The following is a 72,089-nucleotide window of genomic DNA, read 5'->3' as shown; positions in this document are numbered from 1 at the left end:
ACTTTCTAGTGGTGATATGATGCGGCAGTTATTTTCTACCCTGGCTTAAAATTCCTATTAAAAACAAAATCCACTGGCATTTTCATGTAGTTGCAAAATATTTCCGTAAAACGCTGACAAAGAAACGCAGGATCTCTTTCTTACAGAAGAACAACAGTGATTTGTCCTACGCCACTCACAACAGCCTGAATTATGACGCATAACATTAGCTGTTATTACTATTTGTACATGTAAGCACCCTGCAGCCCAAGTGCGGGGGAAATGTGCAAAAGCAGTAGAGTGAAAACACTTCAGCACCCCCACCACCACCACCACCAAAAAATCTACCTATGAATAAAAATAATCTAACCAGAAAGTGTTACATAAGTTTCGAGGCTTACCGTGGTTTGATCTTGAAAACGTCTTGAATGCGTCTTATCCTCGAGTAAAATCACCCAACAGCAGCGCGCCAGTGGGTGTCATGTGGCAACTTCACATTGTACCAGCAAAAAGAAGAAGAAGAAGAAGGAGAGGAAGAAGAAGAAAAATCCTAGAACCTCACTGTGCCCATCTCCATCCAAACTGTGTCAGTAAAGCACGATACAAAATCAGGTTTTTAAAGAAAAGAATTCTTGAAATGGGGTAGTGAGGAGAGCCTGAGATGGAAAATGAGCGAAATAAAAAAAAAGGGAGAGAGGATCGCAAAGCTGCGGCGTTGGCGGCACGGTGCTGTGAGCAGCTCGCTGTATACCGCAGGAGAAAATCTTGCACTGCAGTTCGGGGGGGAGATACATTAAGGGGCAATAAGCGAGCCCTTGACATTTCCAGACATCACTGCATCAGCAGAAATCTGTTTTGGTTTTTTTTTTTTTTTTTTTGCCACTAGACAAGATGACGGGTAGAGTGGGCTTCAAGGCGGCATCGAGAGCGAAATGTTTCTGTTTTTTTTATGAACAAATAAATAACATTGGTGAGCTGAGAGAGAGTCAAGTGTGGCAGCGATGTCCAAATGTTTGCTCAACAGTGTCAAGCATGTTTTGCTGTGCGTTTTACATGCAAGTGCAGGGGAGGCGAGGGAGAAAAGAGGATGGGGAGGAGAGGGGAGAGGGAGGGCAGCAGAAGGAGGAGGAGGAGTTGGAAGGTTTCGACGCAATGCAGACCGGCTCTACCAAAGCACGCCGCCAGAAGTTCTCCATACACCACAAAAACAAGAACGCTCGTGTGCCAGCGCTGGTGCAATCACACCGCAAAGAAAATACAGAGATCCCCGGAACCCACTCCACGTCACATCTGAGATCATCTATATCTTAGAAAATGAGAATCTAATCAGTTGTTTGGCGATTAAAGCATCCGCTTTCCTTTCCGTCTCTTAATGATTTAAGGATTAAATCGTTAGTTGGTCGCGTCAAGGACTTCGATGCGCAAGTCTGTATCTGAGCCAGTGCATACCAGATTCGGTGTAGTAAGTTTGAACATTGCACTAATGAAGAGCGTGCTACATTTTACTCATCAGCAATCGGTTTGAAGCCCTTAAAGCTACAAAGTACTGCTTCCTCTCCAGGCTGTGCAGCTCTCACATCCGATTCTTTATCATACGGAGTTTAAAAGGTTCCTCAGTGGTGAAGTCGCTGTTAGATTTTGGCCCCTGAAGGCATGCAGGTGTACCAAAAAAGGTGGGGAATTTTCCATAATGCTCCGCTGATGACTTTCAGCACCGCGGACAGCGCAGATGATTGATCGACGTCTGAAAACTTCCTTCGAAACAAAAATGAATAAAAATAAAATAGACGCACTGACAACGAAGCAAGTAAATAATCTGCTCCATTAGTTAATTGCTGAGCTGTATGCAGATACCTGACGGTGTGAGCAGATGGGCTCCTCTTACTTAAAGCAAGCATCTTCTAACTTTCAAAAACACAGAATAAACACAAAAGTCGGGTGATCGGATTTCTGTCTAATTTCTTAAAATGTGCTTAAAGACAAACCCCTTCATTTATCACTATGACATTTTATTAGGTTAATTGGTTTCGTGGCAAGACAATCCGATGTCTGCTTCTGCGCCCATTTTCCACGATTCAGCACCAAAAGTGATAAAAACGTATTAAACTAATTAGTGAGCATAGATTTTATTATTTAATTTTCTTTTTTTAACAAAGGGTTTGGTGTTTTTCTTTTCTGCTCTCCTCGGTGAAACAATGAAAAATGACAAGTGGTATTTTCTTCTTCATGAATCATTTATCAAAAGGATTAAGTTAAGTTCACGTTCGTGTTTACATTAGAAAAATAAATATTTTATTACATTTTTAATCCACAATGAATTCAGGTCATGCAGACGTTGCATTGTAATGCTCTGGCCTAAGATAAAATAAAGGTACTTTTTTTTACAACGTTGCATTATAAGCGGCAAGAGAGCAATATATACACAGTTCTTCTATACAAAGAATGCATGGTCATTTTTAAAGCGTACACAAAAGAATGTTTTTTTCTAACACAAAAACGTATGTCCATTACACAAGACTGAACCTTTTCCATGCGTTTCCACTGTAATGTCTCTGTAGGTTATAATACTGGCTGTGCGAGAATAGTCCGTGAGAAACCGATCCAGTGTTTTGGAGGAGAAGAGAGCGCCACGCGTGTGTCTTGTTGTGACTCTGTGGGAACAACAAGCTCCACTTAATCTTCTGCCTCCTGCAAGTAAGCACAAAACAAAACCCACCCCGTTAACATTTAGGAGGTGAGGGAAAGCAGTCGAGCATGTGCTGACCTTACTTAACCGCCACAAGTATCCGGATACATACAGAGTCAAATAGCAGGATCTCGGGGGCTTATGGCTAAATCAGTAAAGGCCAACTGCAACAGTGCAAAGACACTTAAGCTAAAGCGTTAATTTTGCGCACTGAGGAGCCTGAGCAGGAGTGCTGACTGCATGGATTTTTATCATCCACACAGCGGCGCACAGAGCTCACTTGTTCTTACAGACCAGAGTTCCACAGAAGCACATGTCCCAAAGAAAAATAAAGACAGTGACGATTTCTCTCGTCTTTCATATTGTTAACTTTGAATTTCACATTTTTTTGAGATTTTATAATGCAAGAAGAAAATTTCATCAAATTAAAACGTGACACACACAGGGCTGGAGTCCCTGTTAACACACAAATGTACCATCCAAGAGGTCATTAGATCTTGACATGGGGGCTAAGGTGAAGCAGCAAGGTTTACAAAAAGCAGGATAAAAGTGATTAAGAGTGGGCACGAAAAACTGTTCACCACAAATCAACATCTGAGCGCCAAGTGCTCTCGTGACTGCAGCCATCTCGCCACAGAGCAGCCAAATACAGACACGCACATGGCCAGCATAAATCCCCGCTCTGGTTTACACGACGATTGTTTTTTTAGTGGTTCTGTTTATTACTGGTGCCGAATTCTTTTCTCTGGTTTTATTTAAAAAACAATAGTTTTCATTAACAAAAAAGGATAATGTGCGCTTTGTTTTCCAATGCCTTTGTGCGTAAACAAAGTAAGGCCACATCACTATTGTCATCTACAGAGGGTTTAAAAAAATCTGCAGTCAAACCAAAGTCAGGAAAATCTCCCCAGTTTTATTTTTGCTTGTTTACTGGAATTTCCTCTTCGAGTCTGTTATCATAAACTGTTCACTGATGGTGTGAAAGCCACAACAATGAGCGTAACGTTTTTGTTTTTGATTTTTTTTTAAATACCTGTGTGTTACATAAGCGGGAGGAATTACTGTTTTCTTCATTCGTTTTAGTGAAATCAAGTCAAGCTTTATTCTGAGGTGAGTTACAGACAAAAGGCTCAAAACGCCCACAGAAACCTGTGTCCACTGAAACAAAACTCACCAGATTTTTTGAGGTCTTCTTTATACATCTGTCAGTTTCACTGTGTATGTCTCCACTGGAGTCACGTGTAGATGTGTCAGAGCTTCTAAGTCGTCGCTTTCTTGGTAGGACTCGGTTTTGGAGAACGACTGGTTACTTTTGATCGAATCACTTTCACCGAACGAGGGCTGCGGCTGATGTCCACAGGTCACGTGTACGTATTGGAGGTTTTCTTCCTGTTTGTTCTCTCTGTGGTAAAAATAATTGAAATTGGACACGATCACAGGAACAGGTAGCGCTATAGTCAGCACTCCGGCGATGGCGCACAAGGATCCGACGAATTTACCTCCGATAGTGGAGGGATACATATCTCCATAACCGACTGTGGTCATTGTCACCACGGCCCACCAAAACGCATCAGGTATACTTGTAAATCCAGACTCGGCGTCATCTACTTCAGCAAAATAAACCGAACTTGAGAATAAAATAACTCCAATTAGGAGGAAAAATATAAGCAGCCCCAGCTCCCTGAGGCTCGCATGAAGCGTTTGCCCGAGAATCTGCAGGCCCTTTGAGTGTCTGGAGAGTTTAAAAATCCTGAAAACACGGACCAGACGGATGACCCTCAGTATGGCTAGCGAGGCCGCCTGCTGACTGCTGCCCTGATGCTCTGCGAGATCAAGGCCCAGGGTGATGAAATACGGAGCAATGGCTATAACATCGATTAGGTTCATCATGTTTTTGAAGAAAGCCGCTTTACTGGGACACGACAGAAACCTCATTGTGAATTCAAAAGAGAACCACACAATGCAAAGTGTCTCCACCATGAAAAATGGATCTGTGAACGGACTAGGCGCTTTCCCTTGCGCACTTGCATTGACCTGGTTGTCATGCACTGCGGGGACCTCTCTGAACTCGGGCAAAGTCTCTAAGCAGAATATAACAATGGATATTAAAATAACCATAACAGACACGATGGCAATCATCCTTGCGGGTCCGGAACTCTCTGGATACTCAAACAGAAGCCACAACTGGTGCTGAAACTCGTTGGAAGGCATCGGTCGGTCCTCCTCCCGAGCCAAGCCCTCGTCCTCTTTGAAAAGCTCTATGGTCTCTTCCTCGAGTTCATAAAACTTTATTTCTTCCAGGAAAATATCCACAGGTACACTGACGGGCCTCCGAAGCCTTCCTCCGGACTGGTAATAATAGAGGATAGCATCGAAGCTCGGTCTGTTCCTGTCAAAGAAGTATTCATTTCTCAGCGGATCAAAAAAGCGCATCCTTTTACGTGGATCTCCCAAAACCGTGGTCGGAAAGCGAGAGAGTGTTTTTAATTGCGTCTCAAAACGCAGACCTGAGATGTTTATGACCACCCTCTCGCTGCACTCCTGGTCTGCTGATTCCACGTCTGCAGCATCTTGTAACAAAGGAGTAACGGCTACAGTCTCTTCGTGGTTCTCCACCACAGTCATCTTTTTCACCCCGCCGAGGGTAAACCCGTCACTCACCTCCTTGGAGGCTTCCTCTTGCCCTTTTGCTTGCACTCCCTCCTGTCTCTCTTTCTCATGCAGCCGCCCGAGATTCAGGCCAAGTCCCTCCTTTTCTTTCTTTCTTTCTTTTTTTTTAATCTAAAACTATTTTTACTTGGTGATATGCAAAATGATTTGGTTGTTGTTGATTTACGCCGCCCTTTTGTCAGGTTAGTGCCTCTGAACTGTCAACTTTCAGTGGTGCACACAGATCTCCACTTGCATATGCTATACCAAGAGAAGGCTATCATATTCACACCATTTAAATCTCCAAAGCCCTCCCCAAGTTGGAACACCAGATGACACTTGCTGCTGCCGTCCCTCTCATACCAGTCACTGCACTGTGGCAGTGCAGTGATTTTCCAAGTAAACATGTAGCCTTAGAACACGTACTTTCAATTTGAATTTTATGTTTTGCGTGATATTCCACACTTTATAGCGCCCTGTCTTGTTTTGTTCAGAGTGGGGGCTGATACCTTTTCTTTTTGTTTTCAGATTCAGAGTCTATTCAGAAACGCAGTCTCTCACTCTGCAGGTCCTTCATTCATGAAATCATTGGGTTATTCTTGTTCCAAGGGGAACCTCCACAACCCAGGCTGTTTCTACTTTGGGCCACAGCCTGGTATTTTAGATACCAGATGTACAGATGAATGTAACAAACAGATATAGCTTAGTTGAGCACCATGAGGGGTTTTCTTCTGCAGCTACTCATTAGAAGTGTCTTGAAATGAATTAGATGAAATAACCTGAATGCTTTGACGTTCTGGGCCTCGTTTAACCAGGGGCCAGTGGAAACTGCTGGCTTGACTGATACTTGAGCAGCCAGAAAAGATGGAGCCTTCTGGAAGCTGCAGCCAAAATAACATTCATGGCTTCTTTTATTTAAAGGGCTCAATTATATAAGTTGGAGCAAGTGGAGCCCCAGAAGACAACTGACCTATAGCCTCATGGTTACTGATATTCAGAGGTGTCGAGCAACTCAGTTGCAATTCTTCAGACCTCGTTAGGCCCTTGTCAGACTGCAAATCCAATCAAACAGGATAAAATGTATTATTTTTCTCTTTCTAACAGTTTGAATCTGCCGCTACAACTAGTGAAGATTAGATAATAATGAAACATACAGACAATGTGCGGCCTACACGGTGAACTTATATGTGCACTGCAGCAGCAGAGTGATCTAATTATAGCTCGATTTTTCCACTTTCATAAAGCTGTGTCAGTTATGTCATATACTGCAGACACACAAGCACAACAATAGCACCGGGGTGCTAATCAGGGTTATTAAATTCAAACGGGATGCTTTGCCTTATTATGCATACACAGACAGTATTTTACAGATAATTATATTCCATTATAAGTATATTTCACACCAAAGGGCGTGCTTCTTTTTTTTACTGCAATGTTAACAAACCAAAGTTGTCAATAGAGCTCAATTGTTCACCTGCTGAACAAAAGGTTGGATCTCAGACTCGCATGTCAGTTTTAGGACATTGTTCCACCTGCTAATGTGTTAGCATATAGCATTCTCCAAATGACTGTCTGGGTCAAGCCAAGGTGTCAGGCCTTGGCTGTATCCTGGGAAACAAACAATAACAAACAAGTTAAGGAAGTGACACATGGCGCTCGCGTATCTGTCAGAGCAAAAAGAAAAGGCTCAAAGAATCCACAGTTGATAGTTCAGCGAGGATGGGCAGCAACGTCCTTCGGGGTATTCATCTGATCCCATTTGATTAGTTGCTAAGAGTATGAAATTGTACTGTGCGTGTGAAATTGTACGCACACACACACACACAAAGTATCCATTTAAACCTGTGGATGGATATGCATGTGCATGCAATGAGACACATGCCATTCAGCCAGCAGGGTGCATGAACGCTGACAGTAAGGAACCTCCCATCATTATTAATGGCCTGACCTATGATTGTCAGAGAATCCCTTGGCAACAAGACCAGGTGAGTTCACCGAGCACCTCATACATTAAAAACTTTCTTTCTGGTTTTGTTGAGAGCATTTTTTATCATCATATTTTAATAACTCTGAGAGCAAATATGAACTATATTGATTTTCAAAATAGCACGATGCAAATCATGTAGAAGCTGAGCGAATAACAGATAGCCACGTCTTAAAATGAACACCTTCTAATAATCATATATTACTATAACATTTCAGCACTGCTCACATATTAAGATGAGCACTAACTATATTTCTTGAAAAGGCGTCGATATATATATTAGCCTCGTGATTAATTGCACCTGATCCGTTGAAGCTTGCCTTTGTCTAAATATACACAGGTTGAGTTTCCCGGCTAACCCATTACAGACGTGAGGTAATCACAGTAGCAACTTGCGTGAGTGACCCCCCTTGGCTTTCAGCTCCTCCCCAAGCCCAGGCCAAGAATTTGCCAAGTGTACGTGTGTATTTCTGTAAGCGTGCATCTGGCGCTGGTGCGGCTGGTGAATGAACGCATGTGTGTATCATGTTTGCGTGTGTGAGGGTGTGTTAATAAATAAGTTGAAAGAGGAGTTTTTCTAAGGTCAGCAACGCGAGTCAGCAGGTCCTTCGGATCGTATCGTTGCGGTGCCAGTGACTCTGCTCAAAATGAAATAGGTGGCATTTGAGCCAGTCTGACGTATGCCCTTTAACGCTGGTGATGACAGCTTCTCAGGCTGGAATGAGTCTATAGCGGTGGAGTTATATCTGGGAAGCTTTATGGTAACTCTGAAGAAGTGTTGTGGATATATGGGGACATATTCATCTTCAGCGGGGAGGGAGGAGTAGGTGCGATTTTAAGATTACGAAAGTAAGAAAATTACAAAAGTAATATAAATGCGCTGTATAACAACTGCTACAGCAGCAGGTCAGTGATGTTTATTAAATAGATAGTAAGGCTCTGGTTCATTGTGAATTACAGTTATTTCTTGTATATAAACAACGGGTACATTCACACAGTGTATGAATGTTATATCTGGGAAGCTTTATGGTAACTCTGAAGACTTATACAACAATCCCAAGTACAGATAGAGAATGAGGGGGCTGTCAAGAGCCCTTTTAGGTTGTGTGTGTGTGAATGGGTGGATGACTGAATGTAGTGTAGAGCGCTTTGGGGTCCATAGGGACTAAGTAAAGCGCTATACAAATACAGGTCATTTACCATTTACCATTTACAAAAACACAAAAAGGTTTATGACTTTGTTGATCAAAATGTTGTTTAAATCAACTAATTTTAGTTCAACATTTTAAACATTTTAAATTATTCAAAATTTTAAAAAGTCTTACACATCCTCCTATATTGCAGTTTGAACTTATAGCAGGGGGGTCAAACATAAGGCTTGGGGCTCAGAATCAGCCCGGCAAAGGCACCAACATGGCCCACTGAATTAATAAAATGTGAACTATATTCACATTCTATAATAAATTGTATGGCTTTTCCGAATGATTAAAAGCCTCCCACCGTGGTCTTTCATACACCAAAGTAATTAACTAAGAGATAAACAGTTGAAGTTTGTGTTTTATACACGACAGTCTTGCCAACGCGCTGCCAGAACTTCCTCTCTAATTTTAGACATTTATTTCTTACAATTTAAGTCTAAAGAGTCATGCTGAACGATTTCTTTCATTTGCAGTGGCAGAGACGTATCATTGAAATTGCACTTCTTTGCCTTATACGAAGATATCTGAGGGAGTTAAACATCTTTGCACTGAAGACAGGGGATTTTCCCTGGACTGGCCCACTTAAAATCAAAGTGACCCACAATGTAAAATGAGTTTGACATCACTAACATGTGTACAACAGCATGTGTGTGTTTTATATATGTGTGGGTTTAATCCTATATAACCGTTTTTATTACACATTTTAATAATAGGACTGCCTACATTTTAATCAAGCATCATTGTGCACTGAAAACATTCTGTTTTAAACAAGTTTAACTCTGTTTTAATTTGCACATATCACAACTTGCATATTAGTATCAGTGCATACTTGAAAGAACAACTCAGATGCAACCCCTATTTAGGGTTTATACTACTTTAAATACGCAAGAGGCCTTCTCGATGTCGCCTACAAGGCAAAGTCGTCTTGAATTTTGCCCAAGACTCCTACTGGAATTCTGATCAAGTGATAATGGCTATTCTTAGTCAAAAACTGATACAGTAGGGTAAACTACGTGCAGCTTACAGCATACATTTTGGTCTTCACTCATCAGCCAATGTATATGGCAAAGATGTGAGGACCATGCGCAGCTGCATCTAATTAATAGTGTGAAAGTTTTTGCCTAATAGCACCTAAGCTGTGTTTATACCATTCCCATTACCCACTCTGCAAGTGAGGAAAGTACGTAGTCCCCTCACTCCGAGGTGTCTGTACCCAGGGCTTCCACTTTAGAAAGAGGATACCCCACTCAAGCTGTTTGCCAGTTCCTGCATTTTGATAGCCACCACTTTTAGACTGCAGTCATCTGAAGTTGATGTTCCTGTTTTTGCTGATAGGTAATGAAGCATGCAGCAAGACTTGAAACTGGATGCCTCAAATCCAGAGGGCAGGGTTCTTTGGAATTACCTCTGCATGTCCCATCCCACACCTACCTCGGATTATCATTTCACTTCTTGATCAAGCCTTTCCCTTTTTTAGCAGGCAGTGTCGTCCAAAATCCAGGCTGAGGTGGGGGGTGGGTGGGGTGGGGTAGGCAACTCCAGGCGGATCAGTTCACAGGAGAACCACACGTGGGGTATTAATCAAAGGTGACTTCAAAGGTCTCAAATTACAATTTTCTTTATTGGTAACTTTATGTTTATATCATCCTCCCCTCAGACTCCTCTTTCTTGGCACTGGGAGCTCCTGTTAGCTGCTGTTTGTATATGTTTGTGTGCACGTTCTCATCATGTTGAGCACAGCCAGAGTGTTTCAATGCATCACACAGGACCTGATTTATCTGCAGTATCTGAAGCAAACTGATTTGCATTTGTAAAGATCTGCTGTTTTCCCTGCTTTAAAATCAATTTGGGGGCTAGGCTGGGCAACAGCTTTCATTTTATACTACACTACTGTAGACTTAAAATACATAAAATAATACTTCATATATGCTTAAGATGGACAGACTGCCAGCAATGCAAACAGACTCCCCCAGAGTGTCTATGTGTATATATAGTAACATTTAACTTCTAAACCCTCATCAGGCAAATGGTTAATGACAAAGAGAAGACCTCTTATACAGGAAGCTTAAGTCATACAGACACCCACATTCTGCAGGTGCTTCACAAGGTGAGACTGAACTTTCTTGTGAGACTGTTTACAAAATTACTATAATTTAGTGAACTAACTAATAGAACAATATACAGCTTTTACTACTACTGCCTACTTTTGCCTAAGTCACCTTCATGCTTAGAAAACAGCTCGGACTCATCAGGGGACCTTTTGATGTGTACTTTGGTGTCTGGCACTTGGAAGTAGATCCTTTGTGTTATGTTTACATACACTGCTAAGATGGTGAAAGGTTGCTTAACAGGGGGACTGAATATGAACATATACACAGTTACCAGTTGGGGGTTCTGTGACTGATAGAGATAGAATAATGAGAGGAAGAGAGAGAGTATTGTGGTATGTAATGGATGGCTAGCTACTGCTGAATACACGTTCCACTATAAACCAAGCTCCATCTCCGTTCTTCTGTCGAATACACCACACTTTGGATTTTGTGGGCTGAGGGCACCAGGCCTCTGAATCCCGCAGAAGCTCAATCAGATTAGGATGTGAACTCTAGCTATTCTTGAGCTGTCTCCTCGATGTGGCTGTTCTGCTGGGTCCTTGTTATCAGGGAGCACCGCAGCCATCAGGAGAAGGGCTTGATTTGCAGAGATGCTTGGATAGATGGTATCTGTCAAATTGAAATATGCATGCCAAGGTCTCTTAACAGAACACCACCTTGCTATGAAAAGATCAATATTATTTGCATCACTTGTCAGTGGTTTAAATGTTTTGGGTGTAACTGAATCAAGAAAATAAGCATCATTAGGTTTTAATACCCCTTTTTGTCATGCTGCTCTGGTCACAAGTTGTTTTGGTGTCCTGTCAAGACCAAAGCAAGACCATGCTCAGAGTTTTGCTGAGGGTTGACCCCAAAATCTTCACATTTTCAATCTTCACATTACCTGCCGTGTTACAGTGTGTGCTGCACTGTCAAAGGGCTGCTGGACTCTGATATTAGGTCAGCCTGGAATCATCTGCATACAAGTTGTTGCCATGTGGCAGATAGTCTCCACCAGCCCACACCATGGAAATCTTGTGTTTTCTCTAAAACAAATGAAGCATTACTTCAATGTGTTCATAAACAGGGTCACCTTAAAGCAGAGGGGCTGATCTCCCTCTCTGCTTTCACTTAGCTTTCTGTTATTTGTTTTAAGATGATGCAGGGTGCTTGATGGTCCTATTGTATTTCTGCAAAGCAGCTTCTGAGCCCAGTGGATCTTTGGGTTACTCACATAACCGATGGAGAACTGGTTTTGTGATGACATCACATGCTGAGCTGTCCTGGGGTGCTTTGCAGTTTGTTGCACTTTGTATTCCAACTAAGAGTCAGTCAGCATGCTAAGAAAATAAACGCACAGCATGGTATATTTAACAGCCTCTCTTTTGAAGAGCCACCACTGCATAGTTCGGCTATTGTAAACACAGCACAATAACCTCTGTAAACCCTGTCATATTAAGAATTTACACTCGTGTTTGTGTCTGTATAGATGCTGTATTTTCATCTTTCAGCAGTGCTGTAATTGAATCCCGCTCACAGAGCAGCCCTCCGCAGTGAACCTTAGAGACTCCTATAAATAAACTGACAACTCTCCTTCAACACTTGCCTATATGGCATATGGAATGATTAGCTCATGGCTGGAGCCCTCTGATCTTACAGTGTGTAGCCACAACTATTTTCTGTCAGCTATTTGCATTGCTTAACTCGTGGATTGCATCAAGAATGGGGTCTCTGAGGAATTCATAAAATGTAGCTGTGTTGCTGTGTGTGTTGGCCAAACATTAACTTATTATGTGTAACATGATATTGTATTAACAGGATAATTTGTTACAAGAAATGTTTATAAGAGGACTTATTAAGATTGGTCAGTATAACTGTATAAATTGTTGTTTTGATCATTAAAAAGTGCAGTGAAATCTGCATCGATGGCAGCAATAGATAAAACAGATGCATTTAATCCCTTTGATTTTTGCGCTGTCCTGTAAAGACTTTGCTATGACATGTTCTTAATACTAATCTTGTCACCTCTACACTGTGGCAGAGGATCTTTTGGCATTTTTCACCTGTGTTAAGGAAAGTCTTACATGGATCAAGAAAAAGGATGGGCCAGCTAAGCTGCCTGCTCTATCCTCTGAACACCTTGCCATCACCGTGACGGAGACAGTGGTCACCTTTAGGTGCCTGTAGTAGAATAGCTCCAGCTCCAGTCCCTGCTTTCTTTTCAACTTTCTCATGTGCATGAAAACAACATGGAGCTTTCATGTCAGCTGTAATGGGTAAACACTCTTTACCCATTCTGAATGAGGCCATTTGTGTTGGATTTAAGACTTTTTTTTAGCGCATTGTTAGTACTTATTTTAACATCATTTTCGACATTGCTGTTGATTCCTTCATCGACCACAGGTGTTATAGGTCACCAGTTCTAATGTAGGTATGATGCAGCACAAAACACTGGAGCTGGTAACCCAGTGCACCAGCATTTTTATTCAATAGGAGTATTTTTAGTTTCAAGCACACTGTACAAAAATATGACGCACAACTCTTGTTATGCATTTTACTTTTCATTTATTCAACATTAAGTGAAGTATTAATTTGAGGTAAGCCTTAAACTAACTGTTAGTTTTGATTCTTTGCTGTTAGATGATTTTATTTTGTTGAGCAGTTAATAAAGCTGCTATTTTGACTTGAGTTCAGTTCATTTGCCCTGTTTTAACTGCTCAGTGTTAGTTCATTTTGTACATGTTACGGTTCTGGGTCAGTTTCTACCCAGTATTTTGAGTTTATTATGTTTTGGTTTAATTTTGCATCAGGAATTGTTCTCTTGTTTGTGTTCTCATGCTTTGTGTGGGTTTAGTTCCATGTGTTTTTTTCTGTCGGTCTCTCAGTGTCAAGTCTGCGTCTTTGTGTAGTGTTCTTGTTTCCTGTTTTATTGTGAAGGTCTGCATCTCATGTGAGTGTGTGTGTGTGTTCAGTTTTACCTCTGTGTCGTCCTGTTGATTACTCCCAGCTGTGTTCCCCACCTGTGTGTAATCGCCCTGTGTTTCTCTGTGTGTATTTAAGTCGCGTCTTCTGTGTATCCACCCTGCTTCATCTGTGTGTTTCCCTGCTGTCAACCGTCATCTTTTTCCGCCCACTCTCATTCATGTCCAGGTTCGTGTTCTGTAGTCAGTTTGTTCCCAGTTTAGTTTAGTCTTTGCTCCGTTTGCCGTTTGTCCATTTCATTTTTGTGTTTAATAAACCACCCTCACACCTGTACAAGTGCCTGCGTTTGGATCCTCCTTTATTTTCCACACGGCTCATCTCACTCGCTGTGACAGTATATTTTTGCATTTTGGGGGTAAATAAAATGCACTTTTTCAAAATACCCACCGTGTCCTCGTGTCTAACCATCTCAGTCCCTCACAGTATACATATTATAAGTAAGTGTGTGTGTGTGTGTGTGTGTGTGTGTGTGTGTGTGTGTGTGTGTGTGTGTGTGTATGATGCAACGTCTGGGCTTCAACTGAGGCCACAACTCAGCATGAGTAAAACTGCATTATAAGGGATGAAAGAACGATGAAGAGGAAAGTCATACAACACTTGCTGGAAGCCAACTACACACTACTGGGGCACTTATTCTGTCAGTAAGCAAACTGAACTGCTAATACAAAGTAAAACACCACACTAACAAAACATGCAAACAAATGATATCACCAGCACAAGTGAGCAAACTCCCAGGACAACAACTGCTCATGTGACCTGGGTGCAGCCACCTATCAGGGTATGGCACTGACAACCCAAATACAGAGGCAAAATAAGTGAAAGCAAGCTTTAGCTGCTGATGAAAAGTTCAAAGGTAACGAAAAGAGAAGTATGAAAACACAGGCAGCCAAAGACACCAGGAGTACACACTGAGTAAATCTTACAAGGAAGGGGACACATCCAGGAACATACACAGATCCTCTGCCAGAGAGGAGACAGGACTATATTTAAACTGACGACTGTCTGGGGACTGACAAACAGGAGAGGAATGAGATGAAGGTAAAAGTGACACAGAGGCGAGATAATCACAAAACAGGAAGTAAAACAAGACAAGAATGCAAAGAAAGCTTTAAAGAAAAATGGGAAATAAACAAAAAACATCACTAGAAATAGGATTATCATTAAACACACAGAGAGGGTAGAAGTTCTTAGTAGTCTTCACAAGGGGTAACACGGGAAGATATCACATCAAAACTGCAAAAACTAAACAACACAGTAAAAACCTAATTACCACAGCAGCAATAACAACAACTACAGTGAATTAAACTGATTTCAAAATAAAATAAAACTTCCATACAACAGGACCTCTGTGACCGGAGGAGTCGTCCCCTGCTGGCCATTAGAGAAGAATTTTAAAGTTGCCTCGTATTTACTTAGTTTTTCATACCTCTGAGCTACATCCATGTTTTCTTAATAGTTTTTGATCTATCCTCATACTTAAAACACACAAATAGCTCTGATCGTATTGGCTATTGTTCCACAAAGGACCAACCAATCGGCTACGACTGCACAACTTATAGCCTGGCAAGCTATTTAATAACCAGACATTGTTACCTATAGTTTTTTCCCTGCTAAATTGTATTAGCATCCTCTAGCTTTGCCACAATAAAGTTATTTTGACAAATGCCATCAGAACAAGTTCTTTATCACTAATCTTCCTCTGAAAACAGTACATTTGTTTTTGCTACACTGAAACACTCTGCGTGCATTCTTTATTGTCTCACCACATACAGCATAGGGACTGACTACTAGCCTTACTGGTCAGTACAAGTCAGGCCAGCTGTACGGTAAAGAGAAGGCCAAAAGTCAGGGGGCAAGCTGACAGAGGGAGGGGCTGGTTGTCTCCTATTACTTGCTGCCAGAACTCAGCCAGCCTCATTATAACTTCTCTCACTCTGCTTTCTGTTTAACCACAACACCTGATACACAGTCATCATCTTACACCCTCCACAAACTTTAGGCCTGTCTCATCAAAGAGTGTGAACATAGATGTGGGCTTTTATCTGGGACCTGTGATCTTTTTGTGAAAGAGAAATATCAACCGCTGTTGGCGGTGCTGCCATGTGGTTAATCAGCAGCTCTTGAAGGGTTGAGCTCATTTTTAAATGAACATTATTGGTAAGGTTTGATTGTGCAGTTAGGATGTGGTTAAACCCCCAGTAAACAGCTGATCGCATCACCTTATATCATGCAGTCACTGCCCTCAGACAATCACAAAACAGCATTAAGAGAAATATCAAATACAAAATCACGCTTACGTGAACTCTCCAGTGTGAGAGTTTGGACCCGAGGCTTTCGAGATGTCACTTTTGATGGCTCAATTGAATTGTGTGAAGGTGAAAGCTGCGGCTGACCTCTGGGTTCTTCATTACATGTAATGTAGTGTAATACTACTGGATCATATAGTCCATATTTAATAGCCATTAGATGCCAAAGTAGCAAAATTTACTGAATGATTTATGGCTGTTTGGAAGAATAGCTGCTCTGTGAATGGAAACCAGATTTGTGGCAGGGTGGGTGGGGGGTGGAGGTATGTGCACACATGTGTAGAGAGTAACAGGAAGCAGACCAGCTTTCTCAAATAAATCATTAAATAATTAAATTTCAAGTTTCTCTCCAAGCAATATTCTACTTTCTGTGTACTTTATGACAAAAAAAATGAGTATCAATATCAGCTGGTTTCTAGTGAGTCTCCCACCCTGTCAATGAACTCAGTGCCCACCATCTTTGACTGCAGCCTCTGGTGGTAACCTTAATCACACACGAGCTAGTTCTACACCTGCTACAGGTTCTGATTAGAGTGGCCCTCCACCTCAAAGCTGGTCATCAGAGCCGAACAAGGACTACAAATTCCACTTTTTTTCCAGATGGATGAGACTGGAGTGCTTTGAACCACAGGATGAGATCCTCTCTGAATGATATGGAGTACTGTCACAACAGCAACCTGAACACTGCAGCGTGTTTTATGAGGCTTGTTATTATATTCCTAGAAACAGAAGCAAATATTTAAGAGAAACACTGCGGCAAAACAAAAGAAAAAGCAAACTGTGTGCAATCAGTGTCCTGACCTTTTATCCATCCGTTTATTTACTGTTAAAAACATAAAACTACAGAATAATTGAGGTCATCATATTAGTTTTATTCTGAAATTTTAGTGTGTAAGTAGTGAAGGTAACAGTGAAAGATTGTGTACAAAGTTTCTCTTAAAAAAAAGTGAAGGAAAAAATCCAAACAGGGATACAAAAACATTCAAGCTTCATGATGTATTAAGTCTGAAAAACCTCTACATATTTTTACATTTACACCACAAATACAGACGGTTTCTCTAGTGATTGTGATCTCATGATTCTTCTGAATGTGTTTCTGTTAAAACAGATAAATTGTAATCAGATCTGTATTAATCCTCAAACACATTTCAACATGATGGGGAAAGAAAATTGACCCCCCCGATGGTGATGGGAAATCACAGTCATTTGTAAAAATAAAGTAGGATATTGTTTCAAAGACAAATCGTCATTAAGATAGCGATACAGAAACTGATTCCTCCTGCTTTTTAAGGCACATAGCAGATGTGTCACGCCTGAAAATAGACTTTTGATGTCTACTTACTTCTATATTTAAAGCGCACACTTGGAATGGGAAACTGAAATAATCACAAATGTCAACAACAGCAACAACTAAAAAAAATGGCAGACACAGCAGAAATTTTGATTTGTACAAACAGTAACTGTAACAAAAAGGTGTCTTCAGCTCACAAACAAATCAGCTGACTCTAAAGGCTGTCTGTGGTAACACTGGTGACCTGCGGCTGCACCCTGTTCCTGTTACAGCTGAAGAGCCAGGCTGCCCTCCTGTGGCGGTAGCGCTTAGACAGCAGCACATAGAGCACTGGGTTGACACAGGGGTGCAGGTATTGGAGCACAGTACAGATAAAGTGGAATATATCCCAAGCCGCTCTGTGGCGATACAGCCCCAGGTACACACACAGCTCCAGCACATAACTAGGCAGCCAGCACACTGAGAAGGTAGCTGCAGCCAAGAAAACCATGACAGAGGCTCTGCGGGTGTTTTTGGCACTGGACACTGACATTACGGGACTCTTGTGGAGAAACAGAGCCAGACGGACATAGTTGAATGCAATGACTAGCATCGGAATAAAGTAGTAAAGTACAAACTGGCTTAGGACCACTTGGTAGTGGTGCTCATGAATGGTTGGAAGGCAGAAGGTGAAGTTCGTCAGGTTTGGGCCCATGCTCTTTTTGGTAGCAAACATTCGCAGAGGCAGGCTAATAAAGAAGCTGAGGGCCCAGACTAAGACAAACATAAGAATGACCAGATCCATGGTGGGAGGCTGGTACGGGTTGGTGATGATCATGGCTCGGGTCATGGACACAGCGCATAGCGAATAGGTGCTAGCTGCCAGACTGAAGGCTAGCAGGAACTGGTAAACCTTGCAGGAGATGTCACCAAGAGGCCAGGAGTGACTTACAGCAGAGTGCAGTGTGAAAGGGATGAGCAGGAGAGTTAGGAAGTCAGCCAGAGTCATGCTGAACAGAAGGATATCGAGCCGGTTCTTACGCAGTGTGTTGTACTTGGCAAACAAAGAGAAGACCAGCAGGTTGGCACACAGCCCAATGCCCAGGATCACACCACAGGTACAGGCAAAGATTAACCCATAGGTGTTGGGAAAAGCCATGTTGTCATCGGAGTGACATCATCTGTCAGAAAAGAATGACATTTGGATTTTGAGATTTGGGTTAAAAAAGAACAATAAATTAATTAGGGAAATAAAATCCCGATTAATGACTCAACAAACTGAAGTCCTGTTTATATCACATTTACTCTGCTTAATGTTAACACACAAGTGACAGCTTCATCACATGGCACCTGTAAGGCTTGTGTAGACCTACGTGTCACAGTAAATGACACATATATACCAAAACACATATATGATGCAAGGCAGAGTAAATGTACTGATCAACACTTTTGTTTACTGACAAGCCAAATTTATTTCAATATCACTTTAAGACAACGCTGAAAGCTACTAAATATCTACATTTACACTAAATATAGTGTTAAACAAATTAATATGGTTTAACTCAGACGTGATAGCACTGGAAAGAGACATCAGGTTAATCATTTTTTACTTACCATTGTTGTACCTCCATTATTAGCTCATGTCCACAAGTGAACTAACCTCATTATGTAAAATGAAACATTTGCTGGTTTGTATCCCGTTAAAACAAACTGTGAGATGTGAGAGCCTCTAAGGACTCATTACAAAGTGTGATCGCTGAATGTGAAGGCAAGAAAGGCAAACATTACTTGGGCCAGATTGATTCTGGTTGACTAGGTTTAAAGAGAAATGGACTCTGGTCACTCTGGGAGAGATCAGTGATATACAGTGCATACGTGTTTTGTTAGCATTCATGTTTCTTAGTTTTGTTATATGATGTTTGAAGCTCTGTAGTCTAGCAGTACATGAATAGACAACACTGGCCTATTTAGGGACATAAAAGGTGCTTTGTAAAAGGTCTGGTCTGGCAATTAATCATCAAAGCTAACTAGGCACCTATGTAAACCTGAGCAGATGATAAACACACTGATAAATGTGAATGCCCTATAAGATGTGTGGCAACAGCAGCAATGAGCATTGCAAAAGTAAACAGTAGCAGTTTTTCTTTAACCTCTAATCAAACAAAAGTGTTGATCATTTCACTAATGTGATATTTGCAGTACGATAGTGATAAGTTTTACTTGACGGAAAGATTTCTTTTGCATTTAAAACATGAAAAAGAAAGAAAACGGGGCTACTGCAGTAGGCCTACCCTTGATGGTAGGCCTACTGCAGGAGTTCACAACCAATTCACTGTATTTATATGAAATGTTTAATGTCTGAGTGCGTATGCCCTGTGAGCCAAACACTTCCTGTCAGAAGTCTATTTAGAACTAGAAACGTCTGTTCTTGAACACAAGCAACAGAATGAAAGCTTTTCGAAGATTTGGCAGTTCAAGCTGATATTGTGCCAATTTCACTGTTTTATGTTTGAATGTGATATCTTAGCCCTGAGATGTTTTTCTTGAGATTTTCTTATTATTCATCACAAATGTTCACTTGGACTCAAGGATGAACTGATTAGATTTTATTTTTACTTCATAAAACAAGTTCTTATTCTAATTCTTACAAAAATTTTACACAAATTTCTAATAGGATAAAATGATAAAATAATAATGTTTTAAAACCAAAAGGTCAAAGTTCACCTTCACTACCCCATAAAACACTCCACCACAACTAAGGAACAGAGGGAAAGATGGATTTATGTTATCTATGTTTCGTAAGTAGGCGCAGCAGCGACCTGTCTTTGATGGTAAAAGGCCTGCATTTGTATAGCGCTTTTCTAGTCCATAGGACCCCAAAGCGCTTCACACTACATTCAGTCATTCACCCATAGGCAATAGCAAGCTACATTGTAGCCACAGCTGCCCTGGGACGCACTGACAGAGGCGAGGCTGCCGGACACAGGCGCCACCGGGCCCTCTGACCACCACCAGTAGGCAAACATGGGGTTAGTATCTTGCCCAAGGATATTTGGCATGCAGCCAGGATGCAGCCTGGGATCGAACCACCGACCTTCTGATTATTGGCTGACCTGCTCTGCCACCTGAGCTACAGCCACCCCGATAGCAACAAACTAGCATTAGCTTCACAAGCTTTTCACCAGTACTTACCTGCAGTGTGCATTTGGTTATATGTGTGGACCAAAGAGAGGGAGCAAAATACTGACAACTCTACATCAAATGTAACCTGAGAGAATATAAAGATAAATGCATGAATATAAATGTGCTTACCTCTCTCTTTACCACTAGTCTTTGGTGTATTATAAACCATCTTTTGCTCGTATTATGTTTTTTTGATGTTTTGTTTTTGTTTTCTCTTGTTTTGTTGTTTTTCTAATCCCATAATATGGCCAGTGAGCGATGTCAAAAAAACCCCCACCTAGCTCATTGATTATGTTCTCTGTTCTTTCACGTCTATAGATATTAATTTTTCTCTGCACTGTTTGATTTCTTCAGTGTGAGCTGCAGGCTCCTAACGGTGGCTTTATCAGGCTTTCCACAGCTTTTATGACTCATTTTAGCTAATGGTGTACACTGCTGCTCTTAGTTCAGGATAGCTGACGTCGATGCATCTGCTAACCCCTCCATTATCGGTGTCTGTATCTTACGTTCAGTGGCTGTTAAAGTGCCACGTGTTCTCAAGTGGAACATTAACAGCTTCATTGTGTTCTGTTCATGCCGAAAGTCAACAACACTGTTTTTCACGCTGCTACCTTCAGCAAACATTTTAAACGTCTGTTTTGACCCAAATGTTACACTTACTATTATTCGTACTATTTTATCTTGATAATAATACAGCATTTGTAACTATTTTTCAAAGACTTTGAGGGAAAACTTACTATGAGCACTATAATAACAATATAATATAATAATTAATCAGTTATTGGATAAACGTTTTTTCAGACAATGTTGTAATCTTATATGATTCACAGAATTCATGGAATATGTTTCTATTCTGAAGTGCTGGTTAAAATAAAAAAAGCAACTTGGTAGTGATCTCAAAGGCAACACACGGTCACAATAGGCTCTTAAAAATTGCATTTTCTAGCTCAGATTAGTTATTGATGATGCAAATAATCCCTTGTGTTGTCAGAAAATGTATATATTGCATACATACATCTGTCGGATATAAAAGAGTACTGAACGCCAAGTTTACTTATAATGGGTTGGATCCCCTTTTGCTCTCAGAACTGCCTTAACTTTTTATGTTAAAGATGCTCCTCAGGAATTTTGGTCCACGTTGACATGACAACATCACACAATTGCTGCAGATTGGTGATGTGAATCTCCTGTTTCATCACATGCCAAAGGTGGTCCAGCAGGTAGAGATCTGGTGACTGTGGAGGCTGGTGAGTGCAGTGAACTAATGATCACATTCAAGAAACCAGTTTAAGATGATCTGAGCAAGTTATCCTGCTGGGAACAACCATTAGAAGACGGGTACACTGTGAAAAAGCGATTACTGGGTAACATTACTCAGGCTGTGGGATACAAGTGATGCTCACTTCATTTCTAAGGGGCTCAAGTGTGACAAGACGATATCCCTAACACCATTATACCACCAGCAGCTGGAACCATTGATACCATTGATGGAGCCATGCTCTCATGTTGTTAATGCCAGATTCTAGTCCTACCATCCAAATGCTGCAGCAGAAACCTAGACTCATCAGACCAGGCAACATTTTTCAACTATTTTATTGTCTAGTTTTTGTGAAGTTGTGTAATTTCTATCCTTGGGTTTTTGCTCTTAGCACAGCACTTGGTGTGGGCTTCATCAAAGGTTGATTTGTGGTGCTGTGTGAGTGTATTTCCAATCTAACCATTCTCTGATCTCTGGCATCAAAAAGGCATTTCTTACCCAGAGAACTGCCACTCAGTGAGTATTTTCTCTTTTTTAGACTATTCTTTGTAAACCCAAGAGATGTTTGTGTTGGAAAATTCCAGTAGACCATCAGTTTTTGAAATATTCAGACCTGGCTATTTGGCACCAACAACCATGCCACGTTCGGAGTCACTTAAATCACCTTGCTTCCCCATTCTTAAACTTGAGCTTTAGCAGGTCATTCAGGTCATCGTGCCCATGGCTAAATACACAAGGTGTGACTGGTTTATTAGATAGTTGCATTTGTGAGTAGCTCAACATATCTACCTAACAAGTTGGCCATTGAGTTTAGGATTTCTAGGTGATACAGACCGACACAGTTCACTGCATCATAATGTTGTAGTGTGACACCCACGAGGAGCTGGCAATGCCTGGTTAAAGGGGGATATTTTGCTGATAATCATATGATCAGGTCTGTGGTAAAAAACTAAAAATAAAATGTTTTTTTCATGTTTTTTCTTAATTCATCCTCTCTAAAGACTTGAGCTGTGACTTGAACCATGGTTTTAGAGGATTATTAGTCTCTTAGTAATTTGCCATTTCTAAATTTTCTCTTATTTTCTACATTTGTATAATTTGAATAACAAATTCACAATTATCAGTGCCTTTATACGCTTCTTTTTCTCTCTTTTTTTTTTGTTTTTGCTTTATTTTGGTCTCACAGTCAAAAATTAAATATTAAAAATATTAAATGCTTTATTTTTAGAAGGAGTCCCAATTAATCAAATTGTTTGAATAATTTTTCTCAGCAAATCATTTTGGCTCTTTCTTAATGCCAGATTTTCCATTTGAGCTGCATATATCCTGGTAATAAAGACACAGAGAATAAAAAAATAGCTCTAAGGACTACATATTTAATGTTTGAATAACTGGAAAATTATACAGTATGCCCTCAGTGCACGTGTAGAACATTATCCAGTAGATGATTCTGGCTTAATGTAAAAGAAAAATCCAATGTTAAGTGATTGAAGTGGGTTTAATGAAGCGTACGCTGAGTTATCTAAGGTGTGAAAGAAAAGCAGGACCATCATAGAAAAAAAAATTACTAAACCATAATCTCAACCACAAAAGAACATATACAGGATATAGCTAAAGTGCATTATGGGATTTAGTCAGCAGCACTGAAATACATTCACAAAATAAATATACATTTTAAAGTACAATAAATTATGAACTGATGTATTCATTGACCAGTTTGTTGTGTGTAGGTCCATAACGGTCAGCACTCAGAGCCAAACAAAAAGCAGGGTGCCCAGCATCGCATTATTTGTAGAAGTTATCATGTATAGGAAATAAATACTTCCTCCCGTGCTCTTGCATACATCTGAAACTACAAAACATATCACTGCTTGGAAGTATATCAGGGCTGCAGAGTTGTAAAGATTTTCCAAATAAATATGGACCTAAGCAGGTGTTATCATGAAACTAAAATGAAGTGTGAGATTGTTTTACAGCAAAAATACAAACAACAAAGCCAAATATTAATATACAAGCACAAACTCAGGGTTAAGATATAAAGTGACTGAGTCTGGCATCGTTAGTCTGTCAGGCATCAGTCAGCCTGCGTCAGTGTCTTAGTGCAGTACATAAAGGGTACTGTTTTTTTAATTTTTTGCTTTTAGATAGCCATCCGTGGTGGCGCCTTTGTTAGAACAGACCGTGCTCGCCTCCTCTTCTTATCGTTTTCTCTACGCCGGCCCAGCCTCACCTTTTTTTTCCTCTTGGTGGCAACTTTAAGTGACTCCTTATAAGCCTGAGCTTTGTTGGTCTCCTGAGGGAGGTTAGGGCCCACTCTGTCCTGCCTGAACCTGTCAGAGAGATCTTTGGTGGCTCCCGAGGGCTTCTGGTGGTTTCCACTGAAGCTTTGGCTCGAGGTTCTGCTTTGTGCAGGTGGAGCACGATCATCAGCCGTGTGCACCTCCTCCAGCAGCTCGTGTAGCCACATGCGGCGCGTGTACTCATGTATGGTGCGGCCCTTATCATGCATCAGCTGGGCGTGGCCTACTGACCTCTTCCTTACAGCAAAAAAAAAAAGTGCCAAAGTTAGATTAAATTGTATCAAAAACAAAGGTAGTAAAAAAGCCACATGGTGGACTATTAGAAATCCGTTTCAGTCTCTGATATCTCTTAGATTACTGCTGAACATTAATCCCAGAGGAATATATCATTTCCTCTGGGATTAATAAAGTGTCTGATTCTCAGTCAGTCATTTAAGAACTTTTTTTGTTCCAACTTTAAATTTTATTTGACATCTCAGTGTTAAGTTAATAGAAGAAGTGGTTGGCTATTATAAATTTTAGGTCAAGCTTTATGAAACCTCAATACAGTAGGTGGCAGCATAAACAAGTGTGAGAGCTGTCACTAATCTGAGTTTGATATGGACCTAAAACAGAGAAAACATCCCATGCCTTACTTTAAAATATTCAAACTGCAGAAAATCTCAAATATTTTTTTCTTAAATTGCTAGCTTTTCGAAATCTTGCATAGAATTTGTTTATTCGTTTTTTTAAAGGTATCACAAAGGTAACTCACATTCTGCTACTAAGTGCATCAACTGGTCTCCCATCGAGAGTCACCGGAGAGCACAGCAAGAACACAGCCAGACTCCACTGATGAAGCACGACTATAGAGCACATCCCTGAGGCAAAAACGGAAGCAACACAATGAATATCATCAGTCTCTCTAATGAGTAATGAATTAATCCTAAACTGTGTCTGTTTTTTCAGTAGAGTTCGTTTCATCTGAAAAATGACACACACAGCCTTTAAACAGTCCTCTAAAAATATAAACATTTAAACTTACTTTGTTTCCAGTGAAAATCCCCCCAAAAAACCGTAAGCTCTTAAGTGTTGATGTTCTTGCAAAAATGATTTCACAAAAAAGATGTGTGAAAATTAATGTGCCAAACACAGTTTGGCCCATTCAGAACTTGTGAGCAGATCCATTGGTGTAAATGTAGCCTAGGGAAATCCCCTCCGAGTCGACTCCATTAATTTGCCTCCCAACAGTGTGTGTTAAGCTATTTATAACTTCCCAGTGTCCAAATAAAAGTGGGATAAAGATAGAAAGAAGAGAAGCCCATCAGCTGCAGAGCCCCAACTCTGCTCAGTCCTGCAGTAATCTCATGTGAAGTCGCACTGAAGCATCATCTGCGGTAGTCAGAGCTGCTGAGCCGAGCTGAGAGCTCTGTGTGTGAGCCTGTGTGAGTCCGTGTGAGAACAGGCACTGAGAGAAAGTCAAACTCCTCTTTGGGTGAAGATGCATGCGCTACCTCAGCCCCTACCCATTAAGTCCAGTGCTAACACCCTGCCCAACCTCCCAACCCTCACCTCACTCTCACTCCCCACCAACCCTTCACTCACACCTGCTGTGACATGAACGTGGCACTGATGCAAAGTCCAGTCATACAACAAACAGCGTACTGAAAAAAAACTAATGAATAAACATATATTTAGAGGAATTTCTATGGAATTTCGCCATACTTTCAAAATGCAGTCTACTAGTATATTTTCATTGGGTGCTCAGAAATGACAGGTGTGCACCAGTGTAGGTAATCACGAGTTACCAAGCAGAGAGTGAATGGTATAAGGGGAGGGGCAGGGTTACTCCAAAGTAAACAGCCAGGCCTAACCACTTTCCCAGGGGAGAATGACCATAACCTCAGAGAAACCCAACCCACAGCCTCTCACTGCAGACCATTCAGTTCACCTCCACTCTGCCTCTGCAAACCAGCTCACCACCAAATGGTTACAGTGGGTTCTGAGGTATCTTTCATATTCAGCTCATAATGAGACTACTGAGGTTTGCATTAAGGCAGCTGTATACAACCTGAGGTTCACTATGCATATTCAGGTGCTGAACCGAGTCTCGAGTGCCTAGTGATTTAATAAATGCACTTGTTAAAGCTTGGCACTCTCACATAAGAGGTGCCTCTGTGACTAAAAGTGCATGTATTTTTAGTCTCACATTGACAGACAGTGCATCATGTCCCAAGTGTGGAAGTGCATGCAGCAAGAAGGAGTGTCTTTTTTAAATATAATGCATATTTGAACCTTTGTTTTTTGTTTTTTCTGAAAAGCCTGATGTACACAATCAGACACTTGCAGTGCTACTGTGAGCAATAAATTGTGCAGAAATACCAGATGTAGCAAAAATAATAAAAAATTAAAACTCAAATATACAAATTGACATTCAATCTTCAAGTGCCCCAAGTTTCAGTAACATTAGAGTTTCAAAATAATATGAATATTCTAGCAATTATTTCATGGGTCAGGTTTTACAGTGTTAATTTGAACTACAACTCCTGTCACCATTTGAAAAGCTGGGCTAAAAAATAAGTGAAAATTACATTCATTTATAATTTACTAGACCAGTATGCAAACAAAGAAGTTTTTGGAATAGTTTCTTAATTTGATGATTTTTATATAATTGCACATCTCACAAAACAGATATATTTATGTTTTATCAAACATGCTACCAGTGCCACGCTAAAGTCCTAAATGCGGCACAGCTATTTGTATTGAGCTAAATAGAACTCTACTGTTTTTACAAGCTTTGTCACTTGTTTTTTATCTTTAATCATGCATGCTTTGTCTGGTATCTGTGACAGCAGGCTAATGTTTCTGTATGTTTATGACAAAGCACATCACTAGATGCTAGCAATAGAGTTAACATAGCATGGAGGAAGCTAAAAGCCAAGGGTCCTCTAGTTTAAAGTTTGCACTGCTATGCCAACAACTTTTGTTTGATTGCAAATTTTTGACTTACCTGGAGTTTGCATGGCTCACTAGTTCAGATGGTGCTTTCCCTGTTGGCTTCTTTCATCCATGCTTACGTTTGTAACATTTCGTCAGGAAGATTTTATTACACATGTGACCATGTTTTGTTGTCACCTCAGTTAATATCCTATTGCCGGTTACTTATGAGCTCAACTCCACAAGATGAGGTGCACTCGCAGTAAAAGCATGTAAGTGAGAAACTACCATGACCATAAATGACTGCTGTATGCATAAAGACTCTCACACTAAGCTGAAATCAGACTAATGGAAAATAAATATTAATAAAAGTTGTTAAATAGGAAATCCATATTTAAATTTTTTATTAGACCCCTTGTCATAATGTAATTTTTGTCGTCTGCTTGCAGAATGAAATAAAGCCTCTTGATTTATTAATCGAATCTGGAATCGGCATATTTTAGAAATCTATATACTGTTAGCATTTATCTAGTTTACTATTCATATTTTGTTCTTTCCTGTTTATATTATGCACACCTGTATTTTAAGCCTTTTAGTTTGTGTTCTCCTTACTGTTTTATAAAGTCTATTATTTGTACTTTGTTTCCTCAGTGTTCTTTTTGTTCAGCGAGTCTGTGTCTGTGTATAAAAGTTGTCCTTTGAGTTAGATTCAAGTTTACTTTGGTAGTTAGTTGTGTCCTGTGTTGAGTTTACTTCCTCCCCTCCCTCACTGTCTTGATTGTCTACAGCTATGTCTAGTTTGGTCCCCTCTATATTCTTGCTTTTTGGACTTTGTGTCTCTGAGTCTTGACCTGGGCTAATGAAAACGGTTGCTTTCTGTTTTCTTACTCTGTCTCCTGTGTTTTGGGTCCTTTTAAAAGACTTCCCTATAACATCAGCTACATAACTCCAGATTTAGTCTTTTCTTTCTTAAATATTGTTTAGGTTGCTGGGATATTTGAATTGCTTTACTGATGAATTTTGTCACGCACTATTTGGTTTTCTTTCTTTTCATTTGGATTTTGAAACCCAGCATTGTGCCTGCAGTTTATTACAATAATAACCAGCACTTATTCAAATGCTGGTTATGTAAGTCTAAATGTAAGTCTTTTTTTTATTATGTAAAAAAATGCAATGTAATGTACACGATGAACAGACTCCACAATTGTTCATCTATTAATATTTATATATTATTTCTAAGGCAGTAAATACAGTTTATTCAAAATCCTGAGTCATTTATGTAGTTGCTGTAGCTTGCTGTTTTACTGGATGGAATAACTGGCATTTATCCTCATGAAAAGGAACCATAAATAATTTCTGTGTGCAGTGATGATTACTAGAATCACTTCAGGGCAGTCTGGAGACCAGTTGGTGGTAAATTATTTAATAGAGGGCTCTGTATTTTACAAGCAGTCATGATTCAGTTCAGCAAGGTGTCCAGAAAGGGTTTGGGGCTAGGACAAATATATGGCGGACCCCCCTGCTGTCTCCCAAATTTTAGCTTTCTTCTCCTGCCAGTGAGTCTGCCCCAAACTTCCAACACTTAAACATTTGGTAGGGAAAAAATACCTCATCTGATTCCGTTCTGCAAAGACTTTACCTACAAGAAATATGAAAAAAATCCCATTTCCTGGCAGACTGCAGCATATGGAATAGGAGCCAGGAAAGCTGCTTTTGATTCATGCTAAATTGCACTCTCAACACAGAACAGTATTCCTGTCGGTTTTTCATCCTTTTCACTTTGCCCCTACTTTACATTCGCACATACAGAACATATACACACCCGCCCACTCTACTTTCAAAAAATGTGGAACCAACCGGCATTGACACACATTGCATTCACAGAAACACCTTCATTTCATCTTTAAATTCAGAGTTCATCATCTATTTTTAGATGCTTTTTACCCATTGCCTGCACTGGCCCACCCTATTAGGTCATAAATCCTGTCTCAAGATGCAGTCACAGTTCCTGCTTTTGTTGTGGAGTTGCATTCAGAGTCACCATGTGGATGTATGATTTTGATTTTAGCAGTTCCCTATGATCGCAGTCAACATCCTTTATTATATTATAACTATCTCAAAGTTCGTCTTTAACTCTGAATGCTGTTTGTTCTTTAAGAGGGATTAAAACATTTTAGCAAAAATAAAAACAGTAGAATTTCTTTTTAACATCTGTAGTTTAGTATAAGCTTGTTTGATATAAATATGTGACAATAATCAGCTGCAATGAATAAAGTTTTAAGTTTTAATGTGTGTTTGATAATGGTTCCTTTATTACGCAGTCCGGACTTTGATCGTTTGACCATTTGTTCACATGAGAACTTCAGGTTTGTTATCCTGGAAAACCTCACTTGAAGAATGACTTTTGCAGAGTTACTTTCCCCTCTTAATGGTTTTTTAACGGCGAATTTCTGTATGGACCATTTCAGTTAGTTCATCTGAGGCATGCTTCATAATGTCGAATTGTGGGAAGTTGGAGGAGTTTTCTGCAGATCATTCACACCTAACAATCATAACTGTCATCCAAGGAATGCTCTTTATTCCTTTTTACCTTCAGCTATTTTCATCAGCTCGGCTACAGGGGCCCATTTTTATTCACAAGTACTCCTGAGGCAAAATGTTAAATTGATCCGCTCTGTTTTCTTTGCGTTTGGTGGTTTATTGATGCTTAAATCGTCACTTATTTAAGAGCAGGTTTTGAATATCAAGCACATACTTTAGTGAATAAAATGAAATCTGTATTAAGTTGAGTTTACTTTTTTTTTAACAAACTCACTTAAAATGGGGGAACTTTTAAAAATGCATATGAAGTGTAACTATCATGTTTATAAGTCCTAGGGATGTGGCACATTTAATGCATTGTTTTTGCACTGTATGATCATGAGATTTTAATAATATAAGCATCAAATTGACCAAATCCCCCCACCCTGCCCTGACCTGTATTATTGAGCTTCTAGAATGTCAGAAAAAATTTGGCACACTGTGTTAAATGTAAATAAAAATGGAACCCAATGACTTTCTAATCTCAAAACCAACATTTGGTCAAATGTTTAAATTGAGAGGAAACAAAATGTAGAAAAATAAGGTCATTTTGGATTTGATGGCAGCACCATGTCTCAGAAAGTTGGGTTAGGATCAACAAAAGTCTTGAAAATAAGTTGTACTACAAAAAAATAAAACAGCTGGGGGAACATTTTTGCAGCCAATTAGAGTAACTGAGAACAGGTCAGTAACATGAGTATGAAAAGTATTAAGAGTGCACATTAGTTTTTCAACAGTAAAGACAGGCAGTGGTTTACCAGTCTACAAAAACTGCGTCTACAAATAATGTTCCTCAACATACAACAGTAAAGACTTTGAATACCTAATTATTTACTAGGGGTGCAACGATACACAAAATTCACGGTTCGGTTCGATACTTTCGATACAAAAAAATGTTCATGCCTTTTTAATTTGTCATTTATTAAAATTATAAATATATATTTTAACTCAAAAGTACAGTTTTTAAATTTAACCCTAACCCTTGTGCGTGTTTTTTATTTTGACAGCGAATGCGCACCTGCAGACCACTTATGTGCAGCCCTGGTTATTTAGCTCGTCATATTGCAGCCACAGAAATAATTTTGTCCATGAAACCATAAAGCTGCACTTTCTTTTTGCCTTATAGTCTGATTTGTCATAACTTCTCCGTTTTGTGGTAAGCTTTTCTTTGGCTGTCACTTCTTCACCCTGACCTGTCTTATTTGGCTCAGCAGAACTGAAATGCTTTTACACACGCACTCACATAAGCTCAGCGATTCTCTGCGCGATCAACCTCTCACATGTTTAAGATTGCTGCGGGAGATTTCACTTGTCATGTTTGCATAGTAAGCTAACGATTAATAAGACGATGTCAGAGGAATTGGTGCACAAATTATCATCACTCACAGATCAGTGCTGTCGCTCTCTATACACAGTTCGCACGATTGCAAAGTGAAAGCAAAAAAACAAGCGCAAATTCAAACGCGATTTCAATATGTCACATATTGACAGTGGCTCACCGATGCCAATGACATAATTACCCAGCTACATTTCTGAAAGAATGCAAAAGCATTGACATATATTTTTCTTCCTACAATAGCCCGACGGGCAGGGAAGAGATAGATTTTGGTACCCCGACTGAAAAAAATCGCTAGCCCCAGGACGTCGGGCTAGCGATATTGCGAGCCCTGTATCTGATTGAGGAATCACTCATCTTTGGAAAAGAGAGTTTATTACAGAGAAATGTCTCTTTCCAAAATAAAAGCTATACTATCCGCTTCTTCTGGGCTATATTCTCAGCAGCATAAGGAGAATCATGTGCTAACAGCTGTCTAAATGACTCGGCTAAAGTTAGTAGCATGCTTGTTGTTTTTGTCTTTGCACTAGGATGATGTCGGCGTAAATGTGCAGTCATATTCGTTGTGTTCCCACTAGTGCTTTCAGGTTAATCTCATTGAAATGACCTTAACGCCACAACACGGCAAATCTCCGTTAACGAGCTACCGCCGATTGCCCGTGCATGGGGCTAGACGGCCAACACGTTAACGAGCTAACTGCGCTAACACACTAGCTCCCACCCATGTAATTGAGCATTGCATGGCACATCCAACATACTGTTTTACTTTAGTCCATGACTCGCTTACCTTCAGGGTCATACGTCACATGAAAACCAAAATAATTCCAAACGCCAGATCTGAATGAGGGTGGGGGAGGTCCATGTTGCAAGGAGAGCTTAACTTCTGTCTTGCTAGCTTGCCCTGCGCTCTTCCTTCTGACTATGCTGTCTGTGTTGAGTGCTCAGTGGATCTGCGCTCGACAGTGCAGCCTAGGCGGAGTAGTCGAACGCAGATTCACTGAGCGCTCAACACAGACAGCATCGTCAGAAGGAAAGTTGATAAAATAAATTACAAATGTTGTATTGTTCGATACATATGCGTCCCGAACCGAAAGCACTGTATCGAACGGTTCAATATCGATACGAATATCGTTGCACCCCTATTATTTACAGCACATAATGTCATCAAATGATACTGAGAATCTGGAAAAATCTCTGTGTGGAAGGGACAAGGTGGAAAATCAGGCATGAAAATCACTGCATGGGCTCAGGAACACTTTCAGTTCACCGTGACAATGTTCACAAAAAGGCAGAGTAAAGCTCTATCATGCAAAGAAGAAGCACGTGTGGACAAGATCCAAGTTTTAGAATATGAGAGGTGAAAACTGAAGTCTGGGAGTGCCAACTACATGACATCTTTTCCGGCAAAGTCATTTTTCAGTCTCTCACTTTGTAGATGGTCCCTGTACACTCATTTCGCAGACAGCTCCACATGGACACAAGGAGAAAGGAGAACAATATAGAATTTTTACGACTCATACCGATATTTGGTGATTTAAAAATCAGCCGATGTTTTTTTTCCTTCAGACACACAAAACATACACAGATTTCCCTAATATTTGCCATTGCTAAGATCACAAGGCAATGCAGTTTAAAAAATAATCGTTTATTGTCACAAGTCTACTCATTTACTGGCCAGCTCTGCTCGGATGAGCTGGTTGTTGTGTTTGTGGAGTTTCAAACAGGTGGTGCTAACAGAGAAAACACAGAGTGCCCCCTGATGGAAAAATTACGGAACATCAACACTCACAGCATCTCTTCTTTACCTTATAATATTTGTATTAATTGGCCATTATAAATGTCAATACTGATATATCAGGAAATAGCCAACATCGGGATCTTAAAGTTGTTCTTGTTTACCAGATTGGAGGATGACTTGTTTTATTTTAAACAAGCTCATAGTTTGTTGTCTGCCTTAATGATATAATTTGAAAGTGGTGTTATTGATCTTTGAAGAGGTTCAAATATGATACATTTTTTTCCAACTTACGTAAAAACTATTTTTTTTAAAATAAACCCTTCCCATTACCCAGCCCTTGTGTAAAGTTTGACAATGATATGGCTTAATTTATCTCTCATTATAATGTGCCAACATGATCAAGGTCTGCAGCTATTGTGCAACGACATGATCAGCTTGTTGGTTTTCCATTTGGCTGTAATAGAGTTCAGAGTTCCTCTTTGGAGAAAATGGCTGGAATAGTCATAGTTTTTGGCCTTGCAGAATTCACCCCAAGTTTTAAATTCAGGATTTGTTGCCATCCTCCATCCATCCTCAAGATATGCAGGAGGTTAGGTTAATTGCTGGTTCTAAATTGACTTTAGGTGTGATCAGATGGATGGATGGATGTTTACTGTAATTTCTTTGTGTCAGTCGCTGAAAAAAACGGGATCCCAACAATACTGTGAATGTAGCTCAGGGTGTTTAACACTGTATTTCACACCTCAATCTCCATTGTATAACATATATCAATTCACAGCTTTTGGGTTATTTTCCAGCTGCAAATACAGACTTTCACCCACAATGCACAATGGCCTGTTCAGTCAGAATGTCACAGAAGGGTCACTGCTCCACGCTTTAAGAGGCGTACATCCTGAACATTACCTAATTCCTGTTCAGGGTTACCCAAACACGGCCTCCTCCGACATTTATTTGATCTGCAAGTAGCTGCAAGATTTGTCTGTTTCTGCTGCCCGATATATAATAATCCTTCTCAGGTAATGCTTTGGGGCCGATTTCTTATTTACAACTCCTTTTTAAAAAAATGTTAACCATAAATGTCAAGCTCCTGGAGACAGTGAGTCGGGGAGGTCCTGCCAGGACAAAAGCATGCTGTCCAGACTCAGTCTACAGCATAGGTGCATTAAATCATTATTTTTCAGACAGGAAATCTGCCATTGGACATTTTGCCTGTAAAATGTATTTTTAAGATTAAATGATTCCTGCCTGGCATTGCTGAAGTGTTCTTACACTCATCTATTCAGTGTTGAAGCTTGTCTCTAGTGAAAACTTAAAATGTTGTTCATCTTATGATTAATCCGTGCCTGATCAAGGTTTACTTAAATGTGATTCAGACTGATTCCAAAAGGGGGAAAAAACAAGTCCGGAGCTTGAGTCTTTGACCTGGCCTTATGCAGAGCCCACCACATTAGCATTTTTCTCTTGGCAGATGTTAATGGTGAGGTGCCTGACTCTCTGCAGTAGCCCTGTGCTTGAGGCTCTAGGGAAGAGGGGGGGCTTCTTGCTTCTTACTCCTTACTCACCCACCTCCAAACCACAATATGCTCAATGTCTGATGCCCCCCTCTCATCTGACCTCAGAGGCAGGTACCAGAGCAGTTGGACGTGGCTTAAAGCCCCACAGGGCCACCACCAGTGACCACCACCACCCTCCTGTCCCTGACCTATCACCCAAAACATTACCATAAACTCCTGCCCAGGTGCCAAGCATCACAGACACAGCCGTGCTTACAGTTATATGCTCTGCACTGACTCTCCGTGTAAAGATAGCTTTGTCAGAGGGCAGAAAGTGGAGCTGGTGGAGAGGGAGAAGCACCCTGGTTTATAATTGCATTTTACACGCGACGTTAAACCTACTGTGGTGTTTTTACGTTTTGTGGCTTGGGGCATTGCCCGTGGAACGCGCCCCTACCCGCTGCATCAACTACTGTGCGATATTTGAGGCTGATGAAAAATGCGCCCGCCAGTGTGTGAACTGTTTTATAACATGCCACAAGCCAGCATGTGCCATGTCCTTTACTCACTTGACAAATCACGCCGTTTTGCGTTGCCCCAGCCCCTGTGAAAATTGAAGAATCAATAGAGGTCTGAGGGAGAAGACCACACACACATGGTGTTACGGTAATGATGGGCTGAGTCTGTTTGTTTGCACAAGCGAAGAGCAGGCTCAAATCATTAATGAGTGCTTTGCGTCCAGCGTGTAACCACAGCTAAGCCAGTGGGTCAACAAGGTAGGCCAGACTAACCACTTTGTGTGTGTCGTGCGCAGATGCATGTGTGTGTGTGTGAGTGTGTGTGCTTAAGACAGAGCGAGAGAGACAGAGATCTGTACATTTCTGCATGTCTTTGAAAATAAAAATGAAATCATTTATTATTAAAATGTGTCTTTTTCTTGATGTGTTAGTCGCTCTTCCATTATCTAGAAAGACTCACTATAACGTTTCTATATTTAACATGGTGCTATATTTACTTGCGCCGTGACACACAAATGCTGTTTTGTTTTCCCAGTGAGTAATATTTCTGAGACATTTCGTTGTGAATATTTAAACACGTCAAAAAAATGCTTCACTTGAAATTTCCAAATCGTTATAATGCAGTTTTAGCCAAGTGCACTTCAGCAACTCAAAGCTGATGCATTTACTGTAAATGAGCTTGTCTCTGTTGGTTTCCTGGCCAATTACTGTACAGTGAACTTAGGTCCTGTATTTATTTATCCATAGGTTATTTTAAATGGACTGCACTCAATGTAGAGGCCTTGTTGAACGGTCTTGTCCTCCCAGCCTGCCCTGGGACATGCTAGCAGTGCTTGGCAGACAGACACGGATGCTGAAGGCAGCCTCTGGACAGCTTTATCCTGAGTCGAGCGAGGCCACCCGCTTCGTTCTCACCAGGGCACAGTGACTGGCACGGCACTCCCAGGCTTCAGTTTTCACCTCTCAATTTTCTGTTTCTCTAAGAAAACTAGAGAACACTGAACACTGTTTAAAACCCAGAGTCCATGAGAGGATATCAACATTACAAGAGAATAGGAAAGTTCAAACTTGGCATAATACATTAGTGAGCAAATTATGCTTTAAAACTTTCCAATAAGATGATAATTAAGGGGATTGAATACATGCATAATGACTAAGTTACAGTTCCCAAGAAGTGTTGTCAAAAATCAAATGAGCTTATGCTGGATCTAAATGGCCACTAGGGAAGTTATACAAAGAAGGGGAGGAGAAAAATGCTTTTCAGATTATCTTTCTGTGCAGCAACAAGGTGCTGGAAAGGTTTCTCAGAGATTTTACTCCATATTTACATGATAGCATCACACCATTGTCACAGATTTGTTGCTTGCACATCCATGATGGGTGTCTCTCTTCCACCACACTCCAAAGGTGCTCTAATGGGTTAAGATCTGGTGATTTCATGTTCAAGGAACCAGTTTAAGGCGACACAAGGCAAGATTGATCCATGTTCTCAAGTTGTTTCTCCCACATTCAGAGCCTAATATCTGAAATCTAGATTCATCGAACCAGTTAGCAGACAGGCGTTGTCACTCTTACCCAGTGTGGTCTTCTGCTGCTGTAACCCTTCTGCTTCAAGGTTATGTTAGTAGAGATGCTCTCCTGCATATCTTGGCTGTAATAAAGGGTTATTTGAGTTACTGTTGCCTTCCTCTGCCATTCTCTGTAAACCCTAGAGAGTCACATTTGTGGTAACAAGGAGTTGGACACTAACAAAGTGACTAGTTAGTGTATACTCTAATCAGCTGCAATCAGTAAGCAAAAGAATTGTTGCTGCAGTCCTATCAAAGATATCAGTATTAGGCCTTCAGCAGAGCTCTCTAAGAGTATCTATTCATTCTGCTTTATTCAACTATGGGATTTGTTGTTTTGTTGAAAACACTTTCAAGTTTGTTTATAAACCTAAAGTAGTCAAATGTGGTGAACAGTGACATCATGTCCTTTTACTGACAACCACATCTTTTGTTACTGGGGTTTTTAACTAACACAGACAGACAAACATTTAAAATTACATGAGCTCGGTCATCTACGTATTGAGACACAATAAATTACAGCAGCAGTAATAAATGACTAAATGAGAGGGGACGCTGTTCATGGATGTAGTGTTTATGTCTCTGTAGAGCTGTGCAGATGAACAGATTCATAGCCTAATAAAATTAAATGAAGACCAAAGTCAAGCAGGTAAAATGAAGCTACTGTGGCTTACATATGAAATTAAAACTCTGTATACATTTGTAAAATCATCAGCATTCTGCCCATTTAGTTGTTGTATTAAATGTGATTGTCTTGAGAGCAATTTGGCGTGATAGTATTTTAACATAAACCACAATATCCCATTTATAAACCCTTTAAAGTAGCTATTTACAGTCTCTTTAAATCTTTATGAGGCATGTGTTTAGAAGTGTTGTGGCATTTCGTTGGCCTTCGGTTGATGAGGCATGTTCAGTATTTTTCAGAAAGCTTCATACAGAGAAAAATATCTCCACCCTGTTAGCAAAAACTCAAAAATAAGTTTCCCTTTCATAAATTGAAAACACGTGTTCGGCCTTGATGATGTAAATGTTCAAAAGTGTTAATTTACTAATGAGCAGTGAGTCCATTAGACATTTGATTACATACTCTGGGCAGGAGGTAAATCAACACTGCGTCTAATTCAAACATGAGCTCTGGCCAGGCAGCTTGTTTTCTGTCCGACTGTGGTTTTCCAACAGTCAAAGTCCATGAAGTGGATTTGCTCACAACAGCCAACATATTTCTCCAATCTGCATCCCCTTGTAAAGCAAAGGAAGGAAGGCAGCGCTCACAACTGTTTGTTTTGCACTGCCCACGGTCTCACAACCCTGTAACATAAGGCCGGGCTTTCATTGCCTCTCGGCTGCATGAGCAAAAGGGAATTAGCTTTTAAAAGTTTGTTTTGTGAGAATTTTAAATAAAGAAACACTGATTTAGACCCAGATCCCCTTTCTCTCAGATGGGGTATGGCTTGTGTGGGTGGCTTTGGAAATACTGAGGCAAGCTGAACATGTTTATGTTACACTGTCCCCAAGGAGAGTCGAGCTTTGTGGTGCAGATGGATTACAGGGGGGAAAGAGCTGTTGTAGACGCTTAAAGTTCAGTGTTAATGGTGGGAGTGAAGTGGCTGTGTAGGTGTGATGTGTTCATTTCACAGGTTGCTGGCATTTCTGTACACGTCAGTGAGGGGAAAGGGGGGGATTCCCACGCCTGCCCAAAAGGGCGTTTAAAGGTACAGATTTTAAAGCTGCACACAGTGGGTCCCATGTGTAAAGGAACGCCTATAATGAGTCCACGGGGAAATATAACCCGAGTATTTTTCCACTTTTTAGCTCACTGTTTTGGTTTTGCCACGAAATTCAGTCTCACCACTTTACTTTCCACAAAACCTACTTAACCTCACCAGCACTAAACAGCAGATATAGTTAGCAAGCTAGCCGGTGAGCATAGCAGACTATTTATTAGTTCTAACCCTAACCCAAGCTGAATATCTTCTGTTTCCAGCACTAAGATAAGGTTAGAGATGCTCGAATTTACCACGACAGTGATTTCTTTTCTTTCTTGGCCAATGAATAAATAAGCTTGTCTGATTATGGTTACATTTATCATTGAGCAGTGTACTCCCATGTTTTTGCTTTAAAATGTCTGACTTGTTACAATATTACAATATTTACACCTAGCATCCACAATATGTTCCAGTGGGTTTTTTGACTGCATTTTAATTTGAAATTATAAAAGAACTGATTTTCAGAAATGATGATGCTGGCGTCAGTATCCCTTCCCAGTTGGTATTGGTTTTGAGGACACCTCACCTGACACTCACTGGCTAATGACGTGATTGACAAGACATGTGCTAATGACTCTAGTAATGACTATAATTTAATGTTATACTCGGAGTCTGGGTACATGAAGTCTTCAGGACAGTGTTTTTCCACTAGTACCAACTCAGTTCGACTCGACTCGGTTTCAGATGTTTCCGACTAGAAATGAGTATCACTATCGTGTGTGGGGTCGTTATTCCAATGTGGCCGAACATCCTGTGACGTCATTTGTATGCGACACAAACACCACAACAATGGAGGACGTCAAGGCAATGGTATACCTGCTGGTTTTTGGTCAGACTCAGATACCACAGTGTTGCTCTTTGTGCAGCCTTTTTCCTCGCTGAAAGATTTCAAAAAAGGCAGTTTGGATTTTTGTGAAGAAGATGCTCTCATGACTCATCGAGTGAGTCACTGACTAGCCAATCTGTGGCAGGCACTCTGACCTCACATTTTCCAATTCCTTGGAACCCCGTACAAGGTACAAGGTACTACCACCTAATGGAAAACCCTTAAAACTGAGTCTAGTCAAGCTGAGCCAAGTAGGTATCAGCGAACGGCTAAGAGAGCCAGATAAGTCGCCCCCTGCTGGTCATTAAATAGAATGCATGTTTTTTATGCTGGTTAAAACTGTGCTGAGATGCTCATCTGGGTGAAAATATGCAATATTTGTGTGGATGTATTCTCAGTATCGCTTGATGTCTAAATAGGCAACTCACTGCAAAAATGCCCATTTTCGGTTTCCAGCATGCTATCCTGGCATCTTGCGACCAAATAATATTTAAATTTAGGTTAAAAGATGGGAATAAAGTCTCATGGCCCGGGGGGGTAAAATACAGTAAAAGATGTCAATGGATTTGTTTTAACACCTCCACAGCTGTAGATATCTGTTCCCAATCAGAACTTTTCTTGTAAGAGCACACCGGCTCTCCGGTACAGTAATGAACCGCAGTGAGAGTTTGCCTATGCTGTTTGGATGGGAGTGTGTGTGTTGTGTGTATATGCGTGTGTGGGCAGGCATGCCTGAGGTTGCTGAGCCTCAGCCTTCCCCTCAACATTAATAAGGACTTCCTTCCTACCAGACAGTCAAACACCTGATCATTTACCAAGGAGGACATGCCCACGCATCCCTCAGAGCTGGCAGTCTTCAGCCTCTAATAAGGATCACTCTGTGTTCTTAAGCTGCCCATCAATCAAACTGTTCACATGCTGGACATCCATACACAAATCATGTTTTCTCTCTCTCTCCACTCCACCCCTAATGTGTTAGAGTGTGTTTGCGTGTTAGGTTTAGACTTAGATATCATGGGTGGCGACTATATCCAGAGAGACAGAGCAAGAAATAATCCCACTCGTACACAGACCACTTCAAAACTCCAGTTGGCTTCTTGTAAAAGTGTTGAGCCAAAATACACTAGGTGAAATGTGCATTTTTATGATGTGCATAACCTCTTATTTCTCCTCCTTAAATATCAAGTTTTGAAATGTTTTTTCCTTAATTGAATTAGAGTGGCTAGTCACAACTGACTCAGAGGCGCAGATGCGGTCGAGAATCACTTGACTAGGCAGTTTGCTGAACAGAAGATTGTCCTGTTTGCAGAGTTAATGCTTTTAACTGCAATCAGAATTACTCTTAAAGTTGAAGTTGAATCTAATTTTCTTTTGACAGTTGTCATGTCTGATGTCTTACTACATTGCTGGCTGTTATGAATCTGGTTGTGTTATGTTAGAGTTTCAGGGTTCATATTCTGTCTCGATACCTCCAACAATGTTTCAGCAACAATGTTTGTGCTCGCAGGCTAAGAGGGGAATAAAATATCCTTAAACTTAAATGGAAACTGACTATTCATAGCTCTTTCATCCCAGGAGTTTATCACAATGCAATTCAGGATAACTTAGTTAATCAAATACAGATCAATCAACCGAAACTCATCTGGTCTTTTGTCCTGTATCCCTCAGAATCAACAGATGCTGAATTCAATTATTACTTTTTGTGTATCAGGCAAAAAGTCAAGATGTGATCATATTGTTGGGCATAAGATTTTGTTTTTAACTAAATACAGTGTTGAAAACTGAAACAAATGGACAAAACCAGCACTAAAGCAACAGAAAGCTTTCTACATGGGAAAGAAGTTTGGGAGATGATGTCATAAATGCTTTGACGTGGAATAAGATTTTGATGCCAAACCAAGTGCAAGAGATGCCGTTTGAGGTCGTTCTTACTGACACCTGCTGTAAATTGTTCTTTTAAAAAAAACAGAACTATCCCCCACATGAGTGAACAGTTTACCCTGTGAAGGAGTTGATAGAAATTTGTAAATTAGATTTGATACGTTTATTGTCAGTAGCTCATGAAACAGAATCCAGCTACTTTTAAAGATGAAGTCATTAGGTACACCTGTTCAATTGCTTGTTAATGCAAATTTCTAAACAGCCAATCACATGGCAGCACCTCAAAGCAATAGATGTGTAGACATGATCGAGGACACCTGCTGAAGTTCAGATGTGAAGAAAGGTGATTTGACTGCATGCAACTGCTGATCTGCTGGGATTTTCCCATATGACATCTCTAGAGTTTAAACAGAAAAAGAGAAAATATCCAGTGAACGGCAGTTCCCCTTTGATGCCAGGGGGAAAAGAGGAAAATGGCTTGACTGCTTTGAGGTGGAAGGCAACACTAATTTTAAAAAGCATTGGTTACACCCAAGGTGTGCAGAAGCTCGTCTCTGAATGTACAACGCATCAAACCTTGTATAAGATCGGCTGTTGCAGCAGAAGACAACTGGTGGCAACCGGAGGCTGAGGCTACATTTCACTCAGGTTCAATTTCAGTCTCAGTTTCTGCTGCAACGGTCAGATGGTAGGATCATGATTTAGAGTAAACAGCATGACAGCATGAATCCATCTTGCTTTGTATCAGTGGTTCAGGCTGCTGCTGGTGGTGTAATGGACTGGGGTTTAGTTCCTCTGCGCACTTTGGGCTCCTTAGTACCAAATGAAAATCGCTTAAACACCACAACCTACCTGAGTGTTGTTTTGGACTATGTCCATCCCTTTATGACCTGATCTCTGAGAAATGTTTCCAGCACCTCGTTGACTCTGTGGCACAAAGAATTTGAGCAGTTCTGAACTTAGTACTAGCAAGATGTACCTAATAAAGTGTCCAGATTGCCATCCAGACTAAAAAGATTGAGTTATAATGCCCACACACACACACGCGCGCACACACACTGGCCAACCCCACTCTGTAGCTGAAGTTGCAGTCAAATATTCCTCTTAACCTCATGTTTGATAGTTGCTCCTGAAACCACGAAATTCAGTGGCCCTATCAAAGACAAACAGCACAAATCTTTATTAAACGCAATTTCCATAATGTAGTTTCTTTTTGAATATCCCTCTGTGTGGGTTTTCCACAAATTTAAGCCCTGCTTTTCTGCAGTGCGAAGGTTCTTAGCTCTGTTTGATTAGGGCAACACACAGGAGGTCCACTGCCACGGTGTTTTCTTTACCTGGGCCCATAACTCTTAAAAACACACAAACACTTGGGTTGTAAATGACCTGTTCATCACACAGTGACAGGAGAGGTGATTCTGGACTCTTGGTGGGCCAGGTGTGCAGATCAGGACAGCTGTGGCATGCCAAGACCTGTTGGCATGGCGACGCGGGACCGTGGAAAGTTCTGGAATCTGTCGCTGCTGGCAGAGCTGAGCTTCTGAGCAGGACTGGTGTTGGCTTTGCCTCCAGCTGTTTCTTTACAGACATGCTGAACGCCAGCTAGAGCCGGAGGCCAAGATCAGCCCAGAGAGTCTGGCCACACACAGCCCACTTATACACACGCATACAGGCACCCACAGTCATACTACAAGCCCACACAAACAAACACACACGCATTTGCTGCAAGCTGCCAGTCTTTGCCAGAACAACAAAATGCAACAGATCTGTTAAAGCTCCCACAAGCTTGCTGTTACTGTTTATTTTATATTTCAAATCTAGCTTTTTTTGTGTGGTATTTGACTCCTTTCTTTTAATCGCTTTCCCTCCAACCATCTATTTTCTTTTTTGTCGCTTTGCCAGCTTCGGTTCATCCTGTCTCTCCGAAGAAACCAAACCTATTTATTCTCAGTTATTTATAGATGCTTCTTTGCTTTTTAACTTTTCTCACTTTCTAATATTTCTTGTAAGTTTTTCCATATTTTCTGTCTTATACTGGTGGATAACCATGTGAAACATGACCCAGGTTTCCAATAATGACGTTGGGGTATGTACAGATGATAACTGTACACTTAAAAAAAAAAATTAGGCTTTAGACTGCTCGAAAGACTCAATTTCAGAGATTTTTTTTCCTTCTTTAAGATCTGTGTGATGTCAGTGAGAGCTACATTCCAAATATGGTCACCTCTTTAGCAGCCAATCAGAAGACAGTTAACTTTAAGGACCTAAAGGCAAGGTGGAACCAATGCAGTCTGCATAAATACCCAAAACAGCCACATCGATCGTGTTATTGGAGTTTAAATCACTTAGATCACTTTGAACTCTCAGTGGCACCTCAGTATTTGTTTGCATTGGGGAACTGAAAGAGCACCGGGGCGCAGAAAATAACTACTGATTTCTTGCAGCCAAAAAATGCCAAGATATGATTTCATGCTCTTAAACGAGAAGTGTGAATACAGCTAATTTCACACTGTCAATGAACCGAGGTGCACAAATGCTAATTATAAGATAAATAAGGATTATTTTCAATTGTTTTTAACTGTTACCAAGGAAATATATGACTTGTGAGATTAAAAATCTCTGTTGCAGCAGTGTCCTGGCCAAGATAGACAGCATTTCAATTAGCAGTGGTCACACTAACTAAAAATACACATGTATACGCATGTACACTGCAAAGCTAAGGAGAGTGAAAATATCAGAAAATGTAATTGTCCCAATCTTCTCAGGCAAAACAGGTGCAGTAATGTTGAGGCTGAAGGAAGTGTCTCCAGGTAATTTAAAATAACTTTAAATTGACTGTGAATCCAAGAATAAAAATATGGGGCTGGAAATGAGCATAATAGTCTCTTTAAAATATTTATTCAATTTATTATATTGAACTTTTGCAACTGTGAAGCACTTTGACTTTCTTTTGAGCTTATCTTGTATACGATGCCACGTAGTACTTCAATCACCCTCTGTTTTTACATGTGCTGTATGAGTAAACTGATTTGGGTAACTTTACAAAACAAACAGCAACTCATTAATGACTTAAAGTCATACTTTTAACGTGATTCCAGTCAGATTTGCAACATTAAACTTTGCTAAATATACATGTTACTTTTATTCCATATACCAGATAAACACAGCTATATCTTTCCATGCCCTACTAATCATAATGTGACAGTGTATTACACAGTGCTGTAATGTTCCCACTGTTGCTACCCACTATCACTGGTGCTTGAAACCTTTGATTGAAGTACCTTTGAAGGTGGTGTCAGTGAATAATTGCTATGTTGAAATGGCTCCACCACAGAAAAATAAACTTACCATCTTTTGTTTTCTTTGTGTGGTCGATGGTAATTCATTGAGTAAAGAGGAATGGGAGGGAATTCTTTTGAGGCTCTTGTTTGCTAATTCATTACCTTCTCAAGACTGGGAAAAAGTGGCTGCGGAAATTAAAATTTATTGAAAACTATTTCAGTGGTAAAGTTGGCTGTGTTTCTTGGAGAACGTTTTGGTCATTGAGGAGCTGACCTGCTTTTGTGGCTGCGCTCAGAGGAGGAATGTGTAGGTTTTGCGGCTGGTGGAAACCTACAGTAAGAGGAACTGGTAGCATAGGCAACATATGGACTGATCAGCAGTCTTTCATGTTTAAAATGAAAACACAGGGATTCTTGTTCCTGTAGGTAAGTGGGCAATATTTTACCAGCAGAGTAGTACATTAAGTGCTAAAGTGAATTTGTCATAAGTATCATTATGCATTATTTACTTTTACTGTCTGAACTTCAGAGTCACAGGCTTCTTCAACCTAGAGATATGCTTTACTGAACAACAAAAGAAAAAACTTTTCTTTTTCTTTAGTAGCAAAGGTATAATATACACTATATGAACAAATATACCGGGCCACCAAAATATTAGAGCTACAGAAGCTGCTTGGGCATGGAAGCCCATACAGCTGATGTTAATGCCAGAGGAGGTTTATTGAGTTTTTTTCTTCATTTCTTAACATTTGTGAAAGAATGGGTCATTCTAAAGAGCTCATTGAATTAGAGCATCGTACTGTAACAGGTTACCGTCATTGCTTATAGTGTATATAGTGTCACGTCCTTTATGCTATCTGAAATTTCAAATCTGCTTCCTTTGCTGGCTTTTAGAGCAGGGATAGCTCAGTAGGTAGAGTGGTCACCATGCTCGCAAGATCGGGGGTTCGAATCCACTGACTACCTGCCATGAGGTACCCCTGAGCAACCTACACTCTGCTTCCCGGGCGCTGGATTGGTGGCTGCCCACTGCTTCACTAAGTGAATGGGTTAAATGCAGAGAAGTAATTTCCCTACAAGGATCAATAAAGTACACATATCATTATTATTTAAGTTCAACTGAAACCAACATTGAAAACAGTTAATATAAAACACTTTAGAACGTGTCTGAAATTACTGACAAAGTCAAATTCAGCAGTTTAAACACAGTTTAAAACGGTTTTTGCACACCAACAGGTTTAAAATTGTTGGATGATGGTAGACTATAATGCAGATTTTATAGTCCAAAAACTTTGTATTTAACACGGTAAAATCTAAAAGATATGATTAGGTAAGTTTGGTATGGGCAGAAATCTGTGCCATCAGAAACTGAATTTGAATAAGTTCAATTTGAATTTGAATTGCTCAGATTGAATCTGAATTGTAACTTGAATAAATGCTTTTGAAAACTGAATTTGAATTAGTCTAATTTGAAATTGAATTTATGGTTTGAAAATGATCATCACTAATTGAAATTGAATTTTATATTTTGAAAATGAATTGATTCTGCATTTTATCCTTTAAAAATTCAGCTCTCGAATAATTTCAGTTTCACTTCTCACCATTCAGTTTCAGTTCTACAATTCAATTTCAGTTCCAAAATTCAGTTTTTTGGAACTTACATCCGGTTCCGGTTCAAGCGCAGATTAATAGAACTACGTTTTACTAGCGGACCGAAAGTGTTACTGACGGGAATCTACAGCGTCTTGAGCTGAATTAAGACTTCAGAAGTCATTCGTCATGTCGAATGACCAGCGGATAAACTCTCAGGTTGGTAATAAATGTATTACATGTATAAGAACAAGCGTCATGTTAACAAATGATAGCCGTAAGGTAACTTTTATGCTTATTGTAGCTGTTAGCTAAAAGCGCTAATTTAGCGTAGTTTGCCCTGAATTCAGATTTGACAACAAATATGATCGACTGTTTCTAGTAGAATTCCAGAGTTGTCATCTTGGACCCTCTCAGAGTACCCCTCTGTATGCTTGCAGAGACCCCTACAGTAGGGAAACATGCAAAACGGTGTCCAAACCTTTGTGTTTTAGCTTTATTTATGTCTTATGCTGGGCAGACACTGTGCGATTTTTTTCAGTCGCGCGATTCAGCTTCTGCTCAAACTGTACGATTGACTCGCAGGGGTTAGAAGTTCGTAGGTCACGATGCAGGTCTCACACTATACGGCCCGATGCTCTGATGCGACCCGAGTGCTCACACTGTGCGTCCATAAAATGAAGGTTATAAGAGAAATTCTGTTGCTCGCTCTCTCTCTCTGTCTTTCACTCACACAGACACACCACCACCATCAACTTTGCTAAATTGCTAATGAAAAACATTGATCAGGCAGCTGTGATTGAGCAGCAGTGTAAATCCAACTATTTTCACGGTTGTTGTGGTCGTGATAATTTTGTGAGGCCACGTCGAAAAGGTTCGGGTGAGCTTGCCATAGTTCTACAAGTTGTGCCTCCATCGCTTGTGTGTCCAGATCACACGCTGCACTGCCGTGCTGCGCCGTCTTTTTCGCTGACATTTGTGTTTGCGCGTGCGCAGTGTGAGAAGCTGCGGCGACACCCTCACGACCAAGCGATTGATGATCGGGAGCTGGTCGTGAGGTGTTAATCGCTTCTCGTTACCCCCCGTATACTACACGACGCACGATGAAGGCCAAAATCGGGCCGATCGTCAAAACGGTCGCACGACTCAAAAATCGGCTCAAAATGGGCCAAAAATCGCACAGTGTAAGCCCAGCATAACACAGCATCCCAACTCTTTAGCTAACTTAATAACTTTAGCTAAAGTGAATAGTTAGTCTAATTCATTAGTGCAGCATTACTGGATCATCTCTGTTTGAAGTGATATAATATGATATACAACTATCACTGAAACAGCAAACTTTGTAAATAAGCAAACAACACTTCTCATTCTCTAAACGTTTGGCCACAGCTGTAGATTACACTATCAGTGCTTGTTCACTCTTGACAATAATAACATTTCTAAATTTACTTTGTGCATTTACAGGTAAACAATATCTAATATTTTATTTAAATGACTGCTTTGTCTTTGAAAAGGGTGAAGAGCCTGAGGCCGGTGACAGTCCAGTTCTACTCTAAGTACATCCTTACAGTGGCTCACAGGACTGGGCCACATTCCTGTCCTGCCAGAAGAGAAGAGAAACTTCAGAGTCTTCATGCAGTTCAACCACACCTGTCATATTCCGTATGACAGGGGTCTCAAACTCCAGTCCTCAAAGGTCAAAGTGTCATGCAACTTTTCCATGCCCTCGAGGACTGGAGTTTGAGACCCCTGCCGTATGGTGTTCATGCTGTTTTCTACCCCACAGTTACAGCATGTCTGACTGCCTGTTCAGCATATGCAAAAATATATGATGAGTTTAAGCATGTGATGACTAAGGCCTTCCATTATGGTGTTTGTCATCACATGTCACAGACATCTGGATGATCATTTGGAATAAATAAAATACTAAAAACGTGTTACTTCATATTTTATCTTTATTATTATTGTTCTTATTTTACACTTTTCATTGTTAGGCATTAGGTTTATTTGTAGTAGTCCTTTCCAACGTCTTTCCCTCTTCCATGTTACTGTGTCAGCATCTATTTGGGTTTGGAAGTGGAACAGAAAGTAAAGAAATCCAAAGTGCCATTAAAACCAGGAGAGGTTCTTATATTTCAGAAGAAGGGATTAATTCAAAAGAAATGACCTCAACGCCATATTTTATTTAGGAACCCTGGAGAGCACTTTGCAAAATAACACATTCTTATAATTTCACCCTCGGATGAGCCAAGCTACGACTGTCAGGGAAGGTGATGTAGGTACAGAGAATATGAGAGTGGTTAAGTTAATGTCTCTTGTCTAGATGAAGGCACAAGAGGGATCAATGGCAAGGCGTAGAGATTCAGTATCTTCAGTCTTCAGTGGACACTCCATTTCTGGCACAAAACACCTGTAAAAGATGGTCGATTTAGGAGGTGACCCGACAACTTCAGCCTGTCAAACATATTAATGGAGCAGTATGCTTTAAAAAAAAAATAATTAATTAAGCATTCACTCAGTACCCTAAGAATTATTATGGTAGTTAAACACAGTGATAGTTGTATATCATATTATATCACTTCAAACAGAGATGATCCAGTAATGCTGCACTAATGAATTAGACTAACTATTCACTTTAGCTAAAGTTATTAAGTTAGCTACAGAGTTGGGATGCTGTGTAAGACATAAATAAAGCTAAAACACAAAGGTTTGGACACCGTTTTGCATGTTTCCCTACTGTAGGGGTCTCTGCAAGCATACAGAGGGGTACTCTGAGAGGGTACAAGATGACAACTTTGGAATTCTACTAGAAACAGTCGATCATATTTGTTGTCAAAGCTGAATCCAGGGCAAACTACGCTAAATTAGCGTTTTTAGCTAACAGCTACAATAAGCATAAAAGTTACCTTACGGCTATCATTTGTTAACATGACGCTTGTTCTCATACATGTAATACATTTATTACCAACCTGAGAGTTTATCCGCTGGTCATTCGACATGACGAATGACTTCTGAAGTCTTACTTCAGCTCAAGACGCTGTAGATTCCCGTCAGTAACACTTTCGGTCCGCTAGTAGAACATAGTTCTATTAATCTGCGCTTGAACCGGAACCGGATGTAAGTTCCAAAAAACTGAATTTTGGAACTGAAATTGAATTGTAGAACTGAAACTGAATGGTGAGAAGTGAAACTGAAATTATTCGAGAGCTGAATTTTTAAAGGATAAAATGCAGTTTCAAAGCAAATCAATTCATTTTCAAAATATAAAATTCAATTTCAATTTAGTGATGATCATTTTCAAACCATAAATTCAATTTCAAATTAGACTAATTCAAATTCAGTTTTCAAAAGCATTTATTCAAGTTACAATTCAGATTCAATCTGAGCAATTCAAATTCAAATTGAACTTATTCAAATTCAGTTTCTGATGGCACAGATTTCTGCCCATAGTTTGGCTACCAAACCTAGTAAAACTAATTCTTAATCCTTTTCAGAGGAATATTTTTTCTTGGCATCTAGAAAATTATGTCACAGTTCTTTGCACTGCCTATAAAGTTTTGTCTGGCTCTATTTTTTCCACTTATGGAAACAGTTGCCAATTTTCAGAGGTCTGGTCTAGGTGACCTATTTGGATGGTAGAAGACATTGGTAGGAGGGAGGGAAGTATAAGCTTTTGTGACTATGAAGGTTTTTGGCAAAACTCAGGATATTGAGATTGATTTTACTGTCTTGACCCCTAATTCCAAGAATAACTATTCCCAACATATTAACAAAGGGAAGGGCTGCTTTTACAGCAGTGAGCTCACTTTTTTCGTTCAGAAAGCTGTTTTACTGCTTCTGTCTTTTGCAATTAAGTTGGGTAAAACAATCAGTTAAAGTCTTGCCATTCACTCATTTGATAGTCTGCTGGGAACCAGTATAACCAGACTGACTGAAAGACTTCCTGTCTTCTGTCCCCCTCTTACCAGGCGCAGAGTTGGTGGATATGGTTAGCAGCAGTCATAACAAGCATTTTTCAAAATGAGCTTAGTCTGATGACAAGCTCAGACAAATTGAATGCCTGACAGTGTTTTCCAGCCCAAGCCTCTGATGACGCTGCTCAACAAGGGCCTTCTCTCCAACGCTGTTGAGGGAGGAAACAGAAAAACATGTTCTTGTAAATGGAGCAGACATCATCTAGGAAGGGAATGTTTTTAGCGTCTTACACCCAGCTGGACATGCAGTTTCCTCAAGCTGCTGCAGGGATTTTTATTGAATTTGCCCCAAATCATTATGTTGTCACTTCAATTTCAGTCTCACATATGGCATTATACTTACAGTATATCTTAATGTGTGTGGTTAAAACATTTATTACCTAGCCAGAGCGTGTCCATCAACTCGCAATGTTTCACCAATAAACCAATTTCCATTTATTGTCTGCTGCTGAAGCACATCCACTCTGTCCATATCCATAGTGACTGCCGGCAGTCGGCCAACCCACCCATCTGGTCTCACTTTGACACCCAAGGCTACCATCTTGTAAGACTGAAAAAAGTAAGAGCTATAGAAAGGTGACAACAGTTTTCCTTCCTAGTTTACCTCCCTGCACCACACTGAGCCTGACAAGCTGCTGAAAAATAGGACCAGGTCACATTTCACCCTCAAAAGAATGTGCAACGGCTGTGAGTAACCCTGTGGTGTGGTCTGGCTTGGCATGTTTGGTCTGGCTCCTCATAATATCATGTAGTGTGCCACTGAGGACCAAGGGCATGAACACCAAAGAGAAGTGTTGAGGGCGTTCCTACTTTGGTCCAAAATCGATGCCAGAACCTAATAGTAGCACTGTAATCAGTCTCCCCCCCTAATATTAGCACCATAGCTTTTTTCTCCAGGGTGGCGGTTGGTGTGTTTGGCTCAGTGTGTCCTCTTTGACCTTAGATTCAGTCCTGCGGCTGTGTAAAGCACCTCTTGGCATCATCGGCAAGCAGCACATTAATAAAGCACAGTATTAGCCTTGTGTATGATGATTTTACCTGAATGTCACATAGAAGATAATGATACCAGTGATTTAAAAAACATTCTCCGTTTTGACATTAATCCTGCATAACAGAACAGATTACACAGCCGATCCATAACGCTACTCGGCATGTCAGTTATATTAACTTCTTGAGCTATTGTGGCCATATGTTTTTGTCATCGAACACTCCCAAGAACTGATTTCCCTTTTATCAGAACCAGAAGTGCCTTACAATGGTGGGCTAAAGCAGAGACTGCAAAAAGGTTCAGTTACATAAGGAAATAAATTGTGTGTCCCAAAAGGACTGGATATTACCTTAAAGATAACTTGGTCAATTTACTTTAAATCATAGCTGATATTCAATATCACCCCCGCTGGCGGCTCTTACACTGCAGGGTGGCTTTCTAGTGATGCACCTGTGCTGAATTTGCAGGAAAACTCATATCCTTGTCTGAACGAGAAGAGCACGTCACTTTTGACTAGAAGCCGATCTCTGCTCAATCAAACCACCCAGTAGGCACTCTCACTCTAAATTAAAATTAAAATTGATATCCCCAGCAAGGCCAATATTTTTTGTTCTGCCACTAAATGTCGGCGATTTATCATTCAAACATCCTAGGGTTTTGTGTAGGTACTTTTGGACCTCAGGTACAGTGGGTTTGATGCTCAGCCAGAGACAATATCAGATCCATGCCAAGAGTCCAAGCTGTGAACGCTTGTCTGAGAGTTACCGTAAATCCTTCTGCTCGCACCACTAAGAAGCTCAGAAAGCCACAACCCTGCTATTTGCCACCCCTGTGGTCCTTACAGGTAGCCGCTGAGACTCCCTAAATAATGATCGCCATGTATAGGAGAGCAATGCAAGAACAGAGCTCAATGGATAAAGGCTTACCTGTTGCCCCTCATTTTCCTCAGCGGATAAGGACCGGGACTGTCAGTTTTTCTCTGTGTTGATTAATCTGGAGCTTTATTGGATATGATTCTGATGATTAATGGCATATTATCCTGCCCCTCTGATAAAAAACATTCAGCTTTAAGATATTTCCTGATTGAACCTGATATTCCTGGCTGTTATTCCTGAAAACACTAAACTTTTGAATGTAAAAATGTAATCAGCTCACTGTATTTATTGTAGAATTACAATGTTTAGGATTTTGCTGGGACTGTATTCAACCTTTTACCATTAATACTATGTAAACTCAGGAAGCATTTGAATTTGAACATATATACGTGCATGATTTCACTTTGATAAATAAAAAGTAAATGTTTTTCTGAGTTGATTGATAGTGGCCGCATGGTTCATTAACGTGGACCCGTGTTCATTAATTTTAATGACCCTGCACATAAAAAGTGATAACTAGGGCAATGTCAATAAACATGATAATGTTCTTAATTTAGACGTTGGCAGATGGAAACTGTTTGATCAAAGCTGTCCAGAGAGGTCAAGCCCAACACTGCCTCCACCAGGAGTTCCCAGCAGGCTCCTGGAGTCACACATCAAGGTCTGTCGCTGGCCCTCGACCCCAAGGCCAAGTTTGAGTGAGCCAGAGGGAGACAACACACCATAGCTATGTGTAACTACACAGTGAGTCCTTTTGCTCGTTGCCATGCTGTAGCTGACCGCAGGATTGCAGTGTTTACTTAAGAGCCGGTGCATAAGAGAAAGGCGGACCACCGGCAGTAGCCACCCGCCGGGCTCTGGGCAGGACCTGGGGTTCATCTTTGTTGAAAATGGCTGTAGAACCTGTCACCTCCCACCGGACTGGCCTATATTTAGCAACAAACTGAAAAACCTCTTCATTCTTAAAAAGCTGTTTAGGTTTCCATTGAGAAGAGGCTTCAGAGGTGAGTGATGCTGCACTCCTGTGGTCTGAGGGATGCTTCTCTTTGGCATGGAGGACATATTTTGCTTACAGTCATAATCTAACTTCAAAGCACAGCCTAATACGATGTGGTCTAATAAAAACATGGAAAAACACATTTTGAGACAGTTATGGCATACAGCTCCACAGCTGAACAGAAAGAAGGCGATAAGAGCAGGCTGTGGAAAATACCTCGAACACATGTGAACACTTTTGCCAGTGCAATTATTTTCTTTACTTGGAAGTAAATTGAAATTTTTTTTTAATCATTTCACTCTCTCACCAATACAAAATGTGACTACCAAGTCTGTAAGCTGTGCGCTTCTAATGTGCTGACCAACATACGGCGTAATTGCATGTGAACCGCTCGGCTCATTCCAGACTCACGAGGTGATATCGGATGAAAACGTTAAAAAAAAAAATTGCACCTGATCACTGAGGACAAAACAAATATTATATCTTCCCTTTTCAAACTTCCACTAGCAGTTTTGATGAATGGTTGCTGTAGAAAACAACAATAACAATATATATATAAATAAATGTTATGTGTGTATTTGTGCCTAACTATCATTTCTTCTTCTCCATTCTGTAACAAACATGTTTTAAAAGCTAAATTTCTTATACATTTGAATGAGAATTGAGTTTTAGGTTCATTTGCTGAGAAAAAAAAAAGAAAAGATTGCATGTTTTCTGTCCTAATGAAGATGTTTTATTAATGACGATTTGCTGACTCTTGACTTTTTCTGTTTGCACGCCGCTCTCACTTCTCAACGTCTCATTGAGCTCGAGAGGAAAGCAAATCCAAGACAGGACATGCGTATTACATGTTTTCATTTGCCCTCGTATATGCCTGAATGGTGAAACAATCCCTCTTTTCATGCCCATGGTTTCATTCAGTGGGTGGCAAGAGCACCTCTATGATTGGGGATGAGAGAGCTGGGTGATTTTTTCCAAGGTGAGCACCTCACGGGAGATGACTGTTCGCTGCCATTAGTTTAAGTGCAGGAGTGTCAGTTAACCCGACACTGGCACCAGGAATACTTAATACCAGATGGAGGGAGCTGTCCTTGAAGTCTTAACAAGCAGGCGTGCAGAAACAAGCCTTTATTCAGTATGAGAGGACGTAGAAAAAACTGATAACTTAGCAAGGTTACCACAAAGTGTACGTTAAATCCCACATAGGAAAGGGAGGGATAAAGGAGATTGAAGGGGGTGGGGAGGGGCAGAAGTCCAAAGTGGATAAAAACACAGTTTAGATGTTGCTGACTATAATTTTTTATTGCGTTCAAAATACACAGGAATATAAAACAAAGCAGTGGTTGTCACGCTAAAGGGTCCAGCTGGTTAAGAGGTGTCAAATTATTGTACCTCAGCTGGATACATCGGTGTTGGACGCCAGGGGGTGAGAAAAGAGCCAAACCCAGCAGACTTTGGCACATTTGTCCTTTACCGCTGGCACGGACAAGCCACGCTGTGAGGCTTCGGAGCATCGATAGGCTTGCGGTGTTTTACTACCCAAAACTATGAGCTGCTACATAATCTGAACCATCAAGACTACCTCCTGGAAGAACAGCAAACACGAAGACAAGTGCCTTTTTCACATGATTCACCTCGGGTCTACTGACCAAATAGTTCTGGTGTAGGATGAGCTGAAGAGCAGCTCATTCAGGTAATGAGGCCTGAATGTTTTTACATTTCCAAAATTGAATAAGATAAGAACGTATCAGCAAGTACCAGATTTGTCTTGGCTGCAGCAGATACAGAGCTGAGATCTATTACTTAAAATAACTTGACACCAGAAACTCCCAAAACTGGCGAGGAAATTGCAAGAAGCCACGTCGGTCTATGGAAGCACCTCACATGAAGATCCCCAAAGAGGTCTCTGTTTGTCAGCTCTGATAAAATCCATTCCCTTTTCTTTATTCTCTTTTTTTTTTTTTTGGTACTTAATTGTTGAAAATTGAGCTTCAGTTCTGCCAATGATTGCAATAAAATGATGAATGCACTGCATTGTTGGCGAGCTCACAGATCTGGCACTTGGCAACTGTGAGTCCTGCTGAGTCTCTGTTGATTGTCTACTTCTCATTCATTAGGGCCACTTAATGGGCCCTTCTAGCTTGACTGTGGAGACCTGTGAGCTCAGAGCCCAGGTTTCTGCGAAAGAGAGGAAACAGTCGCAGGGCATTGGGGTGTCACTTCCGACACATCACAGGAGCCTTTCGAGAAGTCTTTGGCTCTTCCCATGCTGGTCTGGTACCTGTGTTCGGCCATGTAGACAGAAAAACTAAGCAGAGGCAGGTCTGTGTAGAACTTTTGCCAAGTTAAGCACGGAAATATTTCTTTCCTGTTAACTTGAGGCTCTGGCAGTCACTTGTGTGAGGTTGCCCTTTCTTTTTATTCAAGGGCCACTAGCCACTGTCTTCAGCCATGTTAGGCATGTAAAACAAAAAAGCTTACCCAACATCACCACCAGTCCATTCAGGGTTAGGGTGGGATTGGTGGTCACTTACTATCCATCCATTTTTGTAGAAGTTACACCTGTTTGGAACATAATTATGAAAAACAAAAAACCTATTTCAACATCATTTTAAGACTTGATTTCAAAAGCAAAATCTTCTAGTTTCTTAAAATTCACTCCACTCTAACCTTAGACAAGCTGCGAGTGACCTGGTAACTGGTAACCTGGTAACTGTCTCCAACGTGTTTTTTTTTTTTTTGTCTGACATTAACTTTTGTGACATTTGGTATCAAATAGCAGTGGATTCTTGCTGAGACTCTCAAAAGTGATTGCCCTCCTATAACTTGCATTAGTAATATATTTAGCCAACTGAGAGTAGCAGAGACAAACTGTGAAAACAGCACAGCAACTTTGATCTGGATAACTAGTTTGCAGACTGTTCAAACAGTTTCTCTTCATGACAGCAGATACAGAGAAACATTAGGATTTTGTAGGATTTTTTTTTCTGTCACTTTTGCAAATGTACACACACACTCCTTTGTTTGTTCCTGAAGTTATTATCTGAAGAAACATTAGTACTGCTAAAACAATAGTATCAAGGAAGTGCTGACTTTTAATCAAGGATAACAACGCTGACTGATACCCATCACCTGGAGAGAATCTAACATAACCTTAGTGATGGACTCCAGAAGGGATGTTACTCATTTTACATTGTGGTCCAGATGCAGCTTTCTTTGACAACAAGTTCAAGCCATTCCAGAAAAGTGAAACTCCACTTGCTGTCAGTGTAAAGAAGATTAATTACACATTGAATCCCTGAGATAATTAAGAAAAGAGGCACAATTTCAAAAGCACGTCTCAGTTTTTCTACATTACAGAGAAATGCTGTTGTGGTTAATGGAGGGAATCTGACATAGATGTGTAAAATTACAGACAAGTTTTTTGTTAATTGACAGGAAATGTTATTTTTAATTTCTATTGTAAGTAAATACAGGAGCTTTTCTATCATTTAAATGTTACTTAGTTCATTTAATGCCGTTTAAATGGTCATGGAGGACAACTTTATCAGTGCAATGCTGTGATTGCAGCCATTCCCCAACTCTCTGTGAATGGTACTCATGGCCTTTGATCAGTGGTTGTTGAGCAATGGTCATGAGAATTTGCATAATTATGATGAAGGAACTGACCTCCCAGCCCATTGTTCCTTCAGTGGTGCTAGTTTCAATCCTTATGCAAACGTACTGTTTATAAGGTTGGGGAAACCTGCAGTCAGCTGAGACTGAAGAAGTCACTTGGATGAGTGACGAAACGTTTCTCCCACTGAAAACGTCACGTCCAGATGAACAGAATCAACCTTCGGAAACCTTATCAGTAGGAAAAACTGTAAAACTATAAGTCAGAAGTCTACACGCCCTCCGGGATTGGAGTCTTCGGTGGGCCAATTCTGCCCCTCCGGGCCTTATGTTTGACACCTCTGAACTACTGAACTACAGGATTTGAGCAGATTGCTCAGTTTAAAAGGGATAGGGCGTTAAATGTGTTTTCTTGGAATAAACTGCCTTTACACATCAGGACCTCTCCAACACTGGATACTTTTAAAACTCGTTTTAAGATCCATTTTTACTCCTTGGCTTTTAATTCTGTATGAGTCTGTCATTATTTTATTCTTATTATTTTCTTATCTTTTATTTTACTTTCCTTTTAAATTTTATCTGATTATTCTATTGCACAGTACTTTGGTCAACAGTTGTTGTTTTTTAAAGCGCTATATAAATAAAATTGATTTGATTTGATTTCAATAAAAATGGGGCATCAGGTGCACCAGAATTTTGTATCAATAAACTGAAAGAGAACAAGAAGGAAGACTTTGGTGTTTGGTTTGATTTCTTAGTACCTCTCTGAAACATTCATAAATTACTTTTGTAAAAAAATAACATTTTGAACCTTTGTATGTGCTTATTGACAATGAGCAAAACTGTGAAGTGAATTAAAGCTCTAAAGCAGTACAGTGTCACAAGCAACTGCTCCGACTGATAAGAGCTGAACCTTTATTTAGGCAAGTGGATGGCTTGTACTAAATTTTCCACCAGATGAGCTACATGAGTGCCTCGGTGGGGACTTAATAGAAAATCTTCAATGACTACTTGAAATTTCACACACAGTTATGTTTGCCTTAAGTTCAGCGAGGACATGAGCAAGTTTGTCTCTGCTCTCAATAGCCAAATAAAACGGGAAAAAGCCTAAATCATAATAGGAATGCAAATACACGGAGGAGTACGCCTGATACAAACAGGCAGGCCGCCAAATGGGCATCAGCAAGGGCCAGAAGGGCAGTCTCATTTTTCCTTCTGACAGAAATGTCTACAACTAAGTGTGTGTCCGTTAAGTAGAGTTTAGATTGTCAACAGATGAAAATATACTGTGTGAGCATTACTAGATGGCTGTTCCTAAGCCAGGACACACAAAACCCTGGTGAAATACACTGCTGCCCGCATCCTACCCTCCTTTTTGCACAGGAAACTGCCCAGGATTTGATCTTAATTAGTTTGGCAGCAAGTAATAACATCCTTGGAGGATTAGAGATTGTTGTGATAGATTAGTGCAGCAAAACTGACCGTTTTTAGCTTTTCGTGATACTGCAAAATGTTTCACATTATGTAAAAATTTGTGAATCTTGTTAGACGGGGGGGGGGAAATGAATGCACGCCTGTTGCGTAAATTTAGACCATGCAGCAGTTCTACGCCCGGGAAGTGACAGGTCTGTTGTCATACAGTATGCTGAAGCTTTGTAAGACCGATTAATTTCACAAGTATGTGTTTTGTTGTGTCAGTGGAATTGGATCAGACATTGACTGGGTGGTAAAGGTTGACTTTTCCTAAGGTACTTCTGTGGTTGGCTCATTTTGGATGTAGAGATGCTTAAAATCCAAGATAAACTCAAGCGAGGAGCCTGCGTTCAACATTTTTCTAAATGATCAGAAATCCTCTTTTAGAACATGGATGTTGGCATTTAAGTTCATTTGAGAGGTGCCGTCTTTTCCAAACACAACACAACATTTAATATTTCAATTGCCAATTCAACTCTCTCTCTCGGGGTAGCCGCCCGCTGGCTCTTGCTTTCACCTAAATTGTTTTTTTGTCTTCCTTCAGCCAGTTGTTACATTTGTTCTGTCAGTTTATTTAACAATCATCTGTCAAGAAATGCCATCAAATAAACTGACTGCTCGACATTAGGTGGAGCAGGGCCATTTCAAATGAATTCATTCTGAAAATGTGAACGTTGACGATTAAAGAGTAGTCTTTGATCATTTTTCAGAGGCCATGACTGTTATGCTTAAAGAGGCACTCTCTGTGATTCTTGGCCCAAGTCTTATTTTCTGTATAAATTACATACAAAGAAAGCTTAAGAGGTGTTTCTCAAGGGCTCAACATTTTTTACGCTTACACTCCTTTGGCAAATCCGCTATGGAAAAGCTGAACTATACTTCAAGTGCTGTATTTTAGTGTGGTTTGGAGCTGAGGTGGGGATCAATTGCTTGGTTTCTGCAGCAGCATCCCAGAAAAGCCCCAGAGGGGCAGGTCTGAAGGACAGGTGGGGAGCCACACAGTGCCACCTCAAACCACTGTCCCCACACTGAGGGGAGGAGGAGGAGGAGAGTGTTCAGAGACCAAGACAAAGAGGAGGCAGTCGAACACTGCCGTGTCTGTGAGGGAGTGCGTAGATCCGCACCTAGTGATTTTCTGTTAAGGGGTCATTAAAAATAATTGACAGATTGTTTGGGCAACATTTGTCTTCTCCCAGACTCTTGAATTACCACCAACATCACGTGTTTGTTCAGCAATTCAGTGCAGCGAAATGAAATGTCACTTTAGCACAATTACCATCCCACCGAATAAACATCCATCCCAACTTCCGGTGTCTCATTTCTGCAAGTGGTAAATGCTTTTCTACTTTACTTGAGCACTCACAGTGCTTTATACAACATGCCTCATTCACCCATTCATAAAAGCACTTTTTATATGTCTTTTCTACCTAACATTCACACACATTCATCGTTTGATGGATGCATCAGAGAGCAACTTAAAATTTAGTATCTTACCGAAGGATACTCTGGCATACATAAAGGAGCAGCAAGGTATCAAACCACCAACCTTCCAATTAGTAGATGACCCCATTTGTCCAGCACTCTATAAAAAAAACTAAAGATGTGCAACTTGTAATGCAATATAGCAAGCATGTTTTCATCTTTTAAGCTGTCCTTCTGTCTACAAAAGTATTCATGCTTATAGATTAAAATCTGATGATCATGCAGATCCTTGGTAAACATCCATGGAAAAAAGTCTTAAAACATATTCTTGGCTTTTTTTCAGTGCTCTTTTTCTTTCTTTAAATATATTTTTTTATTATTCTTGTGAAAGTTGCCAAGTAATTATACCTGCTTGCCTTATCCCTGCAAAGCAGCATTTGTGCATTTATAACGTTAATAAAGTTTGCTTGCTTTCTGACTTCATAATAAACAGCATTAAGCCTTGGATAACCGATTTCTTTTCAAAAACTATGCGGCATTATGCTGCCCTCTTCTGTTACAGAGGCAGATTTCATCTAAATCGTGGAACATACGCCCATTGCCATGTGTAGCATGAAAATCTGTAGGGGCTCTATATTATTACAGATAATCAAGTTATTTACTACTAATGATTAGACTAAATTCATGTGGCAAACGGGATGGATAGAAACTGCAGCTGTATGAAAGCTTTTAACAGCTATTGCCATTGTAACATTGTTATCTCTTTCCTTGTTGCAGCGAATCAAATTAGTGTTTTAAACTCGCATCTGGCCGCTTCATAAAATCCCAGTATCAATAAAGTCCTGAAAATGAAACTAATATGCGAATTTCGTCGACGGGATTTAATGTAAAGCTGTTCTCCAAAACCCACAAAGCTTCGGTTTCTTTGTCGCGGCAGCCTGCCAAGGTTCCATTCATAGCAAGCCAATCAGAGAAGAGTTTACTGAGGACTTCCATCCAATAGCGGCGCTGTTTGATGTTTGGCCCTGTTGCGACCGCGGACAGACAGAAGCAAGTGGACCGGTTTGAAGCTAAGCTAATTCAGTCAAATTACATTAAGTTAATTTAGCTTTTTTCACTGATTTCATTTACAGCAAACGCGCTTATCTGTTTTCGAAAAATCAAAGCTATCTGTAAATAGTTGAACCGATAGGCTAACGAGAAGAATTGGGCGTTTATCTTAATAAACCGCTTCTGTCCTGCTAGCTTAATTGGCAGCGGGTAGGCGCCACTTCTGTTTGACAACAGCGCTATTCCGTCACGTTCCCGGTGTTGTTTGTAGCGGCTCGGCGAACTAGCTTCCGTTAGTCACGAAGGAAATCGCTCAGAGATTTTTTAACAATAAAAATAAAGTTAGAATGGCAGAATTCCTCGAAGATCCGTCAGTTCTCACGAAAGACAAGCTGAAAAACGAGCTTACGGCAAACAATGTGCCCCTTCCGAGCGGAGAGCATAAAAAAGAAGTGTATGTGCAGCTGTATCTGAAGAACCTGACCGTACTGAACAACAAGAAGACCCCACCTGCAGACACCTTCTCCAGCGATGAAGAGTTACCTGCCCCGGTGGTGTCAAACAAAAGTCGCTCCGGAAGGGTAAGTTTCTAATTGCTAAAAATTAGGTTTTATTTTTACTTTTTCCCACCTGTGGTTTGATGGTAGTCTCCACGCGTCTGATTGGACTGGTTTATGTTTCGAAAATTGCAACACTAATGTTTCTTCTTTTCTTTTTTTTCACCTTTTTTACAGAAAGCTACCAGAAAGACAGACAAGCCTCGCGCGGAGGAAGTGGAGGTGACAGATCTGACTGATGAAGACTTAAAACAGCAGCTGGCAAAGCATGGTGTGGACGTAGGACCCATTGTTGGTGAGTTCCCTGGATTCATTCATTCATGTCCTACACATGCAAAATAAAACAAATGTAATTTATCAAGATGGCAAGAGCACAGATACAAACAGAAAAATTAAAAATATTTTTAAAAAGGAAAATTTAAAAAAAGAAAAAAAGCAATCGCAATAAATCCTTTAAAAACTGAATCAAACAATGATACGAATAGCGTGATATTTTTATACTAATCACAGTCGAAACAGGAAAATCTGGCTTCTTTTTTTTTTTTTTTTTTTTTTTTAGTGTAAGATTTGATCTAATTCCAACCCAACCCAAGACTATACAAATGTACAACACCGTAGTCAAAACAAGTCTAGTCCAACAATAAATGTCAAGACCTATGCTGTCATAAGAGAATATGTTTGTTTTAAAGGTAAATTATATTTTTAAACCCATTTTTTGTAACAGCAAAACAGTTAGTCAAGGGTTTTCCAGTTATAAAAATAAAAATGGCAGTGCATTTGTTACACTGTGCCGTGGATTGTTGCTAAATCCACGACTACAAGGAGCCTAATATATTAGTTATGTGAGATGAACATAATTACTTGCAATGATTAAATACAAAGGTGATGAGAGGTCAGGGAAAAGAAACAGATTAGAGTTGGGCTAAATTAGTGAACTAAACAAATCTAAAACTGAAAACAGTCATTTTTAGTAAGTTTGTTTCTACTGTTAGTTACTGCTGGTAACTCCCACTCCACTTATAATAAATAAGAAAAATGCAAAAAGCAACTGAGGAAAAAAAGCTTGAGGAGAGGGAGACGTGCAGATGAGCCTCCACAGCCAGTCAGTACGGTGAATCAGCGAGCATTTTAACCAGATGATAGAAAAAAAACAATATGCAGGCAGATTAACCAATGCATCAAGGCACACCTAACACAAAACGTTTTATGATAAGAATCAAATCCATTGTCCAAAAAAATTATAAAAATCTGTACTATGCAGAACATTGCATAATCATACAATGAAAATGAAATGATACAAAGATACCGGTAAATCTGAAAAGAAAACTAAGGCAAATACTATGCAAACGTTTAATGAAAGGCATGAATTATTTCCCCTTTAATCCCTCTGTGTCCTTTCAGCCTCTACCCGTAAGGTGTATGAGAAGAGGCTGCAGAAGCTTTTGGACCAGCCTCCAGCTGAACCCGAAGCTCCTACTGTTACAACTCTCCCCAAGGCAGACAGTAATCAGAACGGCAACACAAACTCCGACCAGTACAGCGACAAAGAAGACGGTGAGCCCTTGGGGGGGTGTTGGTTGGTTGGGGGTTTCATCGAGGAAAAAGTTTTCAAATTGGTTGCAATAGGCCCATGAGTATTACACATTATACATATTTGTAATATCCCATGGGTATTACAAATACACATCATGATATTGATGTTCCCTCATTTCAATCTTCACACAGAGGAGGTCCCTGCCCCTGAACCAGAGCCAGTTCCTGTGGTAGAGAAGTCTGTGAGGAGCAGAGGAAAAGCTCCTGTCACTGTCAGAACCAGCAGCAAACGGCAGACAAAGGTGAGGCTCACTCTACCAGCTCTGCATCAGTAATAATAATTGGCAGTCTCAGAGTGCAAAGTGTCTTAAGTGGATTTAGTTATTTAATATTATAGATTACTAAAAAGCCAACAAATAGACTAATATTTTTCTAACCCATCTTATTCACAACAATTCCCACAGAGTAAAACAGACCAAGCATAAAGATAAGTTCATGTGTCACTTGACCCACTCTGGATTCAGTTGATGATGTTTTTCTGCATCACCAACTGAATGCATGCACGTTCTCGTCACTCTGCAGCACGCAGAGTTTGCACAGCTTCAGTTTAACTGCAGGGTGCGATGTGGTGGTATTCCCAATGTTCAGCTCAAAAGGGTGAATGTGTAACACATTTCCTCGGCAAAAGGAAATATTCAGTAAAAATGTGACACTATAAAATATTTGGGCATATTGGGGCCTGATAAATGTAAAAAGAAAGAATTACCAGATTTTTTTTTTTTAACCTTATTTTTGTTTTTAAGAAAAATAAGAGCCACATGAGGATATTTGTTTCAATTGTTTAGTAGAACAGTATCAGTATAATGTCCTCGTAAGTGGATATCAGGCCCTTGTAGAGCAAAATTGAGTATTTTGGTCTAAATAATCCAAAATGTGATGTCCACATATGTGGACACCAGGTCCTAGGAGGTTAAAGTCAATTTTAAACTAAAACTTCACCAGCTTCAGGCCAGGAGTTGTGGTTAGTTTTATTTAGTATCAGCATCTAGTTAGGTAAAAAGAGTGCCACTAGAATAACACTGAAATCATAACACTAAAGATGTTGACTTCAAGCTCTGCATACCTCACTAACCTGCTCATCTCCCTTCATCGCTCCCCACTATAATTACAGCATAGTTTCAGTTTGCGTGAACATGTTTTATGTTACACTGACAGGTGGTGGAGGAAATTCCTGAAGAGACCCCTAAAAAGGCCACTGAGAGTGTGGTTGAAGATATCCTTGCCAATGAAATAAGCACACCAACCGGCATCAGGTAACACCTGATAATCATGTTTTATGTTATTTGTCTTTATTTGTTTTGAGACAGTTGTATGGAACATGCGAACCGGATATTTGGAAATATTAAAGAACACGACTACTGTGATGTGTTAGAGAGTCGGAGGGCTTTTGACAGTGCTACAGTGCAGACTCCAGCAAGTGTAATTGTTCTTGGTAGCCAAAAAAAAAACTAAACATGGGTTGTTATTAGAGCTGGGCGATAGAACGATAACGATATGTATCGCGATATAACTTTTACTCGATAGAGAAATTAAGCTATCGCGATAGACCTCGCCGCTCTTGTCCTCTTAAAAAAAAAAAAAAAAAAAAAAAGGTCAGCCGATCCAAATTCAGTAGCGCAGAGCTGAACCAATCACAGCCGCAGCGTCACGTCGCGTGACTTGTTACGTACAGCACAAGTGCCAAGCCGCACGTGTGTTTGTTTGGGAAGCAGCCAGCGGGTAATGGAGGAAATGAGTGTGCCGACTAGAAAAATCAACCGAGCGTGACCGAAGAGAAAACAGATGATGGTTCCAATGCCGGAGAGATTGTCGAACGGAAGAGCCATAGAAGTTCCGTAGTGTGAAGGTATTTCGGCTATTTCAAGTCTGACAAAAAACAGTAGCGTGCACTGTAAATTGTGCCGAAAGCAAGTCTGGAAATACAATAAACTGGTGCATGCGTCACACTGTGCGCCACGTTATTGTTTCGGTGAAATGAATTTCTACAATACTGTTACTGTTAATTCTACTCTCTGCAGTGTTTAAATGCTTACATATACACACAGTTACTGTCCCTCCACACATACGACTCGGTTCTGCTTCTATGCCCCAACTTTGTTTACTTTTTCCCACCGAGGCTTCTAGACTTCTGATTGGCCAACATTTCTGCACGGTTAGGAATCTAGCGCCACCTGCTGCTTTGGCATGTTCATAGCAGCGTTTTCCTTCATTTCTGCCTTTATGTGTGGACGGGATTATTTTTTAAAACGAAAACCGAAAATCTCCGTTTTCAAAAATACCCGTGTACGTGTGGATGTAGCCTCAGTCTCTGACTGGAAGCGCTAATTCGTCATTCGGCTTTTGTCAGACTAAAGTAACTGTTAAAACTGTTTGAAAAGCTAAGCTATACAACAAGGAGAGATTGAGAATTTCCTTTTAGTTCTCAGTTTATTTGATATTGACAAAAGTTAGTCAGTTTTGTCTGTTCTTCTGTAAAACAAACTAAGATTTATTTTTAGAATTAATATTTTGTTTCTAAGTGGAATTGACAATTTAGTAGTCTGTTTCGTTTGTTCTATTTTGAAACTTAAACGCTTTAGCGGCTGCCTTTTGTGTAGTTTGCAATATTTGCCTTTATCTATCTGAAAAAGTCTCATGTTCCTTAAGTACATCTACCCTGTTGAACTTATTATGGGAAATAAATATTTAAATAAAAACAAGCTGCTGATTATTTCACATTTTACTTGTGAGCAACGGCACATTTAAATCTTACAAATATAGTTATTTGGCTTATATCGTGATATATATCATTATCGCCTGAAATGAAAAAAACATATCGTGATATGAAAAAATCTCATATCGCCCAGCTCTAGTTGTTATAATTTGGAATACACAGAAGGCTGTGACTATGTCTGTTTACTAGGGCTGCTCAATTAATCGAATTTTAATCACGATTACGATCTGGGCTTTCAACGATCATTAAAAATGACTGAGCCGATTATTAGACCCTCCCTCATGCTTTACTCTCGCGCTGCTCCGTGTGGTAAGTCAAGCGCACCGCTCTCCATTTCGAACACGCGTCACAACAATTAAGAGGACCCGAGGGAAGCTCGGAAAGCTAAGCAGAAGTTATTTGGAGAGGAGAGTGACTGCCGTTGGTTGAAAAGAGGTTAAAAAAAAAACTTCAGTGGTGTGGAAACATTATGGGTTGGCGGAGTTAGACGTGGATCAAGTAGACAGTGTGTAAACTTTGCTACGATGTAGTAGCTGCACCACAGAGCAACACTGCAAAGTTGACTAAACATAGATGTTTACATTTTTCATTTATTTCTTATATTGCAAACATTTGCACTGTTATCAGTATTTGCACACTATTTTATATTATTTTTTAAAGTCATTATTCAATACATTGTTATTGTTAACCCTTTAAAGCCGGTCAGAGCAGCACACTCCGTTTTGCGTAACTATTTTTAAATCCCTGTAGAACCTGAACCGCTAAGCTAGCGCAATAATTTGTTTTGCATATGAAACCGGAGGAGTTGTACTTACATCTTATGCCATCAGCTTGTCCTCGGTCACGGTTTCCTTCCACATAAAGCTTTGCAAAAATTGCATAAAAAGCGCTTGCAGGAACAAAAACATAATATTCCAGAAACACGCTTTGCCGATCCATCAGCTGTTCCTAACACTTCCCACTTTGAAAAAGACGTCAACTCGAACTATCGCATTTCCTGCCCGAAACCGGAAGTGATGTCATTTTTGCGGAAAATGTAGTTTTTTACTTGTAGGCCTTAAGTAAAAAACTATACTATACTATACTTATACTAGTGTTTTTATAAGTCATGTTTGACTCTATACTTTTCTGAATAGTTGCTGGGATGCTTAGAACTCGAATTGCACAGCTGGAAATAGTTTATTTTGATGCACGTGCTGTTTTCTTTGCAAATTTGCATCATAGGATTGTTTTTTGTTTTTCCTGCAGTATATAAAAATTGCTGTATCTCCAAAATAAAACTATGAAGACACTCAAAATAAATTTCCTGTTGTTGTAAACTATTTTTTGCAACTTTTTTGTATTTAAAGTTTTGAGGGATAAACCTCTTAAATTTCTCAAAGTAGAAATATATGTAAACAAAACAAAAACGATTTTCAATTTTTTTGTAATTTATTGCACTTGTTTGCAATTAATGTAGTTACTATGGACTTAATGCATACATATTATTAAAATATGGGCTATAACAGTTGTATTGATGTATAGCAACTTGAAATGCTCCCACAAATGGCACTACAGCATGTACAAAAAAAATAATATAAGCTCTGGCGGACTTGGTTCTATGGTAGGTCTTAAAGGGTTAAATAAATATCGTCAAATAATCGTGATCTCAATTTCGGTGAAAATAATCGTGATTATCATTTTTGCCATAATCGAGCAGCCCTACTGTTTACTACGTAATGCTAACACAAAGCCAGTAATCTGCAAGGTGTGTAAGTAAAACTGATCAACATTTGTTAGCTCAAACTAAAAATCTGCTTGGCTTTGACACTTTACCCAAACTACATAAAAAAGCTAAACATAGCATACAAAGACTAGAGATGGCACGATACCACTTTTTTATGTCCAATACCGATATCATAAATTTGGATATCGGCCGATACCGATATGAATCCGATATAGTGTGTTTTTAATCAATAAAACTGTTTTGTTTTTTTTTAATATCTTGCTGCATTTTGTATAAGTTCAAACTCAAGTTTTAAAAACCCACTAAAGCTATTGTTATACCTGTATGCAAGAAATACACTGCACCCAAAATATTTCATAGTTCAGCAATAATGATTAATCTAATAAACTTAAACCTACTCCATCTTTCCTATTCTGGTATTTTAAGGAGTACTTACCTACTTAACTAATAGGGTTGTAAACTCCAAGCAAAAAAAAATAAAAAATAGGGAACCACCCCCCCCCCCAACCCTCCACCTCATGATGCTTAATCGACATAATCAACTTTAATTTGATGCAGTGTGGGAAAAAAAAAAAAAAAATCCACAGAAATCAATTATTTTTCTACAATATTTAAATAGATTCAACATCTTTCTTCAACAGAACTGCAGACTGCACAGCTGGTACCTTCCCAAAGGGAAAAAGTACTATAGCTTACTAGGGTATATTAGACTTAATAGGTACTATATACAGTAATGGACTTCTATACATTTTACATCAGATTAAACCTTTGGGTGTAAGATTCAGATAATTATTTATTAAAAGTGTTACGTTCTTAGTCTAGGCAAGTATTGAACGCAACAAGAAGTTGGCCCACTCACACACCACCCAAACAAGAATGACCGCTTCAGCCTTCGTCTGTCTTCGCTGGCGTGTTCTTTATGTTACGTTCTAGGTCTAGGCCTGTCTTGAACGCAACAAAACATTGGCCCACTCACACTCCACCCAAGCAAGAACACAAACAACAATCTCTTTTAAAATGCTAAGCAGCCATTTATTTGCTTCAGCAGTGAGCAGTGCCAAAAATAACAAACAAAACTCCCTAATGGTCCCTATGCTTTCTTACCCAAACTGAAAACCAAACAAAAGACAATTCCCTTACCTAACTCGCTACATGAAAAACAGGAGAAAACTTAATCAACAAAAATGGCTTCTCACGCCTACTAGGCTGCTACAGTGAACAATATATACAAGGTGGAAAAAATACTCAATTGCTACTTTACAAATCTATTTACAGCTATTTACAAAACTACAATACCAACATCACAATGATCACGACCCATGACAAACTGAAACACAGGGCTTAAATACATAGAGGGAGCAATCAGGGAATGAACAACAGGAGGGAAACACAGCTGGGGCAAATCAGAACTGACGAGACAAGGAAGCGTAAACTGAACACACTGAGATAAGACAGACCTTCAAAGTAAAACAGGAAACACATAACAGTCACGCCCAACACAAAACACTGACAACATTGGATCGTAACAGCTAGACATTTTAAATGAGAATAAGAAAGAAAAGTATGTCTTTGTGCCCCCTTTTCCCTGTTAATGCCCTATCGGCCCCCCTGGCTAAACTTTGCTAGATCCGCCCCTGCACAGTTACCAGCCGTTAGCTGCGCAGAAATGGATCCTGGTGTAGAAAGTAATATTAAATAAATTCTAACAACAGCTTATCAAGCGTAAACGTGCTGCTGTTGTTCAGCCGCTGGTTTCCTCTTTCTGGCGCGAAGTGGGTGATAAACAAACAAGAGAGACAGTCGCGACAGAAAAGCCGATCAGCTGATCATTAATCAGTTTCATGATTGAAGTAGCAGCAGGAGAGGGAGGGAGAGAGGCAGTCGCTCCATATATCTGTTGTTAAGCTTAACGCTGGAATGCTTTACAAACATTCAGAGATGAACTTACACACTTGCTTTACTTCTCTCTGGGATCACTTTCTCAGAGATGAAATGCCGGTTTGGTAGCGAGGCTCCAAATGCTCAGCCTGACCGCAGACAGGTCCCGCACCCACAGCCGCTCTATCACGTGACGCATACTGCTCCGACGTGCTACGGTTATGAGCCGAGTTATGCCATGTTGCAAGTGCTTTTTGATATTTACTGATATTTCTCTCCGATATCGATCCAGTAATTTAGGTCAGTATCGGACCGATACGTAATATCGGATCGGTCCATCTCTAACAAAGACATTAAAAATGGCTGGGAAATGCTGTAAATCACTTGCAGTTCTTTCCATCTACTTGGAGCACTTTTAATAAAATACCAAAACTTATACAAGTTTTTTTTCTGAACACACAAAAAATCAACTGAAGAAAATACTGAATTTTTGTTTTGTGTGCTGACAATATTGGTCACAAAGACTCATAAAAATTCCCATTGACGAAAACTTCAATCAGTTCCTCTCAAAACCCAGCTCACACTTGAAGTATTCACCTCATGCTCTAGAGCAGCCTTTTATTGAACTACTAAATAAACAAATTGGTATTCTCCTTCTGGCCAGATATGTGGCAGCGCTTCAGCTACAGTTTTGTTCGTATTTAGCAAAAGTAAAATGCAGACATAACTGTACACATTAGTTTTTGATTGCTAGTGAAAAAATGTTTTCTTTACAAATACTCTCTCACTGAACTAACACAGCCAATCCCTCAACATGTTTGTACTCTCTGCTCATATGGCCTTCATATTGAATATTTGTTTTTTGCTTTTTAAAGAACTTATTTTAACACTCAATAAAAAAAAAAACAAATCCTCCCTAACAAAAAATAACTTCAAGGGCCAAATTGCATTATGCAAGTAGGGGTGACGTGGGCCGCGAGTTTGAGATGCCTCTGCTCTAGAGTTTTTGGGGTTTTTTTTTTGTTTTTTTGGAACTAGATTAATTCACATTACAGCACAAAAAGATAATGTTGCTTTATTTTGTGCAAAGAAAAGAAGTTCTTTAAATGGCAAGGTTAAATATTTAAAATCTTTAAATTTGGGTCTAGATCCTTTTGATCTGCTCAGAAAAGATCGTAATATGTGAGCGCGAGCTGTGGGGAAAACTGTTGAGTGCACAGATGTATTTATTTAATTTCAGTCTAATCAAATTTTTCCTGCTTTTGTTTTGGGTTTTTTGGGGTTTTTTTTTTTATCAGTGCGACCTGCAGGCGTCCAATCAGAGGGGCAGCTGGTCGGCCTTTAAAACCAAGTGAGTACTGGCTGGATGAGTCCCGCGTGAAGACCGATGTCCACACCGAATACAACTTGTATTCTGAGTCTCTGTCCCGGCCGAGCTTCACGGTCTCCCCAAACGCAGCACCGGTTCGACGAAGCTTCCTGCCCCTGCTGCTCAAGCTCCTGCTCCTTGTGGTGGTGTGCGCTTCTCTGTTCTTTGTCTACCAGAACCTGGACGCCGATCAGATCAATACCCTCAAAGGCCTCTCTGACAGCGTCGTCGTCCCGGTCCAAAGCGCCGTGGACAAAGTCGCCACCTACCTGGGCATCAGCGGCAGCGGTGTCACAGAGGGCATCCCCAAGTAAAGACCATCAGCAGCCCCTCGCCATATCCACAGCACCTCCCTGCCGCCCACCACAGCACACCACAACTCAAGCAGTAAACCTTGCTCACCTCTTTTCCTCCATGTGTGGACAGATTTAATTGGAACGATTAAAAATTGTCCTCTCTGGACTCTGACTTTCCTCCTGCCACAAGAGGGAGGTATATTCAAACAGTAGCTTCTGGATAACACTGTTTGTGGCAGTCAGAAGAGACTAATTTTAATGTTGATTTTAATCTGTGAATTGTTTGTGTCTTTGTGTGTATTATAACCCTCATATGTAGAAATGAGTGCAGAACGGAGAGGTCATTTTTATCCGTGCATGGTTGTAGTTTTTAAAGGTCATACTGTAGTTTTTTTTTTTTCCGACGCCGTGTGCCAGGTGTTTTCTGACGGTGAAGTGCCTGGACACTATTAGCACTTAGTGCCCTCCCGTACATCTACATATATATAATTTTCTTTTTTCTTTTTATCCCCAAGCACAGAGCAGCGCTTATACTAACACCAGAATGTCTACACCCGTGTTTCTTTATCAAATAGGGACGCACTCATGTATCGAATGGTGTTGGTTGTTACTGGCCTTGTTAACTGATCAGCTTATTGGCAAATATGATGACATTTCATTGGCATTGGGGGAGGGGGTTATTTGTTGTGTGTCATCTGTTTTGTGCTAAATGTTCACAGATGGTTTGATAAAATGATATTTAGTTAATATGATGATGATTTATGTGTTTCCCTGCCACAAAAGAGGAATATAAAAACAAGATAAATAAAAGCCAGCATTAGCTTTAGGCCGTACTGTCACTGTAAGCATCGCTGTCAGGCCAAATTTTCACAATCAGTGCGTCATTGGTATCAATTTCAACATTTTCTCTCCAGCTATAGTGTTAAGTAGAATATTTGATTTATTTCTATGGTGCTCAGGTTGATTCAGCTCAAACGTTTTTCATGTGGTCTGTGTTGGGAGGAGGCGTGGTGTAATCAGGTCACATCACTGCATGAGGAAAATCGGCCCACGTTCAAGCATGAATTAGAAGCTCTTTTTTTTTTTTTTTTTTTTTTAATCTTTTTTTAAATAGCTGATCACTGCTAAGATCTCTCATAACGGGATTTGTGATCATGGCTTAAATTTTAATTCTCAGCTTTGTGTATTGTAGCGATTTTTACACTTGGCAGGTTGAGGTTATAAAGTTTACTCTGCTTTCTGCCTCTTGCATCGACATTTTCGTTTAAGACTTGCAAACAGAAAATTATGAGGAAAATAAAGAATTCAGCGATCACAGGTTACTGGTTTCGTCCATCCCTGCCAGTCCAGTTCATGTGAGTTTCTACGCGTTGAGTTGTAGTGCTCTGTTGTGCTTTTTCTTTTGTCCTGTTTTTATAAGATTTCTGATCCTTCGGTCCTTTATGCAGGGCTGGCTGTTTAGCGTGCACCCACATAGCCCACCTCACAGGCTGCAGGTGTTTCCAAGAGGAGGAAAGTAAATCCTTTTATTTTTTTATTTTTTATTTTTCCTCTCCTCTTTTTTTTTTTTTTCTCCAAACAGCCTCATTTTATTTTTGTCACAAGTTCCGCCTGGGCAAAATTGTAAAGACGCTCCAGGTTTCTCCGAATGGGGTCGTTTATCCGCTTGGAGTAACAAGCAAGGATGCATTTACTCGAGGGGATGTTGGAAGATTTCTCGGTGGCGGGGATTGTTTCTATTTTGATATTTTTCTAAAGTGGCGTGTTCAACTTTTTATAGCATATTGTAAAGCAATACATGCAAGTAATACTGTATCTTAATCTGAACCTTGCTGAGTTAACTCAAGTGATTTGATCATCAGGCAGCTCTCCCACAACGGACAGAAACGGCAGGGGTTATGTGGGTAAGGATTCTGAATCTGTTTATTTATGATAATGTAGGCAGTGTATCATAAAATAAACTTGGTTGTTGCTAGATTATTTTTTTTTCTTCTGTCTGTGAATCCTTTGAGACCAATAAGTGTTTTATGCATGTTTTGTTTTTCTTTTTTGAACGCCATAGCTTTTCATTTATTGAACATTTGTTGTGATATTAAATAAGAAATCAGATATGGTAGCTTCTGTTGTCATCACTGTAAACTCATGGAGACAATTACAATCTCTGAAGTAAAAATGGTGTTCATT

At 40.1% G+C, this 72,089-nt stretch overlaps 4 protein-coding genes across 5 annotated transcripts; 1 reads left to right on the top strand and 3 right to left on the bottom strand.

Annotated features, from left to right (window-relative positions):
* Positions 1-2,531: 2,531 nt before the first annotated feature.
* Positions 2,532-5,557, bottom strand: LOC147324946 (shaker-related potassium channel tsha2-like). The gene is made up of 2 exons (XM_086299142.1): positions 3,840-5,557; positions 2,532-2,667 (listed from the first exon to the last, which is right to left on the bottom strand). Exon 1 carries the CDS (start codon positions 5,288-5,290, stop codon positions 3,860-3,862), a length of 1,431 nt encoding a protein of 476 aa, XP_086155268.1. The 5' UTR covers positions 5,291-5,557; the 3' UTR covers positions 2,532-2,667; positions 3,840-3,859.
* An 11,224-nt stretch (positions 5,558-16,781) lies between these two features.
* Positions 16,782-18,891, bottom strand: LOC147324945 (galanin receptor 2a). Its single transcript, XM_086302391.1, has 2 exons — positions 18,760-18,891; positions 16,782-18,326 (listed from the first exon to the last, which is right to left on the bottom strand). Exon 2 carries the CDS (start codon positions 18,302-18,304, stop codon positions 17,381-17,383), a length of 924 nt encoding a protein of 307 aa, XP_086158517.1. The 5' UTR covers positions 18,305-18,326; positions 18,760-18,891; the 3' UTR covers positions 16,782-17,380.
* A 3,866-nt stretch (positions 18,892-22,757) lies between these two features.
* On the bottom strand, positions 22,758-31,619 carry LOC147324944 (parathyroid hormone-related protein-like). 2 transcript variants are annotated; one of them, XM_086302389.1, is made up of 3 exons: positions 31,506-31,619; positions 24,641-24,746; positions 22,758-24,123 (listed from the first exon to the last, which is right to left on the bottom strand). In XM_086302389.1, the coding sequence occupies exons 2-3, from the start codon at positions 24,742-24,744 to the stop codon at positions 23,727-23,729; spliced, it is 501 nt and encodes a 166-aa protein (XP_086158515.1). In that variant the 5' UTR covers positions 24,745-24,746; positions 31,506-31,619; the 3' UTR covers positions 22,758-23,726. The 2 variants fall into 2 exon arrangements, with proteins under 2 accessions (XP_086158515.1, XP_086158516.1); XM_086302390.1 differs by lacking the exon at positions 31,506-31,619 and adding an exon at positions 24,911-25,346.
* A 28,132-nt stretch (positions 31,620-59,751) lies between these two features.
* Positions 59,752-71,885, top strand: tmpob (thymopoietin b). Its single transcript, XM_086299135.1, has 6 exons — positions 59,752-60,354; positions 60,508-60,625; positions 61,732-61,884; positions 62,056-62,165; positions 63,079-63,176; positions 69,539-71,885. The coding sequence occupies exons 1-6, from the start codon at positions 60,121-60,123 to the stop codon at positions 69,921-69,923; spliced, it is 1,098 nt and encodes a 365-aa protein (XP_086155261.1). The 5' UTR covers positions 59,752-60,120; the 3' UTR covers positions 69,924-71,885.
* The last annotated feature ends 204 nt before the right edge of the window (positions 71,886-72,089 follow it).

Source organism: Aulonocara sp. 'chitande type north' Nkhata Bay, linkage group LG7 (genome assembly GCF_057382095.1).
Source record: "Aulonocara sp. 'chitande type north' Nkhata Bay isolate Kocher_YH1m ecotype deep benthic linkage group LG7, A_spYH_male_GT1.1, whole genome shotgun sequence".
Classification (NCBI taxonomy): Eukaryota; Metazoa; Chordata; class Actinopteri; order Cichliformes; family Cichlidae; genus Aulonocara; species Aulonocara sp. 'chitande type north' Nkhata Bay.
This window is presented reverse-complemented; position numbering and strand designations above follow the sequence as displayed.

Coding starts and splice junctions, on each gene's coding strand:
- LOC147324946 (XM_086299142.1), bottom strand. CDS start 5,290: ATGACTGTGGTGGAGAACCACGAAGAGACTGTAGCCGTTACTCCTTTG.
- LOC147324945 (XM_086302391.1), bottom strand. CDS start 18,304: ATGGCTTTTCCCAACACCTATGGGTTAATCTTTGCCTGTACCTGTGGT.
- LOC147324944 (XM_086302389.1), bottom strand. CDS start 24,744: ATGTGCTCTATAGTCGTGCTTCATCAGTGGAGTCTGGCTGTGTTCTTG. Junction 24,124..24,640: donor GATGCACTTAGTAGCAGAAT/GTGAGTTACCTT, acceptor TTTTGCTGTAAG/GAAGAGGTCAGTAGGCCACG.
- tmpob (XM_086299135.1), top strand. CDS start 60,121: ATGGCAGAATTCCTCGAAGATCCGTCAGTTCTCACGAAAGACAAGCTG. Junction 60,355..60,507: donor ACAAAAGTCGCTCCGGAAGG/GTAAGTTTCTAA, acceptor CCTTTTTTACAG/AAAGCTACCAGAAAGACAGA. Junction 61,885..62,055: donor GTACAGCGACAAAGAAGACG/GTGAGCCCTTGG, acceptor ATCTTCACACAG/AGGAGGTCCCTGCCCCTGAA.